At 43.3% G+C, this 72,089-nt stretch overlaps 1 pseudogene across 1 annotated transcript; it reads right to left on the bottom strand.

The window, feature by feature from the left end:
• Nucleotides 1–12,056: 12,056 nt before the first annotated feature.
• On the bottom strand, nucleotides 12,057–37,909 carry LOC311149168 (protein crumbs homolog 1-like; annotated as a pseudogene). The gene is made up of 11 exons: nucleotides 37,568–37,909; nucleotides 36,839–37,034; nucleotides 36,553–36,692; nucleotides 33,149–33,326; nucleotides 26,287–27,272; nucleotides 19,317–19,867; nucleotides 15,534–15,699; nucleotides 14,060–14,975; nucleotides 13,146–13,190; nucleotides 12,509–12,631; nucleotides 12,057–12,306 (listed from the first exon to the last, which is right to left on the bottom strand). The product of its transcript is annotated as a protein crumbs homolog 1-like (transcript).
• Nucleotides 37,910–72,089: the final 34,180 nt, after the last annotated feature.

The following is a 72,089-nucleotide window of genomic DNA, read 5'->3' as shown; positions in this document are numbered from 1 at the left end:
TTTCCCCATGATCCTTATCGATGTTTTGGTGCCATTCAAACCCGTTCAGCAATATGGCGCGCTTAAAATTCAATTTCTTCCGGCTTCATGCGCAATAGAAATACGTGGAAGACATCAGCGCTATCACTATCTCCTGGTTTTAATGTCTATAGTATTAACCCCTCTATGTATATAGTATGTAGTTGGTTAAATGTCCTACGGAGCCTGTGGGTTGGCCTGCCTCTGTGCACTGGGTATTTTGTGGATTTGATTGTCACTGGGCCATTGAAAATCCCTTGGAGTTGACCTATTGGAAGCATTGTGTATTTTGAAGTATGATTTGCTTAATCGTTTAATCAAAAAAGGGGAAAGAGTCTGTCCATTCTGTCTAAAGTGGTCATTTGGTTAAGTGAGCTGACGTTTTTTACTCTCCCCCCAGTTTGAACAGAGGATGGAGCAAGTGTAAAAAGCCATCCATGTCGAAGCTACAGTATGGTATGCAGTTCTACTTACACTAAAGTGCAGTGGACTGTAGTTAGTAAGCCTGAACGTTAGTGAACCGTGGTGTAATCAGGCTCAAGTGGTCAAGCGCGGTCGGTCAGGAGATAAGTGGTCAGATGGATGGCAGTGGCTTAGCGCCTCGTTAGTGTGTGTGTGTGTGTGTGTCATGTTAGTAATAGGTCAGTGAACTGCTGTCCAAATGTCTAAATGGCCACTCAGACCAGACCAGAGCTGTGTGTGTAGTACTATCAGACCACTGGGTTTGTCTGCGTCTTCTCACTCAGGCTTGCTGTTTACTGCAAGAAATAGATAACCTTGTCTTTCAGTTTGATTTCAGGGTAACAAGACACTAAAATGCCCATATTTATCAGTTTGTTATTTAGAATCAGTTATAAAAAAGTGTGTGCTCTCGTTCTCCGTGGCCAACGTGAGTAAGTCATTTAAGTGTGTTAACCCTCGCAGGGCTGTCGGACCAGACGGCCTCCCAAGCCGCGTCCTCAGAGCATGTGCAGACCAGCTGGCTGGATAGTTTACGGACATATTCGATCTCTCCACTTCCCAGTCTGTTGTCCCCACTTGCTTCAAGATGTCCACCATTGTTCCTGTACCCAAGCGAAGGTAACTGAGGTAAATGACTATCGCCCTGTAGCACTCACTTTTGTCATCATGAAGTGCTTTGAGAGGCTAGTTAAGGATCATATCACCTCCATCTTACCCCACTACAATCGCATACTGTGCAACTGGGTCCTAGACTTCCTGATGGACCGACCCCAGGTGTCTGGAACGGAGCAAATGGAATGACATCAAACACATGGAAACCACTTATTCCACTCCATCCATTACCACGAGCCTGTCCTCCCCAATTAAGATGCCACCAACCTCATGTGTTCTGGAGAGGCAAAATCTTTTTCTAAAACAAAGCCCACTTTAATCGTAGCTTTTTAACTAACTCAACAGTATGTTTTTTAAACGTTATATCCTTGTCAATCCAAAAGCTCAGATATTTGTAGGTGGGAACCTGATCGATAGGAGAACCATTCAATGAATAAATACTGTATATTTAGTCTTGCACACATTAAGTACATGTTTTAAACCAACCAGGGCATTTTGTAAGGCAACAAAGTCAGATTGCAGCTCTAACAATGCCTCGTCTACAGTTGGGGCAATGGCATACATAACATTATTGTCTGCATAAAAATGAATATTACTATGTATATATATATTACTGTATAACATTGCTCATTCTGATATTCCTTAATTGTTTTCTTTTTTGATTATGTGTGTATTGTTTTGTATTACTAGGTATTACTGCACTGTTGGAGCTAGAAACACAAGCACTTCGCTGCACCTGCAGTAACATCTGCAAATGTGTGTACGCAACCAATAAACCTTGATTTGATTTGATTTGAAATGAATCATTATAATTGATAACTAGGGGCTAGATTAAATCCGCATTAAAGATCCGCATTATACCGCAATAGAAATGTAAAGGTCATTTCTGATTGAGCGTTTACCATGAATGCAGTCTTTGTGAACGCAGGAACATTGGCTTTACATTTAAATCGCACTATAAATCGCACTTCCGCAATACAGATTGAATCTAGGCCTAACTAATATAATATAGACTCATATACAGTGCCTTCAGAAAGTATTCATACCCCTTGACTTATTCCACATTTTGTTGTGTTACAGCCTGAATTCAAAATGGATTAAATAGATTGTTTTTCTCACCCATCTACACACAATACCCCATAATGACAGAGTGAAAACATGTTTTAAGAAATGTTTGCAAAAATGTTAGAATCACCTTCGGCAGCGATTCCATCTGTGAGTCTTTCTGGCTGAGTCTCTAAGAGCTTTGCACACCTGGATTATACAATATTTGCACATTCTTCTTCTTTTTTTATTCTTCAAGCTGGCTGTTGATCATTGTTAGAGAGACATTTTCAAGTCTTGCCATAGATGCCTAGGCTTAGCTCCATTCCATTTCTTTTTTATCCTGAAAACTCCCCAGTACTTAATGATTACAATCATACCCATAACATGATGCAGCCACCGCTATGCTTGTAAATATGGAGAGTGGTACTCAGTAATGTGTTATTGCCCCAAACATAACACTTTGTGTTCAGGACAAAAAGTTAATTGCTTTGCCACATTTTTTGAAGTATTACTTTAGTGCCATGTTACAAACAGGATGCATGTTTTGGAATATTTTTTATTCTGTACAGGCTTCCTTCTTTTTACCCTGTCAATTAGGTTAGTATTGTGGAGTAACAACATTGTTGATCCATTCTCAGTTTTCTACTATCACAGCCATTAAACTCTAACTGTTTTAAAGTCACCTTTGGCCTCATGGTGAAATCCCTGAGTGGTTTCCTTCCTCTCCGGCAACTGAGTTAGGAAGGATGCCTGTATCTTTGTAGTGACTGGGTGTATTGATACACAATCCAAAGTGTAAATAATAACTTGACCATGCTCAAGGGGATATTCAATGTCTGCTTTTTTTTTTACCCATCTACCAATAGGTGCCCTTCTTTGCGAGGCATTGGAAAAGCTCCCTGGTCTTTTTGATTGAATCCATATTTGAAATTCACTGCTCGACTGAGAGACCTTACAGATAATTGTATGTGTGGGGTACAGAAAAAAAAAGTCCATGCAACTTATTATGTGACTTGTTAAGAACATTTTTTACTCCTGTACTTATTTGGGCTTGCCATAACAAAGGGTTTGAGTACTTATTGACTCAAGACATTTCATATTTTCATTTTGTATTAATTTGTAAACATTTCTAAAAACATGTTTTCCACTTTGACATTATGGGGTATTATGTGTAGGCCAGTGACACAACATCTCAATTTAACCCATTTTAAATTCAGGATGTAAAAAGTCAAGGGGTGTGTGCGTCCGTGTTTGTGCGCGTCCGTGTATGAGTGTGCGTTCGTGTGTGTGTGTTGGATCAGGCCTGCCAGTGGAAGGCAGTATCTCCAGGGAGGTCTCTACCAGAAAAGGAGAGGAGGAGAGGAATAGAATGATAGGACAGAGGTCTCTGTATGTACACATAAAGAAATGTATGCATTTCTCACACTATCAGGAATGTTTGGCATCCCTTATGGGAATCCCTCACACACGCACCCACACACACAGCAGCATATGTAGCCTATGCGAGTGAATATGATATCGCTTTACTGTTTCGGCTGAAATATGTATTCATCCATACTCGTTATACATTTTTGATACCGTACATCAACATTTAATGGTGCTGGGAGAAGCTTCTTTATTTCAGTGAATGTACCAGATCTGTCACTGTGGGGAGAGAGTCTGTCATGGAAGTTCTTCAGTGTATCCATCGACGTGCTATGTTAATTGTCTTACCTTTTGTTCAGCTCCTATAGAGGAGAGAGATGAAGAGAGATGGAGGGAGATGGACACACTGCTCCTAGTTCCCATCTTCAGCTCTCCAGCTATGTCGTCTCAGCGTCATTCCCATCTATAATAACCCCTGTGTGTGCGTCATTCCTATCCCTGTATCCTAGGTCGCACATGCATGTCTCTAGGTGTAGGTGGTTTGTGGTATTGTGTGGAATTGTGTGGTGTGGTACTAGTCTATTCTGTGGCATTGAATGAGTTTGTATTTATCCCTGCGAAACAAAGCCATGACTAGCATTCTCTGTGTTGAGATACGACGACACACAGGGAGTGTGTGTGTGTGTGTGAGTGTGTGGATGCAGGGAGAGAGGCAGAGCTCTAGGCTGTCCTTGTAAGGAGTCTGTCAGTCCAACAAACAAACACACCCGCACTGGCAGCTGACACGCAAGGCAAACACACACACACGCACACTATAAGACGAAGAGAGTACTTATTTGACCATTGGTGACTATGAGGCAGCACACCACTGACTGTAGGTATGCCTATATCTGACCTATGTTTGCAGGTGATATGGTGGTAAGCCACTAGCAGCAGCAGCAGTGAATAGGCCTCTGCCTCACGCTTCTCTGTGTTTCCCATCTCAGAGAATGTCAATGGATAGTTCAACATGGAGACACACTGCCATCTGGTGGCTAGACATGGTAATGCTTTATATTAGTACATTGAAACACATTTCAGGGACAACAAAGATTTATTGAATTGAAGCCTACCAGTGAAATTTGTGTTAAAATTATTATAAGTGATTATAAGAGAGTGAGATCCATAAAGATCTGATTGCCATGTAGGAAATACCCAACCGGTTGGCATGCTGACTCACTCACTCACTCACTCACTCACTCACTCACTCACTCACTCACTCTACAGTCTGTAGGCAGTAGAGCTGGTATCAGGGACTGACCCAGGCTGGGTAGGATGGACAGGACCAGGACCAGGCTGAGCAGGAGACTGGAGTCTCTGAGGGGTAAACCCTGCCTCCATCTGCCGCTGCTCACGTATTTTGGCTTAGACTAACGCCAGCACCAGCAACAGGACTATCATCATGCCAACCAGACACGGCGCCAGCACCACCGCCATGTGAAAGCCACCTGGAGTACGCTCCGTCTGAGGAGAATCACACACAAGCAGGGTCGCATCAACACACCCAAGACACCCAGAAACACACACACACACACACACTGTGTAAACACAATCCAAATCCAAACCACAGACAACCATCGCCAGGGCTGATCAAACAACACAAAATCATAGCATTTTCCTAATGACCGAATATGTAAGTGAAATCATCACTGTTTTTGATACATTGATTCACAGCAATTTGTGTGTTGTATATCTGATGATTTTGACAAAGTGAAGTATGTGCCATCATGCTGAGCCACTGTCAAAATGCACTTACAACTGTCATATTGGCTAGTGTCATATTGGAGCCATGCTCAGGAGCTGCTGGGAGATATGACCAGTTAAACCAAGTCAACCGTCACGTCACTTCACACAGATAAAGAGTTAGCAACATGCCCTTGTGGTTCTACTGTAAAACATTCCTTAAAACAATAATAAGACCACTACAAAATCCTGAAACAATGCTACACTAATGTCTTGTTAAAACAATAATCGGTTGTTTGTTTACCTCTCCGTTTAAACAATAAATCGGTTGTTTGTTTACCTGTCAGATGAGAAGGGTTTACTCTCAGAGTGAATGTAACACAGAGTACCCTGACCCAAAGAACTCCACAGCCAAGGGTCTTCATCAGTCAAAGACACACAGGTTCAGTACTCTACTCTCTAACCAGTCTGCATTCTAAGCAGTTTCTATGGCCCACACACATGATCACTCTCTACTGCAGCTACACAGTGCACATCTCAGCACCCAGGTGTCTGACAGGTAGATCTGTCCTGTACTGTGTGCCTATATACAGTTGAAGTCGGAAGTTTAGATACACTTAGGTTGGAGTCAATAAAACTCGTTTTTCAAACACTCCACAAATTTCTTGTTAAAAAACTATAGTTTTGGCAAGATGGTTAGGACGTCTACTTTGTGCATGACACAAGTTATTTTTCCAACAAATGTTTACAGACAGATTATTTCACTTATAATTCACTGTATCACAATTCCAGTGGGTCAGAAGTTTACATACACTAAGTTAACTGTGCCTTTAAACAGCTTGGAAAATTCCAGAAAATGATGTAATGGCTTTAGAAGCTTCTGATAGGCTAATTGACATCATTTGAGTCAATTGGAGGTGTACCTGTGGATGTATTTCAAGGCCTACCTTCAAACTCAGTGCCTCTTTGCTTGACATCATGGGAAAATCAAAAGAAATCAGCCAAGATCTCAGAAAAAAATTGTAGACCTCTGGTTGATCCTTGGGAGCAATTTCCAAATGCCTGAAGGTACCACGTTCATCTGTACAAACAATAGTACGCAAGTTTAAACACCATGGGACCACGCAGCCGTCATACCGCTCAGGAAGGAGACGCGTTCTGTCGCCTAGAGATGAACGTACTTTGGTGCGAAAAGTGCAAATCAATCCCAGAACAACAGCAAAGGACCTTGTGAAGATGCTGGAGGAAACAGGTACAAAAGTATCTATATCCACAGTAAAACGAGTCCTATATCGACATAACCTGAAAGGCCGCTCAGCAAGGAAGAAGCCACTGCTCCAAAACCACCATAAAAAAAGCCAGACAACTGCACATGGGGACAAAAGTTGTACTTTTTGGAGAAATGTCCTCTGGTCCGATGAAACAAAAATAGAACTGTTTGGCCATAATGACCATCGTTATGTTTGGAAGAAAAAGGGGGTTGCTTGCAAGCCAAAGAACACCATCCCAACCGTGAAGCATGGGGGTGGCAGCATCATGCTGTGGGGGTGCTTTGCTGCAAGAGGAACTGGTGCACTTCACAAAATAGATGGCATCATGAGGAAGGAAAATTATGTGGATATATTGAAGCTACATCTCAAGACATCAGTCAGGAAGTTAAAGCTTGGTCGCAAATGGGTCAATGACCCCAAGCATACTTCCAAAGTTGTGGCAAAATGGCTTAAGGACAACAAAGTCAAGGTATTGGAGTGGCCATCACAAAGCCCTGACCTCAATCCTATAGAAAATTTGTGGGCAGAACTGAAAAAGCGTGTGCGAGCAAGGAGGCCTACAAACCTGACTCAGTTACACCAGCTCTGTCAGGAGGAATGGGCCAACATTCACCCAACTTATTGTGGGAAGCTTGTGGAAGGCTACCCCAAAACGTTTGACCCAAGTTAAACAATTTAAAAGCAATGCTACCAAATACTAATTGAGTGTATGTAAACTTCTGACCCACTGGGAATGTGATGAAAGAAATAAAACCTGAAATAAATCATTCTCTACTATTATTCTGACATTTCACATTCTTAAAATAAAGTGGTGATCCTAACTGACCTAAAACAGGGAATTTTTACCAGGATTAAATGTCAGGAATTGTGAAAAACTGAGTTAAAATGTATTGGGCTAAGGTGTATGTAAACTTCCGACTTCAACCGTGTACAGTATACGTGTGTGTATGACTGTCTCTAGATGAACGAGCATGTCTGCCTGTTAAGCTGCTCTCATGCATTTCTGTGAAACAGTCCCAACCTGCTGGTACGCCATCAAATCTCTGCTGACTTGTACTTCAGATGGAAACACAGGCTGATTTTAGCTGGCCAAGCACTATCTCTCTCTAGCAGCCGTGCCACTCAGCTCACCCATGGGTCTATACCCGCCCAGTGTACGTACGTACGTACACACACACACACACGCACATCTCTGCCCGGGACTTACATACACAAGTCTATGACCAGTGGAATAACTGTTGGTAAGTGTAGGTTAGAGCCTTCTGAATCTGGAGGAGCACTATATAAAGCCCAGGTAAAGTCATGGCAGAGTGCTGAAGTGACATTTCTGAGGCCAGTTTTGTGAGTAGAGTGGCAGCTTCAGTGGTTGACGTTCCACTGTCACCAGTCCTAGAGCAGTGACAGCTACAGGACACTTCCCACTGGGCACAGACGTCAGTTCAACGTTTATTTACATTTGATTGAGTTGTCAACTAACGTGTATTCAACGTGAAATCAACAAAAAATGTCAGCATGCCATTGGATTTAGGTTTAAAGTGGGGTGGAAAAAATACTAAATTCCCTTACGTTAATGACTTTTTGCAATCCAATCAGTTTTCCACGTTGATTCAATGTCATCACATTGAATTATTTTGTTGAAATGACATGGAAACTATGTTGATTCAACCAGTTTGTGCCAAGCGGGTTGGTTTGGAGCCGTTACTGATGGCAAGCTATAGCCGTCCAAATTTCTCCAAAACCTACTGCTTTATTTTCCCAGATCATTGAGATGGAGAAACAATTAGGACTGCTCCCTGACTGGAAGAAAATAGCCAAGAGTGGGTGGTTATGTTGGATAAATGAAGACAGGTAGTGAAAGGAGGATAAACAACAGATGAGAATGAAAAGACAGGACATTTTTATTTGAAGACAGATAGTGGTTTAAAGAAGTAAGACATGACAGAACACCTCAGGATGGACACAGACCCATTGAGAGCGAGATACACTACATGACCAGAAGTATGTGGACACCTGCTCATCTCATTCCAAAATCATGGGCATAAATATGGAGTTGGTCACCCCTTCGCTGCTATAACAGCCTCCACTCTTCTGGGAAGGCTTTCCACTGGAACATTGCTGCGGGGACTTGCTTCCATTCAGCCACTGCTTCCATGAGCATTAGTGAGGTCGGGCACTGATGTTGGGCGATTAGTCCTGGCTCGCAGGCGGTGTTCAATGGGGTTGAGGCCAGGGCTCTGTGAAAGCCAGTCAAGTTGTTCCACACCGATCTCGACAAAGCATTTCTGTATGGACCTCGCTTTGTTCACAGGGGCATTGTCATGCTGAAACAGGAAAGGGCCTTCCCCAAACTGTTGCCAAAGAGTTGGAAGCACAGAATCGTCTAAAATGCCGTTGTATGCTGTAATGTTAAGATTTCCCTTCACTGGAACTAAGGGGCCTTGCCCGAACCATGAAAAACAGCCCCAGACCATTATTCCTCCTCCAGTACACTTTACAGTTGGCACTATGCATTGGGGAAGGTAGCGTTCTCCTGGCATCCGCCAAACCCATATTCGTCCGTCGGACTGACAGATGGTGAAATGTGATTAATCACTCCAGAGAAGGCGTTTCCACTGCTCCAGAGTCCAATGGCGGCGAGATTTACACCACTCCAACCGACGCTTGTCATTGCGCATAAGGATCTTAGCGGTTGAGCTGTTGTTGTTCCTAGACATTTCCACTTAACAATAACAGCACTTACAGTTGACCGGGGCAGCTCTAGCAGGGTTAGAAATTTGAAGAACTGACTTGTTGGAAAGGTGACATCCTATGACGGTGCCATGTTGAAAGTGACTGAGCTCTTAAGTAAGGCCATTCTATTGTCAATGTTTGTCTATGGAGATTGCATGGCGGTGTGCTCAATTTTATACACCTGTCAGCAGTATGTCCACATACTTTTGTATATATAGTGTACATATAGACAGACAGATGACAGAAAAACAGAGAGGTGGATCTAACTCAGCAAAAAAAGAAACGTCCTCTCACTGTCAACAGCGTTTATTTTCAGCAAACTTAACGTGTAAATATTTGTATGAACATGACAAGATTCAACAACTGAGACATAAACTGAACAAGTTCCACAGACATGTGACTGACAGAAATTGAATAATGTGTCCCTGAACAAGGGGGGGGGGGGGGGGGTCAAAATCAAAAGTAACAGTCAGTATCTGGTGTGGCCACCAGCTGCATTAAGAACTGCAGTGCATCTCCTCCTCATGGACCGAACCAGATTTGCCAGTTCTTGCTGTGAGATGTTACCCCACTCTTCCACCAAGGCACCTTCAAGTTCCCTGACATTTCTGGGGGGAATGGCCCTAGCCCTCACCCTCCGATCTAACAGGTCCCAGACGTGCTCAATGGGATTGAGATCCGGGCTCTTCACTGGCCATGGCAGAACACTGACATTCCTGTCTTGCAGGAAGTCACGCACAGAATGAGCAGTATGGCTGGTGGCATTGTCATGCTGGAGGGTCATGTCAGGTTGAGCCTGCAGGAAGGGTACCACATGAGGGAGGAGGATGTCTTCCCTGTAACTCACAGCGTTGGGATTGCCTGCAATGACAACAAGCTCAGTCCGATGATGCTGTGACACACTGCCCCAGACCATGACGGACCCTCCACCTCCAAATCAATCCCGCTCCAGAGTACAGGCCTCGGTGTAACGCTCATTCCTTCGACGATAAACGCGAATCCGACCATCACCCCTGGTGAGACAAAACCGCGACTCAACAGTGAAGAGCACTTTTTGCCAGTCCTGTCTGGTCCAGTGACAGTGGGTTTGTGCCCAAAGGCGACGTTGTTGCCGGTGATGTCTGGTGAGGACCTGCCTTACAACAGGCCTACAAGCCCTCAGTCCAGCCTCTCTCAGCCTATTGCGGACAGTCTGAGCACTGATGGAGGGATTATGCGTTCCTGGTGTAATTCGGGCAATTGTTGTTGCCATCCTTTACCTGTCCCGCAGGTGTGATGTTCGGATGTACCGATCCTGTGCAGGTGTTACACGTGGTCTGCCACTGCGAGGACGATCAGCTGTCCGTCCTGTCTCGCTGTAGCGCTGTCTTAGGCGTCTCACAGTATGGACATTGCAATTTATTGCCCTGTCCACATCTGCAGTCCTCATGCCTCCTTGCAGCATGCCTGAAGCATGTTCACGCAGATGAGCAGGGACCCTGGGCATCTTTCTTTTGGTGTTTTTCAGGGTCAGTAGAAAGGCCTCTTTAATGTCCTAAGTTTTCATAACTGTGACCTTAATTGCCTACCATCTGTAAGCTGTTATTGTCTTAACGACCGTTCCACAGGTGCATGTTCATTAATTGTTTATGGTTAATTGAACAAGCATGGGAAACAGTGTTTAAACCCTTTACAATGAAGATCTGTGAAGTTATTTGGATTTATACTAATTATCTTTGAAAGACAGGGTCCTGAAAAGGGGACATTTCTTTTTTTGCTGAGTTGATATAGAGACATACAGACAGAGAGATGGACATAGAGACATACATATTTGTAGGTATAGACAACAACAGAGAATGTGTGACAGAATTCTGATTGGTTTAAAATTGATAAACGGTAGGTGTGATTCGCTGCCTTCAAGGGCCTAGGGGAATCCCTCTCGCTACACCACTTACAGTATCAGTATGTACAGTACCATTATCCTCAAGGAATACACACTATCAAATGGACATGAGCCTGACCATATATTGTAAGTGAGACATTTTGCTTTCAGAGACGAGATTCATCTAAGAAAATACCATTTTTTATTATGAAAACGTTTTTCAATAACAAAACATTCCTTTCGGAAATTGTGCTTATAATTTACACTGACGATCCTGTGCAATTGCAAAACCAGTGTCTTATTTTCCATTAGGTCCATGGAAAATACCCGTTATTATAATTTCTGTATAGCTTAGTCTAATGTACAATATAATGCTACCTGAGCTGTGTTAGTTTAGCAACATCGCCCAAAGGATATTCATATTCTCAGATCCAACAGAGAGCATATTCCATAATCACACTTTTAACAAAAGCTGCTGCCAATAAAACACGTTGTTTTAAGGCACAAAAAACAGCTCTGTGCTCTTGTCAGAAAAGGAAGATAATACATTTAAATTAGGCTTACCTGAACAATAGAAAATACAATTAAAACCTATAGCTAAGCTGTACTTTTACACTCAGAGACATTAAGTCTTGTCCAGGGCTCCATTGTCTCATTGGCCCAGTTCAGGACAAGCCCTATTGTTTCTTAATTCAAGTACTTAGTGCTCAGCTGTCACAGCTGGATTCAACCCCTAAACACCGGATTCAAAGAATCCTCTCTGCTAACCCCAGTGGTACTGTAATACCCAGACACACAGATATAACGGCACTCACACGATTTAGAACATAGCTGTTTTTCATTGAACAGGCATTTAACCCCGAAACATCCATCACCATAAGTCTCAAGCTTACACCCCACACGAACACATGCACACACACAGACACAAACACACACACACACACACACGTACACACACTCTCTCTCTCTCAGTAGTCTTGCCCTCCCCAGTCGATCTCAGGATCGTCATTGAGGTGCAGGATGAGGTAGGAGATCAGCTGGAAGAGGTTCTGCCAGAACAGTAAGGCCGAGTAAAAGAAAACGTCGCTTACGTCGATCTGGCAATTGTCCCCGGCGAAACTCATGTCACACATACAGTGGTACTTGTTAATGAGGTTTCGGCAGTAGCCCCCGTTCCAGCAGGGGTTGGACTTGCACTCATCCACCTCCTGCTCACAGCTACACACAGGATGAGGGTCAGATATAGAAACGGAGGCAAAAAAAAGAGAACACACAACATCAAGATGGTCTGTGTCTAATGCATGTTTTACAAAGTTCACCTATTTGTCTGGGTATACTTTTAGATGATCTCTCCCCTCCAATCTACCCCCTTCCTTCTTTTTCCCTCTGTATCCTTCTCTTTTCTCTATCTTTCTCTTACCGGTGTCCAGTGAAGCCGGGTAGACAGTCACAAGACAGGTCTCTCTCAGTGCAGTTCCCTGCGTTGAAGCAGATGTAGTTTCTGCTCTCATCTCCACAGACAGACACTGGCAGCTTGGGCCTACTAAAGAGAGAAAACCACACAAACAGACAGGCACACTCCTCTAGAGGGTGGGGGTGTGTGGTGTGTGTGTGTGTATGTGCATGAGAGAGATTTAGATGGGAGGGGGCAGGGCATTGTCTTGCTTCCGGTAGCGTGGTTGAGTGAGGGGCAGTGCGTAGAAGAAACACCACCTGACGTTAGATTAATGGGGGGCATGGGTAATTGGGTACATGTGTAAAGGGTTTTATTGTCTGCTAATATGTGTTTGTGAACTATGGGGAGTGGGATGTACCGTCTGTCTCCCCACTAGGAGACTACAGGATTTATGGGGCGATCAGGATGATTAAATTTAGACCCCTGACTGCTCCTCAAGTACAGGACATTAAAGCACTACTATAGGACTTTTAAACATCATGGACTCTGTCCTTCTCTGATGGACTTACAACATCCGGATATGTAGGGGGAGAAGACTGGGGCTGGTTGTTATGGCATTTCTCGAAATAGGTGGGAGGAGTAGCAAATAATAAAAACTTACGATTTTCTGTTGTCTATGTACCATGGAATTTCCTCAATACGATCACTGGAGAGAGATAGAGAGAGAGAGAGGAGGAACAATACATATAACATTTTTTTTTATTTAGGATGAAAACTTTCCAGTAAAGATAGACATCTTGTCTGAAACTCTAGCTTACTGAGGGAGGTTGTTTCAAAAACGTCCCTGTGAAGGAGCGATGTGAGAGAATGTGTGTGAGCGAGAAAGAAAGAGAGAGTGTTGGTAGTGTATGTGAGAGAGTGTGTGTTTACAAGATAAATGGATGGAGGCATTCCCTCGATGATGCTCCGAGGCAAACGGGAGATGAGAGGGAGTAGCACTGAACCACCAGGGAGATAAATACACTACACACAGTACACTACAGTGACATACTACAGCAATGTTACTACACAGACTACAGCGACACACTAAAGCCATACATGACGTTAAGTAGAACAGAAATGCTACATCTAAAACACACAGTTCATGCATGGTTTAAGTGCTTGACGGAGATCTGAACATTGACATGGTTTCCTTTTTCCTTGCTGAGTTGTAATGCTTAAAGGGAGTCCTGCTGGTGTACTATTGCTTTGGTGAATTTGCATTGAGATCCTTTGATTATGCTTTTATCTCATTGAAGATGAATCCATGTTTTCAAAACATAAAATATTGTTTTATGATGTTATTGTTTCAACTGTTGGTTATTATACTTAATATTTAGCAAATTGTGTTTAAACTCAAAGGGACTGCAACTTTGGAATACAAACTTTACAGATGAAAGGTACATAAAAGCTGCAGCAATTTGGTGAAAATGTTTCAAGATGAGGTGACTGTTTAGTTTTGTGTTCATTCCTTTGTATAAAAATAAATATTATATTATATTCCATTCCATTCCTAACCCTACCCATGTAACTCACTTGCAGTTAGGTCCGGTATAGTTCTCAGCACACAGACAGGCGTACATGTCCACTCCATGTAGACATGTGCCTCCATTAGCGCATAGATGGTTCTCACACACATCCACCTCCTCCTCACAGTCCACCCCGGTGTAGCCAAACTCACAGGCACACTCATATGCCAGCCCCTGAATGCTGCAGTTGCCATGGATACAGGGGTTGGAGGCGCAGGTGTCTGTATTGCGCTCACAGCGGCGTCCGGTCCAGCCCTCCTCACAGCTACAGTTGAACAGGTTCCAGAGGTCCTGACAGCTGCCTCCGTTCACGCAAGGGCTGGGCTGGCACACCGGGCCTCCACTGCACCCTCTTTGGGGTGGGTTGGGGGACGTCCGAAGGAACTGCTCCTCCTGAGTCCGGGGCAGGTTGACCTCTGATGGGCTGTAGTAAGGCAGGGCGATGCCCCCCACCTCCACAGTACCCAGGCACCCCCCTAGGCTCCAGCCAGCCTTGGGCCCCAGCCCCCCTAGCTGGATGTCCACCCCTTCCCTGAGGAAGTCCAGGTTGCCCCCTTCGCTGCTGGAGGTCCCATCTTCCTCCACCTCGTCATCCAGCACTAAGGTCCAGCGGGACGCTTCTGCCCAGGGGGTGACCATGAAGAGGTGGACGCTGTGCCAATCCCCGTCACTGACCCCAATCCGGCTGCTCAGGGACACAGTGGACATGCCCTCCCCCTCCCCGCTCTGGAGTTCCAGGAAGAGAAGGCCGTCCTGCACAGACACTGTCAAGAATTCCGGCCCACGCTCGGCATGCAGGATGGCGACGTGGCGTACGCGGGTGCGCAGGCTGAGGGAGATGCTGGCCAGGCTACGTTGGATACGGCCGTTACCGCGGTAAGACAGCACACTGCTGTCGTCAAGGAAGGTAGCGTTGGAAAAGCCTGGGAAGGAAAATAAGGGATAGGTATGTAAATATGTGGTAATTTAATAAAGGCTTTAACCCTCAGGATCAATCCAAAATGTGATGGAATATGGACCATGGAATAAAAGTAGCTCAGTTGGTAGAGCATGGCGTTTGCAACGCCAGAGTTGTGGGTTCGATTCCCATGGGGGGCCAGTATGAAAATGTATGCACTCACTAACTGTAAGTCGCTCTGGATAAGAGCGTCTGCTAAATGACTAAAATGTAAAATGTAAAGCAATAAAAAAATATACATTAACAAATAATAGAAAATCAACCACAAAAGGCTGTATGATGAACGAATGTGTGCTGGGCAGACACAACAACACTGTATCCTCTGCTTTGTGAGTGACAGTGTTGTTTCTGTCCTCATTCCAGGACAACTAATCACAGGGGTGACAGGGCAGACAGACGGCCATGTAAATCATCACTGATCCAACCACAGGCTAATCTGGCCTAATCCCAGTCCTACGTCACAGACCGACGGCGGTCTGACTGGCAACACACATATTGTCAGATTTAGGGCAGAATGACTCACACTCGTATCCCTGGTTGAGGGTGCGGCACTCCGCCTGTGCGGGGCAGGGGGCTAGCTCACACCACTTTACTTCCTCACAGCGCCGCCCTGCAGTGTTGGGGGGGCAGGTGCAGGCGAATTCGTCCCACATGGGGTAGCACATGCCCCCGTTCTGACACGGGTTCCTCTGGAGAGGGAGAGAAAACAAATACAGTTTATTAATTTTATTATTATTACTACTACTAAAGGATAGAGGAACATTCAGGTTATCTTTTATCATTCATAAATGCTCATGTCTGACTGACTGTGTATGTAAGAGAGTACAATGTCAGCTGTGGAAATATACCTAATAGTTTACTTATTTTCTTTATTAATTTGTATTGAACCTTTATTTAACTAGGCAAGTTAGGTAAGAACAAATTATTATTTGCAATGCCGGCCTACCCCGGCCAAACCTGGACTACTTACCATTGAGAAGGCATGAATAGAGAAAGAATCTCTGGTGTCTCATTATATACTGAGCAAAAATATAAACACAACATGCAACAATTTCAATGATTTTACTGAGTTACAGTTCATAAAAAGGAAATCAGTCAATTGAAATAAATTCATTAGGCCCTAATCTATGGATTTCACATGACTGGGCAGGGGCTCACCCACTTGGGAGCCAGGCACACCCACTGGAGAGCCATGCCCAGCCAATCAGAATTAGTTTTTCCCCACAAAAGGGCGTTATTACAGACAGAAATACTCCTCAGTTTCATCAGCTGTCCGGGTGGCTGGTCTCAGACGATCCCGCAGGTGAAGAAGCCGGATGTGGTGGTCCTGGGCTGGCGTGGTTACTGTGGTCTGCGGTTGTGAGGCGGTTGGACGTACTGTCAAATTCTCTAAAACGACATTGGAGGCAGCTTATGGTAGAGAAATTAACATTAAATTATCTGGCAACAACTCTGGTGGACATTCCTGCAGTCAGCATGCCAATTGCACGTTCCCTCAAAACTTAAGACATCTGTAGCATTGTGTTGTGTGACAAAACTGCAAAATTTAGAGTGGCCTTTTATTGTCCCCAGCACAAGGTGCACCTGTGTAATGATAAGCTTCTTGATATGCCACACCGGTTAGGTGGATAGATTATCTTGTCAAAGGAGAAATGCTCACTAACAGGGATGTAAACAAATTTGTGCACAACATTTGAGAGAAATAAGCTTTTTGTGAGTATGGACATTTTCGGGATCTTTTACTATTATATGAAACATAGGACCAACACTTTACATGTTGCATTTATATTTTTGTTCAGAATACATGATTCATAGCATCATACATAGGGATTTGGGATGGAGATGGAGAGTGTTAGAGAGTGAGATCAGGGTTCATCCAGACAGTGGCAAGTCAAATTCAAGGACTTTCAAGCACTAATATTTATTTTCAAGGACCATCAATTTGTAATAGTTCCTATTATGCAATTGTTTCTAGTCGCCACCAGATGTCAGTATATCACCACAACCTCATAAAACAATAAAGAATTACGTACTATTCTTCACTGCCCACAAGTTCAACTCAATAATACGGGTTTCACTACTTATTTACTACATACAGGAGTGGTAAGTCAGTACTGATGATGTTGACTTATTTCCTTATATGAACTGTAACTCAGTAAAATCTTTGAAATTGTTGCATGTTGCATTTATATTTTTGTTCAGTGTACATGCTAATAATATTAAATTGTCTTTACATTTCAATTGTCTTTATTTCACTTATGTTTTGGTCACACAGGCTGTCCCAACACATAATGACATGAAAGTGAATTCTAACAGTGTAAAAGGTCCTTAGTTGACTCTAAAATGTTGTATTCTAAACCCATTTGAAGAGAAACAAGTAATTAATGTGTTTGATAAGATCAAAGATTCTCTCAAGGGACCCTATTTAAATTTTAGGGGACCCCACATGGGTCCCCAACCACAAGTTTGGGAACCACTGTACTACTAACCTCTCTCCCTGCTTTCTTCAATGCTTCCTCTCTCTGGGTATCTCCTTTGCAGCCTGACTCACCACCTTCTGTCTCACCACTGTCTGTAAAGAAAAGCTATTTTGTTATGAGAACTTATAGTAGCCCATCTTTCGATTATAGCTAGCTTCATTTCAGTCATCTGCTCCTGCTGAGGTCTGGCTCCGTTCAATGTTAGCTTCTAACTTCATCCTTCTAGCCAGCTAGTTATAGCTAGCTACCTGGTTAACAGACAGAGCCCTTGAGCTACCTAGCTAGCTAGACATCTGATTGAAATATCAGCGACTATTTACCTGTTATACACTCATTCTTCGAGAGTCAGGTTTTTTTTTGTTTGGGAATGTCTTTTGACACGGCAGGAGTCGAGGGATAACAAACAAAAAAATCCCACTGTCAGCCTTGGTCTCTTTGCCACTTGCCACTGTAGGTCTGGGCTGAGGTAGTTTGTTTCACCTCTTGGCCTATGTCGTGGGTGGAGTTTCCCGTTGGACAGTGAATGAATGCGCTGCTAACAAGGCAAATACGAGGGAGCAGGTGAACATACATGAATCATTCACAGTGGCGACCCGTCATTCAGGGCAGGTGAGGCTGCTCCAAAATGCAGGTGTTTCAGCCTAGCTCAGTGCTTTCTGTGGTGGTGGGGCAGCCAGTGGAAAATACGGAGTGTAGGGGTTGGTAATGTTCTCTAGTTGCACTGTGATTGAGTGTTCTGTCACTCATGGGGACACTACGTCACGGCAAAATCTACGAGTAGAGCTCGCTAATTGAAGCCCCTTGGGTTCTGCCATAGAAGTGCCCATCCAAAAAGGCTCAAGGTCATTGGCCACAGATAAAATTATGTCAAATCACGTTATATCTACCTTAGCTTTGATTGGACTGATCATGTCAACATCATACTTTCAAAATCTTAGCCAGCAATCTAGCAGTCATCATGAATCAAGTCATCAGCCATTGGACATAAACATTACACCACAAGTTGGAAATCGCAAATTCAACAATGAGTGGTTTGGAAGGAATCAGTGGCTAACTGCAAGCGTTGCAAAGCAATCACTAGCCTGCTATTCAGTGGAGTGGGTGTGTGATCCAAGTCTGGGTTTAAGGGTCTCTTTTCCAAGCTTAAAAGGATAAGAATTCAACACGATGGACCAGAAAAGGTTGAATACATTGGCCATGCTGTCAATCCAGCATGACTTCTGCCGTATTCAAAACAACTGGAAACACGGAACTGGGAAATCTCAGACTTCAGTGAGTTCAAGACAACTGGGAACTCTGACAAAAATGAGCTCCGACTGGGAAAATACGTTTTGAACGGTCATCCAACTCGGAATTCCAAGTCGGAAACTCAAGCCTTTTTCTAGAGCTCCAACCTGAAAATCACTGACGTCAGTTCCCAGTTGTCTTGAAAGCACCATAAATCCAGAGAATGCCAGACTTTGATGACAAAGTTTGATGACAGAATTTGCCCACGAAGGACCACCGCGCCACCTTCCTGTTCAAGTGAGCACAGCACAACAAGTTGGGTCTAAAAATGAATTGTATGCTACTGCATAAATTATGTAATACAGTGCATTCAGAAAGTTTTCAGACCCCTTGTCTTTTTCCACATTATGTTACATTACAGCCAGGACTGGGGCAGAATTGGTAGGGCAGGGACAAGGCATGGCTGTGTGCAGAGCAGGGAAAGGCAGGACTAGGTATGGCATGGGCAAAGGACAGGGTAGGGCAGGTGAAAGAAGGGGACAGAGTAGGGGTAGAAGAGGCAGGTGGAGAGAGTAGTAAGGATTGCTCAGTCCACTCACACTACAGGAGTCGACCCCAGCGCAGCCCGCTGTGATGTTAGCCATGAGCACCAGAGGATATGACGTCACTGTGGTGTCCAGCCTGAAGAACTGCAGTCTCTTACTGTTGATCCTCAGGTCCTGGATACAGCCTTTAAAGTAGCCCCCAAAGGCTGATGACAACTTCTGCTCTGCCAGACCCCCCACATACACCACATCCCCCATCTGACTGTCCACCGTCCTGACCTCCACTGAGCCCTGCTTCTGGTTGGCCACGTACAGGACCATATGCTCACGGTCCACCACCACGCTCACAAAGTGGATGTCCCCGTCGTTAACCACACTCTCACTGGTCAAGGTCTCAAAGTTATGGAGCTGAACTCTGACCCTCCCCTCGTCCAGCCACAGGCGCAGGTATTGGCTGGTGCTATTGGCGAGCACCAACAAAAGGCCAGCGTGGCGGCGTGTGCGCAGGAAGAGGGAGACAGTGATGTCACTTCCTGCGTCATCTGTGGTGGTGAAGACGGCGTAGCTCTGAGAGTCCTCATTGCCGAAGCGGGCCGTCACATACTCTACAGAGAGAGACAGGGAGGGAGAGGACAGAAGATGAGGGTGATTGTTTTATTATAACATATTCAGGGTTTCAACTAGTGGTTCCCAAATAGTACAAATTATGCATTTGTTTTGAGTGAGAAAAATACAAAATACAACTTCTAGTGGTATGACTTTCTCTAGTGCTCACTGTCCAAGAAGGCTATGTTATATTGTGTGTGGTAAGCAGCCAGTAGCCCATATGTTCCCATGTTACAGATGCAGCCCAGACGACATTCATCTAGGACACACTCTGATCTGTCTAAGATAGCACTCACAGCCTGCACTGTCTGCATTTTCCCATATATGACACACATACCCACAGGTGCATAGACACAGAACAAATGTAATCTCTCATTGTCACCTTCTTCCCGTTCCAATAGCAGATAGCAGGCTACAGGTGCTGTACCTAATACAGCAAGGGGGGGGGGGGGGGGGGGGGGGGAGTAATACTGTGTTAATTGCCCCACGGCCTTGTGAATCTACTTTCAGCCAACCTGAGAAAGACACACACACACACACACACACACATTGGTGATCTGCATGCATTTGAGAGCAAAGGGCTTGATTTATCCATACCATCTAGGATAGCAGTAGTTCAACTCTAGATCTCAGCATGTGTGTGTAGCTTTTGTGTTTCTGCGTGTCTTTTCTTAGGTATTGCCAGATTACTAATCTGCTTTCATGGCAACTGGCTATTAATATCCTTCTCTGAAAAGAAAGAACCAAAATGACTTACCAGGGTCTGTACCCTGTACTGACATTTGTGTGACTATGGTTGCAAATCCATTTTGGTTTGTATTGTGCAAGAGTCGTAAGCGCTGCTGCATCCTTGTAAGGCATTGCAGTACCTCATTGTTTCCAACACAGATTTTCTCCCTCCCCTTTAATCCATTCAGGGAGCTGATCTCTCACCGTAACTTCTGACTGATCTGCTCTACGCTCTCTCTGTTATGTAGGCCTACTAAGGATGTTCTACTTTATATAATGAATATGAATTCGGAGGGCAGAAATGACAAAAAACAATCAAATATTAAAGCATTTGACCTCTCACTAAAGGCTTCAGTCATACAAAAGGTATACTTAAAACTGGTTCTCTAGCAGATTAGTAAGAATGTCTCACCCCATGTTCAAGAATGGCCTTTTCCCTTTATTCAGATTACAACCGCTCACTTTCGGTTATTTGAAAATGAAATAATCTCCAAAATATCGCTATTTTTAAAACAAGCCATAGAAAGTTGGTTGCAATTTCAGTTTAATCCACCAGAAAATACAGAACAAATATTAGAACAAATATTATGAATAAATAAAAATGAAAATATATATATATATATATTTTTTAAATATATATATATATATATATATATATATATATATTTTTTAAATATATATATATATATATATATATATATATATATATATATATATATATATATATATATATATAATCTTTGTAAATTATATCATAAATAGGACTGGTGGAGTAATGTCACACAAAATATATGGAAATGTCTGCTCTACTCAAAATGACAACCAACTAATTGCAGCAAAAATGATAGAGGCAAGTGGAAGGGGGAGAAAGTAAGGAACTTGTCTGTCGGCCCTGCATTAAAGAACACAATTGGTTAAAGAAAATTTTAATAAATAAAAAAAGTTATACCAGTTAAATTTAAAGACAAAAAAATGGACAGCTGTGCCATATAGATTGCAAAATAGTTGGGAAGAGATTTTTGATGTACCAATTCCATGGCACATGGTTTATAAATGAAGCTGGATTCAAAACGTAAATTATAAACAAAATATTGCAACCAATAGAATGATATATATATATATATATATATATATATATATATATATATATATCATTCTATTGGTTGCAATATTTTGTTTATAATTTACGTATATATTATTATATATATATATGCGCTGCAGATTTTGCTGTGAAGAGAGAATCATTCATCATCAGATAATTTGTTTTAGTACTATCCTTATGTAGCTTGTTTTTGGTCACAGGTTCAGGAATGGCTGAAGAGTTGCAACATTTACCAGGAGCTAACTCTGCAAATAGCACTGCTTGGTGATTTAAAAAGTCATAGTCAATCAATCACTAATATGATAATACTCTTACCAAAAATGTTCATATTTAATTTACAATCTTGTCACGCCCTGGCTCTGGGGACTCTTAAATGTTGAGCCAGGGTGTGGAGTTTCTATGTCATGTTTTCTATGTTGTGTTTTCTAGATCGTGTAGATCTATGTTGGCCAGGGTGGTTCCCAATCAGAGGCAGCTGTAGCTCGTTGTCTCTGATTGGGGACCATACTTAGGCAGCCTGTTTGGCACTAGTCGGTGTGGGATCTTGTTCCGTTAAGGTTTGTTTTGTGTAACCTAGGACTTCACGTTTCGTTTGTTTGTTGTTTTGTCGTGAGTTTAGTACTTAATAAAATGTACGCTTATCACGCTGCGCCTTGGTCCGTATCATCAGTAAACGATCGTGACAAATCTGTAGAAACTATCAGAATAGAAAGGTTCAGATCTTTTGTGAAACATCACAGCACAGTTGAGAAATATATGGTAAATAGAAATCAAAACTGGGTGGTGTTCAGCAAGCGATGGGAGGGGTTGAGTGGAGCTGAAGGGTGGGACCAAAAATAGCAAGATAACTCATGTAAAATATACTGTGTCCGTAAAATGTACATAGGTTCAGAACTTTTGTGAAACAGCACAGTTGCAAAAATATATGGCAAATAGAAATCAAAACTGGATGGTCTTCAGAGATAGATGGGAGGGGTTGAGGGTAGCTGAAGGATAGGACTAAAAACAAACAAAAGATAACTATTGTAAAATAGATTGTGTCCTTAAAATGTATATAGTATGTATAAGCTGGAAGTAGAAGCCTAAGTGTTGTTATCCATTAGTTTATTCCCATTAAAGGAGGGATGGTAGAGTTAGTAGAAAATAATAAAGGAAAATAGATTTTAAAAAACATATATGTTATACAGTGCATTCGGAAAGTATTCAGACTCCTTCCCTTTTCCACATTTTGTTACGTTACAGCCTTATTCTAAAATGGATTCAATTAAAACAATTCCTCATCAATCTACAATCTTCATAATGACAAAGCGAAAACAGGTTTTTACAAATACCTTATTTACATAAGTATTCAGACCCTTTGCTATGAGACTTGAAATTGAGCTCTGGTGCATCCTGTTTCCATTGATCATCATTTCTACAACTTGAGTCCACCTGTGGTAAATTCAATTGATTGAACATGATTTGGAAAGGCACACACCTGTCTATATAAGGTCCCACAGTTGACAGTGCATGTCAGAGCAAAAACCAAACCATGTGGTCAAAGGAATTGTCCGTAGAGCTCCAAGACAGGATTGTGTCGATGCACAGATCTGGGGAAGGGTACCAAAAAAACATATCCAGCTTTGAAAGTCCCTAAGAACACATTGGCCTCCTTCATTCTTAAATGGAAGAAGTTTGGAACCACCAAGACTCTTCCTAGAGCTGGCCACCCGGCCAAACTGAGCAATCGGGGGAGAAGGGCCTTGGTCAGGGAAGAGATGAAGAACCCATGGTCACCCTGACAGAGCTCCAGAGTTCCTCTGTGGAGAACGTCAACCATCTCTGCAGCACTCCACCAATCAGGCCTTTATGGTAGAGTGGCCAGAAGGAAACCACTCCTCAGTAAAAGGTACATGACAGCCCGCTTGGAGTTTGCCAAAAGGCACCTAAAGGACTCTCAGACCATGAGGAGCAAGATTCTCTGGTCTGATGAATCCAAGATTGAACTCTTTGGCCTGAATGCCAAGAGTCACGTCTGGAGGAAACCTTAAACCATCCCTACGGTGAAGCATGGTGGTGGCAGCATCATGCTGTGGGGATGTTTTTCAGTGGCAGGGACGGGGAGACTAGTCAGGATCGAGGGAAAGATGAACGGAGCAAAGTATAGAGAGATCCTTGATGAAAACCTGCTCCAGAGCGCTCAGGAACTCAGACTGGGGAGAAGGTTCACCTTCCTACAGGCAACGACTCTAAGCACACAGCCAAGACAATGCAGGATTGGTTTCGGGACAAGTCTCTGAATATCCTTGAGTGGCCCAGCCAGAGCCCGGACTTGAACCCGATCGAACATCTCTGGGAAGACCTGAAAATAGCTGTGCAGCGACACTCCCCATCCAACCTGACAGAGCAGAGAAGAATGGGAGAAACTCCCCAAATACAGGTGTGCCAAGCTTGTAGCGTCATACCCAAGAAGACTTGAGGCTGTAATCGCTGCCAAAGGTGCTTCAACAAAGTACTGAGTAAAAGGTCTGAATAATTCTGTTAATGTAATATTTCCGTTTTTTTATATTGAAGAAATTTACAAAAACCTGTTTTTGCTTTGTCATTATGGGGTATTTTGTGTAGATTGATGAGGGAAAAAAAACTATTTAATCAATTTTAGAATAAGGCTGTAATGTAACAAAATGTGGAAAAAGTCAAGGGGTCTGAATACTTTCCGAATGCACTGTATATATATATATATATATATGTATATATTAAAATGTATATGGGGGATTGGAAATTATGCAGACAATTACATTGATGGAAGCAGTATCTATCTGCAATATTAAAGGCTGTTCTACTCAAAACATTTGAGCATGCCGGTATGTAGCTACAGTGGCTTGCGAAAATATTCACCCCCCTTGGCATTTTTCCTATTTTGTTGCCTTACAACCTAGAATTAAAATGGATTTTTGGGGGGTTTGTATCATTTGATTTACACAACATGCCTACCACTTTGAAGATGCAAAATATTTTTTGGGGTGAAACAAGCAAGAAATAAGACAAAAAAACGGAAAACTTGATCGTCCATAACTATTCAACCCCCCAAAGTCAATACTTTGTAGAGCCACCTTTTGCAGTAATTACAGCTGAAAGTCTCTTGGGGTATGTCTCTATCAGCTTGGCACATTTAGCCACTGGGATTTTTGCCCATTCTTCAAGGCAAAACTGCTCCAGCTCCTTCAAGTTGGATGGGTTCCGATGGTGTACAGCAATCTTTAAGTCATACCACAGATTCTCAATTGGATTGAGGTCTGGGGTTTGACTAGGTAATTCCAAGACATTTAAATGTTTCCCCTTAAACCACTCAAGTGTTGCTTTAGCAGTATGCGTAGGGTCATTGTCCTGCTGTAATGTGAACCTCCGTTCCAGACTCAAATCTCTGGAAGACTGAAACAGGTTTCCCTCAATAATTTCCCTGTATTTAGCGCCATCCATCATTCCTTAAATTCTGACCAGTTTCCCAGTCCCTGCCAATGAAAAACATCCCCACAGCATGTTGCTGCCACCACCATGCTTCACTGTGGGGATGGTGTTCTCGGGGTGATGAGAGGTGTTGGGTTTGCGCCAAACATTGCGTTTTCCTTGATGGCCAAAAAGCTCAATTTTTGTCTCATGACTCTGACCAGTGTACCTTCTTCCATATGTTTGGGGAGTCTCCCACATGCCTTTTGGTGAACACCAAACGTGTTTGCTTATTTTTTTCTTTAAGCAATGGCTTTTTTCTGGCCACTCTTCTGTAAAGCCCAGCTCTGTGGAGTGTGCGGCTTAAAGTGGACAGATACTCCAATCTCCGCTGTGGAGCTTTGCAGATCCTTCAGGGTTATATTTGGTCTCTTTGTTGCCTCTCTGATTAATGCCCTCCTTGCCTGGTCTGGGAGTTTTGGAAGGTTTGTTGTGGTGCCATATTCTTTCAATTCTTTAATAAAGGACTTAAATGGTGCTCCGTGGGATGTTCAAAGTTTCTGATATTTGTTTATAACCCAAACCTGATCTGTACTTCTCCACAACTTTGTCCCTGACCTGTTTGGAGAGCTCCTTGGTCTTCATGGTGCTGCTTGCTTGGTGGTGCCCCTTGCTTAATGGTGTTGCAGACTGGGGCCTTTCAGAACAGGTCTATATATACTGTGATCATGTACACTTAGATTGCACACAGGTGGACTTTATTTAACTAATTATGTGACTTCTGAAGGTAATTGGTTGCATCAGATCTTATTTAGGGGCTTCATAGCAAAGGGGGTGAATACATATGCACACACCACTTTTGCATTATATATTTTTTATAATTTTTTGAAACAAGTTTTTCTTTTCATTTCACTTCACCAATTTGGACTATTTTGTGTATGTCCATTACATGAAATCCAAATAAAAATCTATTTAAATTACAGGTTGTAATGCAACAAATGGGAAAAACGGCAAGGGGATGAATACTTTTGTAAGGCACTGTATGCATGTAATGGACAAAAATGTACCCTTGAAATTAGAGGTTATCTCGGCGACTCCCAGAGACTATACCTTATACTAAGCACCCCCATCCATTCTGTCCACTCATTCCTCCATTCTTACCCTCAGCGCAGTCCTGGCCTTCATATGGCCGGGGGCACCAGCACTGGTAGCTCTGCCACAGGTTGGTGCACTGTCCTCTGTTCTGACAGGGGCTGTCTTGACATCTGTCCCTGTGGCTGCAGCCTACAGTCACGTTCACCGCCGAGTCGCTCAGCCACTCCTCCGGAACCACCAGCTGGGAGTCCACAAACAATTCCCGCAGACAGCCGATAAAGGCCGGGACCGGATCCAGAACCACACCTGCCTCCACCACCCCGCCGATGAAGGTGTTCTGGAGGGGAGACTCTGGAGAGTCCGTCCCAGTCAGAGTGCCTGCGACCTGGGCTTCCCTCTCACAGTCCTGTTCCTGACAGACCCCATCATCCAGGAGCCTGAGGCTGAGTAGGCCGTCCCCCAGCACGGCCTCCACAGAGTGCCATTCCCCATCAGTCACGTTAATGGGGAGCTCCAGTGTCTGGCTAAGCTGCAGGGCCTCTCCCTCTGCCCCACCTGAGGCCTCCCTCCTCAGGCTGAGTCTCAGATGGCTCCCCAACAGCTCCAGACCCAGGACCTGCCTTCCACTGCCCCGCTGGAAGAGCACAGCCCTGGGCAGCACTGTCCGGAAGCTCAGGGTGATGTTGCAGGAAGCCTCTGTTGCAATCATGGGGCTCTGCAGCAACAGGTAGCCACTCTGCTCGAAGGAGAATGCTGTGGGGGTCTGGCAGAGAGGCCCGGTGTTGCCCGGGGGGCAGTGGCAGGAGTAGCCATGATGCCCATCACTCAGGAATGGAGAGCAGGAGCCCTGGTTCTGACACTCATGGCCCTCGCAGCCAACCAAGGCTTCGCTGCAGTTCTGGCCCCCATACAGGAACTTGTCTAGGCTCTGCTGGGAGCAGTGGCACACAAAGCCCCCTACAAGGCTCTCACACGTAGCCCCGTTCTCACAAGGGCTGGGGTCGCACTCGTCCACTACCTCCTCACAAAGGGTACCTGGAAGGGAAGTGAGACTGGATGATGATGTGTGTCAATGATACTATGATTGGTACACCTTAGTCTGTGAAGGGGTGGAAATTAAATTACGTTATAACTTTTTCTCTAAGCGCTGCTCCCAGGTGTGAATTATTCACTTATTCTCCTCATCTTTGAAAGCACTATGGTCTATAATGAATCATGAATAATGTATCTAACTTATTATAGTACATGACTACACTATTTCTTCTTACTGGAGACATGTAAACCTACACCATATATGTATTGTCTATGTGCCATGTATAGTCTATATTGGTGTTACGTTAAGCTTTAGACTAGAGGAAGCTGCCTGCGGTGCCATCCACCCCGTGATGCCATCTCTGAGCTGAACCTAAACATCCTCAACACCTTGTCAGGTCAACCTGTATCACTGACAGGCATTTATGCCTCTGCTTCATCATGGGCGGCAGGTAGCCTAGTTGTTAGAGGTGAGCCAGCAACTGGAGGGTTGCCAGTTTGAATCCCGAGTCCGACGTTAAGGGGGAGCTCCAGTGCAATATCTGGTGGGAAGTGAGCTAGCAACTGGGTTACTGGTATCAAATCCTAGATTCCCTTATGCAAGGCACTTAATCCCCCACAGCAACAACTCCCCCGGTGCCCAGAGTGGCAGCCCCCTGCACCTCTCCAAAAATATATACGTGTACATTCAGATCTTGATATGATCAATTTTGTCGCAGGAGGATTTGAAGCAGTGTTTGTGGACTATACAATGCAGTACCGTACCTAGGGCTATGGTTTGGGGAAGGCTCTGCAAACCAACCGACCTCATACCATCAAGTATTCTCATGACTTGCATTGTCAACTGCCGTAGCGTAGTCGTCTGAGCAGCATGCTTTGGGTCCGGGCATCACGAGTTCACGCCCACGCCTTAGTAGGTTTTCCAGTAGGTTACTGCCATTTGGGAAGGGATTCTAAGGCAGTATCATGTGATAATGCATTCACATTCCACCGAGCGCGAGACGTTTGTAGCCACTGTAGCAGCATGAGCAACTAGTGCTAGCAATTCAGTGAACGACTATCCCAAAATGGAAATATCTAACACGAATAACAAGTAGCAGAATCAAAATAAATGAATAAATGAAGTTGACACTGACCAGAATAATTATCTTACGGTATAGGGTCCTTCTCTCGCATATTGCTTGGTCTGCTGCTCCATTGTTGTGGACATGACAGGTAAACTTGTAGCTTCGTCCCGCAACTAGCCATTTAAATTACCATTTACATTAACAATTTTTACTTTTAATGTTACAGATGGCTATTTGTGAAAAGATCCCTAGCCTGGACTCCTTGATTAACCAACTGTAAACTAGTCGGATTCACCCAAACATTTTTTTACATCAACAAAGGCATTTCCATAATCTCTAGGAACACAATTTACCAATTGTCGGGTTGAATGTGTCCCTCACTATCAAATAAGACTTAAAAGCACGTTTTTATCCAGGGTGTTCCATTCTTACGATTAGTATTGAAAACACTCGCTTCTTCTACATCTAGGGGCTGCAAAAAGCAGAGGCCCTGTAGAACGGGCTCAGTGCTGAATGGGCTATTAGGCCTAGTATAGCTTTTCGTTGGACTTTAAGAGAAGCGGAATGGCATATTGCGGAGAGGCTTGCATAGCCTATAGCCCGGGGTAGGCAACACTGTTCCTGGAGTGCAATAGCCGCGGGAAGTAGGGGTGCTGAGGGTGCTGCAGCACCCCCTAAAAAAAACCCAAAACAAATGAATTGTATTAATAAAATAAAAAAATAAATACAAATAAAAGTAGCACTGGGCCTTTACTAGTCCTTTATTAGCAGACGATTTAGCCGTCTGTTTTAAATTCTCTGCAAGAATAGTGGTAAGAGGAATAGCCAAGGCAGCGGAGATGCCAGGTGCGTAATTGCGCAACAGAACAGAGACCGACAGGCTCGGGATGTAGCCTATAGCCTAAACTAGAAGCGTATGCATATTAGCCCATAATTCATAAGCTCAATGTTTGGCTTAATACTGCAGTGAATATATCCAGTCAATTTACACAGCGAAATTTAAAAAAAAAGTTTATCACATAGGCCTAACGAAATCATGGGTAGCCCACTATTTTCAGAATGTATCGGCTAACAGAAACTAATGCAGGGACTTCTAGTGGCGCGCATATTAGTTGTAATAATGCACGAGCATGGAGGAAGCTGTAGCCATAGTTTCCCCGTTTGGCTTCAGTGTTTTGAAAGCGTTCGAAAATGAGGTGGATAGTTTAGTAACTCCACTCACTACTTGTAGATGTATAGACTGTTTGTTTGTGTTGTTGGTAATGTGGCTGCTAGCACCGTCATGAAAAGAGGCATGAGGGAAGCCCTACATTATTATGTTTTTCTAAGAAGTGAGAACACTCAGGAGCAGGCAATGTTGAAAAGTAATCTTTAGACATGTTGTACTTTTCTTGAATGTAGTTTTGTAATTGACTAAAACAAGCAGACAAGAAAATAGCGTTTGACAAATGTCAAGTTTGTGCTGTGAGCTAATGGAGTAACCTAGGTAACCACACGTTCTATCTACATGGTAGGCCTACATGTGCGCTCTGAAGGCAGCGGCCCTAACCGCTAGACCACCCCAGGCCACGAGTTCATTCATAACCTTAGGATACACTAGACACTTGTATGTCGTAGCCTAGTGGAGACCAATATATATCTTGTGTCATTAAGTTATATAAAACGTTGGTTGTTGATGTGTATGGCTGCATTTCAGATACATTTTTGTACACTTGAATGTTGCAGCAATAGGACCTAGGCCTAGCGTTTGAGCGAACGAGAGAGAGAGAGAACATAATTTTGATAGCAAGCTCTGATCCCAGTGACTCTACTGCCACTGCATGGAGAGAAAGAGAACTGCTCATTTTCAGCCACTCAAGAGGCTCATTTGAATTTCCTGATGCATCAGGAAAATTCTCAGCAGGGTGATCAAGTTAAGATCCGACATCTGTATGTGTCTATTTTGGAGGGTTTGGGTTCAAAACGGAAGACACATTTCGGTTGTTCAAATGACCATTAAAGTAATCTTAATCTGAAATGTGAAGGCAGAGGTTTGGCCCCGAGGCCAAGTTATCTATTATACAGATTTATTGATAATGATATAGATGTACATTTACATTTTAGTCTTATCCAGAGCGACTTACAGGAGCAATCAGGGTTAAGTGCCTTGCTCAAGGTCACATTGACAGATTTTCACCTAGTCGGCTCGGGGAATCGAACCAGCGACCTTTCGGTTACTGGCCCAAATATTGATTTATGATGTATATAGAGTTCATTTTCCTGTATATTGTTCTTTTTAATTATTTTGTTATTTTATGCTGTGTGATGCAAGGGATTACTGTTGTTTTGTTTTGTCTGTCTTGTGTGTATTCCTTCAGGGAACACGTTGGAAACAAGTAGAATCACTTTAATGTGTTATCCCCTGTGTTGTCAATCAATCAATCAATTAACATTATCAGGTTGATACTCTAACCCAGGGGTCTCCAACCTTTTCTAGCATGAGAGCTACTTTTAAAAAATGTAACATATTGAGAGCTACACGTTTTTTTTTTGCTTTCAAATAGGTGCCTTCTTCTCCTCTACCCTGCAACTCTTCCCCGGGTCCTTGGTGTACAAGAGATGTTTTCTGTCAATATCCCTGTTCATATAATGGTTAATAAACAGTATTTGGTATGACAGGCCCCATACAATCATCTTTTGTATTTTCCAGAACTCTGTTTTCAATTTGTTTCTTTTTTTTGTTTGGATTTTTTCCAGTTTCTTACGCTCGATATTACAATTATTACAATTATTAATAGAGAAACAACGAATATGGATTTTACGAGTCCATGTCAATGTTTAAACCACATCAGAATATAATTTTTTAAGTCTGAAAAAAAGAACACATTTAGATTTTTGAGTGTAATTCCCCTTTAATTGTACATCTAGCACGAGAGGAATGTGATGGTCTAGTGATGTTTCTGCTGTTAGTCCTACTGCTGCAGAACATGTCATGGCAGAGTTTGCAAAACAATGACCACCCAATTGATACAAATAATCATATAGTCCTGTCAGGTAAGCCTACTCAATGGGCACAGACGTCAGTTCAATGTCTAGTTTTGATTTACATTTGGTAGAGTTGTCAACTAATGTGAAATCAACGTGAAATCAACAAACAATTTCACCATGTCATTGGGTTAGGTTAAAAGTTGAGTAAAAAAATGTGCAATTCCCTTACGTTGATGACTTTTTTCAAATCCAATCAGTTTTCCACGTTGATTTAACGTCATCACATAAAAAAACATTTTATGATGTGAAAACAACGTTGATTCAACCAGTTTTTTCCCAGTGGGTACTTTGCAGTTTACATTTAATTGAGAAGGTTTTTGTGGAAAGCCTTTGTCTACCCACAAGATGCCGGTTATCATTAGCATCGCTAACTGACTACATACGGATTGATGATCGACAAACACGTGCACCAAACAGACAGAGGGGCAATGATGCTGGTAATTATTTGGCAGGTATTGTGTTACATTTGGCTTTTTAAGCCAATAGTGGCTAACCAGGGATGGGATAATGTCAATGTGGCTTTGATTGGATAGTAGCCGGGAGCTTTATGTTTATATATAAATTAGAGTATGTCACATCAGGATTAAGTAAAAAGTAAAAAGTAAAAGTAAAGTAAAATGTCCACGTCTAGATTTAATTTCAATTGGATTTCAGATAAAGAAACCATAAGCATCTATTCTTAAAATAAGAATATGTCAGTGGTAAAATACAGTACCATGACTTCTATTTAGGCCAGTAGACCCATTCAATCTTATATACAGTAGCAACCACATAGCTGTTACGAGATGTCGCCAAGCCAATAGATGGCGCTGGTGTTATGTGTACTGTGCGATACTATATAGTACTAGTGAGCCAAGTTAGGCATTACTTACAATACACAGAATGGAGCTGTATGCATGCTACAGTGTGATGCTGAAGTAAATACTTTTGTATAGAATAAACACCATACAAAACAATAGCAACAAAAGTTACTAGATTAAGACATTTTCTCAATCCAGTCTACAACAACAAACAGAAAAGATGGGAAGCCTAAAACACGACGACCAACAATCACTTAATTCCATTTACATTAATGAGATTGTATAACAATACCATTACAAGCATGCATTGTCATTGAAACAAACAGTCACATACATGAAGCATGAATAACAACATATAACCATACCTGCACTTAGCAATAGAATGCTCCAAATCCATACTTCCACTTTCAGCATTGCGTCGGTTTATGAGTTTCCCACCAATAACTGCACACTCGCCTAGATGTCAACTACCACTGTGTGTACAATCTCATTGTGACCATAGGTCATCATAGTAGCCGGCAGTCCCTGTCCTTTTGTCTTTAGCCATGCACAACAGAACACAGTGCTGAGTCCTTCTGCAGGCAGGAGTCAGGGAAAGTCAGATCCTCAGGATTAACACTAATACAATTAGTGCCATCTTACAGAGTGAACACTGATGACTGCTGGGGAGTCAATTATATAACAGTGTTAGGAGACGCAGCCACTAGTCTTACCTGCTGGGCCTTACAGGCAGATCACAGGCTTGCGTAAGCAGCAGGGCGACTAGAATATTCCTATTTTGTAATAGAAGAGTGTGAATGGGTAAAAACGGTAAATACCAAGCTACAACCATATACATGCTTGGTACCTGTCATATAGTTATGAAACTGAGAGCTGATCATTGACTCTTGGGCGTGCCCTAAATAATAGGCTGGACCAATATCCATATCCATACTTATGGTTTTCATATTTTAAATGAGCATGCCCTAATTTGTTATGGGAGTGCATAGAATCATCAAGTACCCCAGCAATTTGAAACATGGACATATGAAGCGTGCGTGCTGTGGGTTGTAGTGGTTTGGAAGCAGACGCTTTGAACCATACAGGCTATGCCAGGACAGCTCTATACACCAGCCACCATAGAAACAGGGGCTGCTACTGCACTCACTCACATCCACCTCACACTGACGACCCTTGAACCCTGGACAGGACAGTGTAAGGCATATAGAGGGGTTAAACAACGACACACGCAGGGAGGGACGCGTGCATGCACACACCCCTCTATATTTATCAGGATTACAAATACATTTCCCACATTGTGTGAGCTCTCTCTCTCTCTCTGGAAGTTGTGGGAACGTGTGTTTTTGGTTTCAGATTGGTTCAAGGAGAAAAGTTTCCTGACCGGCAAACCAGGTTGTAATTTCAGGCGGTCTTTTCAAACAGCTCCTACACTAAAAAGGGCATTATCATTTTCACAATATTATTCCAACCTCATAGTGTGGAAATATGCTGAACAAAATGCTACATATAAATGCTACATGCAACAATTTCAAAGATTTCACTGAGTTACAGTTCATGTAAGGAAATCAGTGAATTCAAATTAATTAATTGGGCCCAAATCCATCGATATCACATGACTGGGAGTACAGATATACATCTGTTGGTCACAGATAACTTTTTAAAAAAGGTAGGGAGTGGATCAGAAAAACAGTCAGTATCTGGTTTGACTACCATTTGCGTCATGCAGCGCAACACATCTCCTTCGCATAAAGGCTGCTGATTGTGGCGTGTGGAATGTTGTCACACTCCTCTTCAATGGCTGTGCGAAGTTGCTGGATATTGGCGGGAACTGGAACACGCTGTCGTACACATCAATCCAGAGCATCCCAAACAGGCTCAATGGGTGACATGTCTGGTGAGCATGCAGCCATGAAATAAATTGTACATTTTCAGCTTCCAGGAATTGTGTACAGATCCTTGCGACATGGAGCTTAGCATTATCATGCTGAAACATGAGGGGATGGCGGTGGATGAATGGCATGACAATGGGCCTCAGGATCTCATCACGGTATCTCTGTGCAAATTGCCATCGATAAAATGCAATTGTGTTCGTTGTCCATACCTTATGCTTGCCCATACCATAACCCCACCACCACCACGGAGCTCTGTTCACAACCTTGACATCAGCAAACCGCTCGCCCACACGACGCCATACACTTGGTCTGTGGTTGTGAGGCCAGTTGGACGTTGGAGACGGCTTATTGTTGAGAAATAAACAATACATTCTCTGGCAACAGCTCTGGTGAACATTCCTGCAGTCAGCATGCCAATTGCACTCCCCCTTAAAAACTTGAGACATCTGTGCCATTGTGTTGTGTGACAAAACTGCACATTTTAGAGTGGCCTTTTATTGTCCCCAGCACAAGGTGCAAATGTGTAATGATCATGCTATTTAATCAGCTTCTTGATATGCCACAGCTGTCAGGTGTATGTATTATCTTGGCAAAGGAGAATTGCTCACTAACAGGGTTGTAAACAAATTTGTGCACAACATTTTAGATAAATACGCTTTTTGCGCGTATGGAACATTTCTGGGATCTTTTATTTCAGCTCATGAAACATTTGACCAACACTTTACATGTTGCATTTATATTTTTGTTCAATGTGTATATATATAAAACACAGTGAAAATCATGTTTTTGACTGCACTGGTCCTTTAAATAACATTCTTAGAAATTTTTCTGAATGTTACTAGTGCTGCGTTCGTAACAAAGTGGGAATTTATGAGTTTCCACTAGTAATTACCAGTTGGAGGGCTGTTCAAATATATTTTTCCCAGTCTTATGTGGAAAACATAGAGAATTGTACATTTACATTTAAGTCATTTAGCAGACGCTCTTATCCAGAGCGACTTACAAATTGGTACATTCAACTTAGGATAGCCAGTGGGGCAACCACCACTGGGGGAGGGGGGGTGTAGAAGGATTACTGTTAGACTATTCCAGGTATTCCTTACAGAGGTAGGGTTTCAAATGTCTCCGGAAGGTGGTCAGTGACTCCGCTGTCCTGGCGTCGTGGGGGAGCTTGTTCCACCATTGGGGTGCCAGAGAAGCAAATTTGACTGAGAATGATAGAGATATCCTCTTTATGTATGTCCCATTGATTCAGAGGGGTTGGGTTAAATGCGGAAGAAACATTTCAGTTGAATGCATTCAGTTGTACAACTGACTAGTATCCCCCTTTCCTTTCCCTTTCCATTATATCATTTGTGAGCGCACGGGCAGCACTATTGAGGCCATCTCCATTTAAGTAGTCATTTTTTTCCCCTACTACTTCTATGAGTTGGGAAACAAACTGAAAGGGTGCATACTGCCAGCTAGAGTGTGTTGTTTGAACAGGTATAAAGCCAAGGTTGGCAATTTACTGCTACCTACAGTTATGGAATGTTTGCTCACGAGTATAATCCATTGGCTGATCCCTCCTGATGACCCGGATGAAATCATGTGATCCTTCCTTCACACATAGGAAGGCCCACCAAGTTGACTACTTTTAAATGGTGGAAGATATCCATGCCAATGCCAAAATAGGTTTTATTCATCTAGAGTCCTCTATCTAACTCTATGGTGGTAAATTCCCACTTCCCACTTGGTCACGAATGCAGCATAAAGTTTTCTTGTGGTATTTATAGAACGTTTTCTTAATGTTCTGCGAACGGAATGTATGTTTTAACATTCTTAAAACATTTTCTAAAGTGAATAGTTTTTTTTGTTTTTTATGGAACACGTTCTCCATATTTTGAGAACAAAATGAATATGAGAGAACCATACATTCTCTGAATGTTCTGAGAACATCACTTAAGTCACACCATTTTTGAGAACGTTCCCAGAATGTAGTAAAAATATGACATTAAATAGAACCATATGGGAACTTGTGTGGAATGTTCTGTGGAAGTACTGAAATTCCCACAGAAGAACGTAGTTTCTTAAAGTTCTCTGACCTTTTTGAGAACATTCCCAATGTCAAATCATTTGGAGAATGTTCCTAGAATAATACTTAAACATTATTTTTTTTACCATTCGTGAATCTTTAGGTAACGCTCTGTTAAAGTAATGAAATACCAAGAAAATTAAGTATTTTTGTCAAGTTCCTTAATGTGCTGAGAATGTTCCAAAACCAAGCAACTATCCTGCACCATTTCCAGAAAGTTGTCGGAAGCCTCAATGCAAAATAACCATAGGACAACCACGCTCTCACCAAGTTCTTAGAATGTTTTGTGCTAGTTGAGATCCCTGTCTCCCCCTCACTCCACCTTACTCTCATACCCCCTTGGAGAAAGTCTAGAGAGCGGCTGCAGGTGCCATTTCAAGAACAAATGACATGCCTACAGTGCTTTCTGTTCTGTAACTATATGTGTGACTGTACTGTACCTGGCCAGCAGTCACATGTATAGTTCCCCTCGTCCTCGAGACAGGTGGCGCTGTTGATGCAGGGCTGGGGCATGCATGGAGGGAGAGGAGTTTCACAGTGTCGCCCAGTGAAGGTGGACTGAGAGCAGTCGCAGCTGTACCTGAACGACAAGGATTTTTAGGTACAGATCTTTCAGTTTCAGTGCCATTGACTTTTCTAATAAAAAGTGAAGCTCTGCAAGCAAGCGATTCTTGTTTTACTCCACACAAAAAAACGACCAATCTCTCTCACACACAAACTACATACTCATTAACCCCATCAATAGATAGGGCCCCATTTTGGCATGGCTGGTCTTGGCACTCGTCAATTCCGATTTCACAGTGGTCGCGCTGGAAACTGGACATGCAGGTGCACGAGAAGCCGTTGACGTAGTCATGATAACTCCCGGCATTGAGGCAGGGCTGTGATTGACACTCGTCAATCTGGACCTCACAGGTGGCACCTAGAACATCAAACATCCAATATGGCCGACAGAGTCAGTCAGAGTGGTCGGGTCATATAACACACACTGGCCAAACCATCTGTACAGGTCAGTTTAGAGAAACATGAACAGGAATATCAACATGCACTTGTGGAGATAATACTCAATGTGAAATGCTTTTATGTTAAAAAATAATTATAAAAATAATTGGTCATTTAGCAGACGCTCTTATCCAGAGCGACTTACAGGAGCAATTAGGGTTAAGTGCCTTGCTCAAGGGCACATCGACAGATTTTTCACCTAGTCGGCTCGGGGATTAGAACCAGCGACCTTTCGGTTACTGGCACAACGCTCTTAACCACTACGCTACCTGCCGCCCCATCACCACGGCTATGTTGACTGGCTTACTGATCATCATGCACTGATATTAGAGGCTCTATTTCCTTTACTCTTTTAACAACAGAGCAAAACCCTTTGTGACCTAAATTCAGGTAGTACATCCCTGTTTCACTCGTTCAGTCTCCCATTTGGAGCGGTCTCTTTTCTCATCTTACCTGTGAACCCTGGGCTGCAGAGGCAGTCGTACCTGCCCACCCTGTCTATACAGGTAGCTCCGTTCCTGCAGGGATGTGATACACTCGTTCACCTCTATCTGGCAGCGCTCACCCTGGAACGCCAAAACACAAATAGCCATCACCACGGCTATTGTAGAAGGGGGAACACTGGTCCGTTACCGGTACCGCCGACCTTGCCTTCAGGGGAGACGCACCTGGGGACAGGAAATATTGTTTTGATTGATTGTCTGACTGATTTGTTTCTGTTAGCACAGCGGTGGGACGCTCCAGATCTGGAGGGCCAAAGGTGTGCTGGCTTTTGTTCCGTCCGTCCACTAACATTTCTGATTCAACTAATATTGATTGATCGCCAGGGGGAAAATGAAATGTCACAGCAGACTTTTCTGGTATATACACTGCTCAAAAAAATAAAGGGAACACTAGAATAACACATTCTAGATCTGAATGAATGAAATAATCTTATAAAATACTTTTTTCTTTACATAGTTGAATGTGCTGACAACAAAATCACACAAAAATTATCAATGGAAATCAAATTTATCAACCCATGGAGGTCTGGATTTGGAGTCACCCTCAAAATTAAAGTGGAAAACCACACTACAGGCTGATCCAACTTTGATGTAATGTCCTTAAAACAAGTCAAAATGAGGCTCAGTAGTGTGTGTGGCCTCCACGTGCCTGTATGACCTCCCTACAAGGCCTGGGCATGCTCCTGATGAGGTGGCGGATGGTCTCCTGAGGGATCTCCTCCCAGACCTGGACTAAAGCATCCGCCAACTCCTGGACAGTCTGTGGTGCAACGTGGCGTTGGTGGATGGAGCGAGACATGTCCCAGATGTGCTCAATTGGATTCAGGTCTGGGAACGGGCGGACCAGTCCATAGCATCAATGCCTTCCTCTTGCAGGAACTGCTGACACACTCCAGCCACATGAGGTCTAGCATTGTCTTGCATTAGGAGGAACCCAGGGCCAACCGCACCAGCATATGGTCTCACAAGGGGTCTGAGGATCTCATCTCGGTACCTAATGGCAGTCAGGCTACCTCTGGCGAGCACATGGAGGGCTGTGCGGCCCCCCAAAAGAAATGCCACCCCACACCATGACTGACCCACTGCCAAACCGGTCATGCTGGAGGATGTTGCAGGCAGCAGAACGTTCTCCACGGCGTCTCCAGACTCTGTCACGTCTGTCACGTGCTCAGTGTGAACCAGCTTTCATCTGTGAAGAGCACAGGGCGCCAGTGGCGAATTTGCCAATCTTGGTGTTCTCTGGCAAATGCCAAACGTCCTGCACGGTGTTAGGCTGTAAGCACAACCCACACCTATGGACGTCGGGCCCTCATACCACCCTCATGGAGTCTGTTTCTGACCATTTGAGCAGACACATGCACATTTGTGGCCTGCTGGAGGTCATTTTGCTCTGGCAGTGCTCCTCCTGCTCCTCCTTGCACAAAGGCGGAGGTAGCAGTCCTGCTGCTGGGTTGTTGCCCTCCTACGGCCTCCTCCACGTCTCCTGATGTACTAGCCTGTCTCCTGGTAGCGCCTCCATGCTCTGGACACTACGCTGACAGACACAGCAAACCTTCTTGCCACAGCTCGCATTGATGTGCCAACCTGGATGAGCTGCACTACCTGAGCCACTTGTGTGGGTTGTAGACTCCGTCTCATGCTACCACTAGTGTGAAAGCACCGCCAGCATTCAAAAGTGACCAAAACATCAGCCAGGAAGCATAGGAACTGAGAAGTGGTCTGTGGTCACCACCTGCAAAACCAGTCCTTTATTGGGGGTGTCTTGCTAATTGCCTATAATTTCCACCTGTTGTCTATTCCATTTGCACAACAGCATGTGGAATTTATTGTCAATCAGTGTTGCTTCCTAAGTGGACAGTTTGATTTCACAGAAGTGTGATTGACTTGGAGTTACATTGTGTACAAGTGTTCCCTTTATTTTTTTGAGCAGTGTATTATTTTAATAGGTCTTTCATACATTCTCTTTCTCTTTTTTACATTCTCGTACAAATATGTCAGTACTCAGTACCACCAGAAAATGTTATTGATATTGAAAAAGTGTTTAGTGAGGGTGAACTAAAAGACATCCATATTTTATTATCTTAGGGTGTTACAATGAGTCATGCTTTGCATTGTCCTACACAGCCATTGTGTCCTACAGCCTATTAAACAAAATGCTCTCTTTCCAAATGTGAAAAAAAGCCTCCTACCATTCTCCATTCCAGTACAAGGACGTTTGCAAACTTAAGAGCCTCACAAAGCATCACAGCGTGCCTCCATGGCAACCAATTCCACGGTTCCATTTCTGCATTGCCTCTATTGCCATAGCGACCGCAGGTGGACATAAGTCAGTCATTTGAGGCATTTATCACTCCATTAATTCAAAGCACAGCCTCAGTGCTGCTGTGGGTCTACTCAATCACACAGCACAGCAGAGCTTAATGACACACCGCCTGGCCTACCAGTCAGTCACAGCTATGTTTCTCCTCTTTTCATTAGTTTGGCTATAAACATGTTGGATCAATCCATTCATGTGTTTTTCCTAAACACCTCCTAGGGGGAGGGGGGAAGTAACAGCATGGCTCCTCCTAATGCCCAGCTTACAGGAATATAGAACGTCCACTCAGATAAGCTGGCATCATGCATACTGTAGATTGGGGATGGCCAACACTTCTCCTGGAGAGATAATGTTATGTTACCTCCGATGTGTTTTCAGTAGGGATGGAGCAAAAGCATCTACACCCAGTAGGTCTCCAGGAGGATGAGGATTGGCTACCCCTGCTGTAGATGTAGATGCTATAGCACCCATGTAATTTACTAAACAAACTGGGAGAGGTAGGTTAGTAAACATGCATGCACTGGGGATGGAAGATATACCCCCTACCGTACCGACACATTGCAGATGTGCTATCTCGATTAAGTAAGCTAAATCAAGCTACTTTTTAAGCTCTGACTGCTGGTGATCCTTTTATATTTAGGAAAACAGTAAATGCACTAAAGGATACAAATTCATCTTCTTCCCTGCCTAAGCAAGTTCTGTCTGACTCTCGGGAGTGATGGGGAATATATTATCTATTACGTGCACTTGCTTACATTATTAAAAACTATGGAGGACTTGACAGCAGAAAGTTCTCAGAAACCTGCAACCACAATTGCCACATTGTCTTTAGACATGTCTCGTTTTATTGTCTGACACCTGATACTGAGTTCGTGGGAAGACATGATTAGGAAGAATACTGTGTTGTTGCTAGGGCAAGTTTAGGGTCAGGGGTAAACATCACGCTATGGGAAGGGAGTGCTAGTATAAAAAGCAGAGATCGTTTTAGACACTTTTTGCTGTTGTCTCTGTATTAACTTAGGTCTGCAATTGCATTACTAAAGGTTTTTACATATATTTGGAAGTCGTTGTCTGTGTGCAGGATGTTCCCCAATGCTGGAAGAGGAGCTCCTGTTGAACTGTGCAAAGAATCATCAACAGGAGCTCCTCTTCCAGCATTGGGGAACATCCCGCTTGTGCACACACACCACATCTATTTCTATGGGCACAAGCACTGTTCATGAAACAAACTGTTCACACCCCTCGTTGGTGGAGAGAATTTTGCAGGTTTAAAGCTTATTTCCTGCAATTCTACACATTATGTCATTGGGTGAAACAAAATGTTGCAGTTTTAAAGAAAATGTTCTTTCAATTCTATCTATTTTGTCATGTCTAACGTGTATTCATGTGATATTTGAGTGACTAAAAAGTTACAAACAATATCTATGGGCTAAAAAAACTAAATAAAAAACCTTCGGTTTGGAAGGCGGTCCATATACACCCCCTTCACAAAGGTTGTGACCCTTGTGACCCTTGTGACCTCCTTGATTAATTCTCAGCTAAGATCTTTCTTATCTTTGAAATGTATTCTAAATATCCATCAGTTGGGTTTTAGACCAGATCATAGCACTATCTCTGTTGCGTCCCTAGTTATAAATGATGTGGTTAACTGTATGGATAAAAGGCAACATTGTGCTGCCCTCTTCTTTGACCTGTCAAAGGTGTTCGATACTGTTGATCAATCACTGCTAATTCAGAAACTTTCCTCAATTGCTCTAGACCAGGCTGCATGTAACTGGTAAAAAGATTACTTGACAGATAGAACTCAATGTGTAACTACTGATGGTGTTAGATCAGGTTTTCTGGACATAAGGAAAGGTGTCCCACAGGGGTCGATTCTGTGTCCTGTACTTTTTACTGTTTACATTAACAATATTGACTTGTCTGTAAAAAAAAATGTAAGCTGCACTTGTATGCTGATGATACTGTTGTGCATGCTATTGCCCCCACGTTTTTAGTTTTGTATTTTATTAGGATCCTCATTAGCTGTTGCGAAAACAGCAGCTACTCTTCCTGGGGTCCACACAAAACATGACATAATACAGAACATTAATAGACAAGAACAGCTCAAGGACAGAACTACATGAATTTAAAAACATGCACACAAAATATCTAGGTCAAATAGGGGAGAGGTGCTGTGAGGTGTTGCGTTCTTTTTTTTGAAACCAGGTTTGCTGTTCATTTGAGCAATATGAGATGGAAGGGAGTTCCATGCAATAATGACTATATAATACTGTACTCTTTCTTGAATTTGTTCTGGATTTGGGGACTGTGAAAAGACCCCTGGTGGCATGTCTGGTGGGGTAAGTGAGTGTGTCAGTGCTGTGTGTAAGTTGACTATGCAAACAATTTGGAATTTTCTACACAATAATGTTTATTATAAAAAGAAGTGATGCAATCAGTCTCTCCTCAACTCTTAGTCAAGAGAGACTGGCATGCATAGTATTTATATTATCCCTCTGATTACAATGGAGAGCAAGATGTGCTACTCTGTTCTGGGCCAGCTGCAGCTTAACTAGGTCTTTCTTTGCAGCACTTAACAACATTTTTTATACTGAACAAAAATATAAACACAACATGTAAAGTGTTGGTCCCATGTTTCAAGAGCTGAAATAAAAGATCCCAGAAATTTTCCATACGCACAAAAAATGTATTTCTCTCAAATTTGGGGCAAAAATTTGTTTACATCCCTGATCGTGAACAATTCTCCTTTGCCAAGGGAATCCATCCACCTGACAGGTGTGGCATATCAAGAAGCTGATTAAATAGCATGATCATTACACAGGTGCACCTTGTAATGGGGACAATAAAAGGCCATTCTAAAATGTGCAGTTTTGTCACAACACAATGCCACAGATGTCTCAAGTTGAGAGAGCGTGAAATTGGCATGCTGACTGCAGGAATGTCCACCAGAGCTGTTGCCAGAGAATTTAATGTTAATTTCTCTACCATAAGCCGCCTCCAGCGTCGTTTTAGAGAATTTGGCAGTACGTCCAACCGGCCTCACAACCACAGACCACGTGTAACCATGCCAGCCCAGGACCTCCACATCCGGCTTCTTCACTTGCGGGATCGTCTGAGACCAGCCACCCAGACAGTTGATGAAACTGAGGAGTATTTTGTTCTGTAATAAAGCCCTTTAGTGGGGAAAAATGCATTCTGATTGGCTGGTCCCCAGTGGGTGGGACTATGCCCTCCCAGGCCCACCCATGGCTGTGCCCCTGCCCAGTCATGTGAAATCCATAGATTAGGGCCTAATGAAATTATTTCAATTGACTGATTTCCTTATATGAACTGTAACTCAGTAAAATTGTTGACATTTTGCTTTTATATTTAGTTCAGTGTAGATACTGACTGTTAGCACTTGGTGGCTTAGGCTCGATCTGACCAGGCTCTATCTGAACTACAGTCGGCCTTCATTGTATTACAGAAAAACTTTGACCTGAAATTAGTATTGAATGCAGGTAAAACTAAGTTTACAGTATGTTGTTCTCTAGAGCGCATAAAAATAACTGATGATTTAAGCATATGTACTTTGGATTGTGTCCATATTGATCGTGTCCCTGCTTACAAATACAGTGCATTCGGAAAGTATTTTCCACATTTTCCAGCCTTATTCTAAAATTGATTAAATGTTTTCCTCATCAATCTACACACAATACCCCATAATGGCAAAGCTAAAACAGGATTTTAGAAATTTTGGCAAATGTATTAAACATAAACATAAATACCTTATTTACATAAGTATTCAGACCCTTTGCTATGAGACTCGAAATTGAGCTCAGGTGCATCCGGTTTCCACTGATCATCCTTGAGATGTTTCTACAACTTGGAGTCTACCTGTGGTAAATTCAACTGATTGGACATGATTGGAAAGGCACACACCTGTCTATATAAAGGTCCCACATTTGACAGTGCATGTCAGAGCAAAAACCATGCCAATAGCCCTTTAACAGGTCAAATTTGCTCACAAACTTAGCTGCGCCTACTTGATCAACGCAGTCCTCCATCCGAGGAAGAGGAAATTAATCTGGTTTAGTGACATCGTTTACCTTATGGTAGTCCGTACAAAATCTGTTTGTTCCATCCGGTTTACTGACCAAGATACAGGGAGAAGCCCAACTGGAGAAAGAAGGCTATTTTACTATCCAGCATGTACCTGACCTCAGCATCCAGACAACACAGTTTCTCTGAAGAAACTCTATAGAACCGTTGACGAATGGGGTCAGCATCTCCAATGTCAATATCATGTTCTATTAAGTTTGTACGTGTAGGTGTATTAGAAAACAAACCTGGAAATCTCTGAATCAGACCAACCATCTCTTTCCGCCCATCAACAGGTAGATGAGTAAGAAGGCTATCTAAAATATCCAGTGTCTCTGAATTTTTCAATCTACCCTGCAGTATGCAATCGTCGGGACCAGGAACATCTTCCTCCTCATGCACAGACCTAGCATGACAAGAACCCAGGGAAATAACAGTATCAGCCAAAAGAACAGGTTTACCGTCTTCTGTAGACTCCCACTGTTCAGTCTCAGAGGAACGTGCATAATAGGGTTTTAACAAATTTACATGGCACAGTTGGTGTGCTTTCCTCCGTTCTGGAGTGGCAACTAGATCATTTTTCTCAGTGTACTGGCGCACCACTGTATATCGACCTTGAAACTTGGCTTGAAAAGGAGAACCAACAATTAGCAACAAAGCCAGAACCTGATCACCTGGACTAAAATGACGAGGCTCAGCTCGGCGATCAAATATGCTCTTCATCCTGTCCTGTGAAGATGATAGCTTCTCTTTAGCCATTTCACCAGCGGCATACAAGCGTCGCCGGAAATCACACACATATGATAACAGGGACTGAGGAGGCTCGGGAGACTACCAGCCCACGCACCCTATGTCCAAATACAAGGTCATTTGGACTGAAACCCGTGCTCTCCTGTGAAACCTCCCTAGCGGCTAACAGTAACCAAGGCAACCCCTCCTCCCAATCCTTATCCATCTCAGTACAATAAGCTCTCAACAAAGACTTAAGTGTTTGATGGAAACGTTCCAGTACTCCTTGACTTTGCGTGTGATAGGCGCTAGACAAGTTGTGTTTAATATGGAGCTGTTGGAGAACCTGACCAAAGAGATTAGAGGTGAAATTAGATCCTTGATCACTTTGAGTGACCTTAGGGATTCCAAACAGTGAGAGAAACTGAGTCAAAGCTTTTAACACAGACTTAGTCATGATAGACCGGAGAGGACAGGCAGCAGGAAACCTAGTGGTCTGACACATCACAGTCAACAAATAATTACTTCCCTTTTTAGAACGAGGCAAAGGACCAACACAGTCAATAATCAGATACTCAAAAGGTTTACTGAGTACAGGAATAGGAAACAGTGGTACTGGCTTAATAGCTTGATTAGGTTTACCAGTTCATTGACAGGTGTGACAAGTTTTGATGAAATCAGAAACATCCCTCTTTAATCTAGGCCAAAAGAAATGTCTTAATATGCGATTCTAGGTTTTCCTCACACCCATATGTCCAGCAACGTCGTTGTGAGAAGTTGTCAACACTAACTCACGAAGCTTAACTGGTACCACAACCTGACTAATCGCCTCCCCCAGAAAACAGCTACCATGAGACATCCACTTTCTCATCAGGACCTCCTCTTGGAGAAAATAACCCTGTGCGACATCTCCCAACTGTTCCACAGGCACAATTTGGTCCCGCAACTCTTGTAATGTAAGGTCAGTCCGTTGTGCCTCGATTAAATCGGAGCGGGATACAGATAACGGGATAACAGGGAAAACAGTAACAGCCTTCTTTGTGGTATTCTCGTTAGCCAGTTCAGTGACCAGGTCATCATAGATCATAGAACGCGTCACTGCACACGCAGAGAACACCTCTGGGAACTTATGCGCACTCTCATCAGGAATCCCTACAATTGACGGCTTAGTGGAAACCACTAAAGATGGAGACACGATAGGCCACACACGCTCACCAGCCAATTTATTCCCAAGGATCACCTCGATACCCTCAATAGGCAATGAAGGACGCACCCCCACAACAACCTCACCTTTCACCAGTCCACAATCCAACATCAGTTTATGCAATGGAACTGACAGTGTTCAAACCTATTCCCCTAATTAGAACACTATTCCCCAAATCAGTCTCCGCAGAGAAGGGTAACACAGATTCCAACACAAACGATTCAGAGGCCCCTGTGTCTCTTAGGATCTTCACTGGCACTAGGTTCTTACTTCCTAACATAGACACAAAACCCTCCATAATGAAAGGTAAATAGCCTGGATCAATATGGACTTTCACATGCCCCTGGGCATGAGACAATGTGTCAGGAGTGAACTGATGTGGAACAGGCGCAGCTAACGCCTGTTTAGATTTAACATAAGCACCTGTACTGAATTCACCCCTAGACCTGAGAACCGGACATTCATTTTTCCAATGACCTAAGTCTTGATAGTAGTGACACTCTTGACCAAAGTCAGTTTTACCACGGGAATCGGGCTCAACCCTAGTTGAATGAAACTCTGCCCGTGAACCGAAGTTTCTCGGTGAGCGAGGCCCAAATCTCTGCGAACGGCCCCACTCACTCCGAATACGGGGTTCTTCAAAAACATTTTTGTGAATCAAAACATATTCATCCGCCAAAACCGCAGCCTCAGTCTTTATTTTTCGTTCGTTAATGTACGTCTCTATACGATCAGGGATTGTGTCCTTAAATTGCTCTAACATAATCAGATCACACAGCCCTTGGAAAGTCATAACTTTAGAGGCGGAACACCAGCGATTAAACTGTGAAGATAATTATTGCGCAAACTCAACATGAGTCTGCTGATCATCCCTTTTTAAAGTTCAAAATCGTTGGCGGTAAGCCTCAGGGACCAATTCATAAATCTGTAACACAGCCATTTTAACCTTATCATAACTGACACTGTCGGCTACACTAAGAGCTGAATATGCTTCCTGCGCTTTACCAGTCAGCACACACTGCAACATTAAAGTGTGGTCAGAATCAGGCCAACTCCTAGCGTCAGCAACACACTCAAACAACGAAAATAATGTTTCAGGGTCCTTTTCATTAAACTGAGGCAACAACCGTAAGTTCCCAACAATATCAAATGTATCTGGGTCACGACCAAAAGAGGAACGACCCCTAAGTAACTCTGGGTCACCTTCCCAGAGCTTTCCTTCCCTAACCAACTCTAGTCGCTCTTGTTGCAGCTTGAATTTAGCATGTTTAAATTCCAATTCCCTTTCATATTTTACACGATCATGCCCTAGCTGTAACAGAAGCAGCAGTTCTTTCTGCTGTTAAAAAAGAAGACTACTATGACTAACCGATGGAGCGGTCATTGTAACATATCGGGGAGACGACGAGTCCTCAGCAGCGGCTGCCCCAGTGGTAACTTCAAGAATACCACTCTCCATCAAATTGGCCTTCAATATTAACCTAATATAATTTTTTTGACGTTTACCACTAATTTCAACCTTGTAGTGTTCAGCAACCTTCAACAGCTGTTCTTTAGTACATCATTCTAACAGTTCCTCTAATGGAAAGCGAATGAACTCGTCTACATTAGACGCCATAATCAAGAGAAAAAAAAAATTATCATAATCTCGCTCAACCCCTCTGCTGAGCACACCAGACACAACAAGAGAAATTACAATCACACCGAGCACCACAGAAGAGAGATGGGATATGGAGCTTCCCCAAAACCTACAATAACTCAACCCTAGTCTTCGTGCGGATTCGCGGTGGGTAATTACACACTGTAGCCCGCTGGCAAGGAAATAAACCCCCCAGCACGCTGGTAGATTCAGCCAAGCCCCCGAGATAACTGCTCAGTCCACAGCCACCACACAAAAATAACAAACATTTAACCATGCCCAATATATTCCAAAACATAACACGTCACTAAGCCTATCAGGGGAAAAGGCTATAGCTCCGGGTAGCAAATGTCACTACCCTATCCAAATCTCCCACTGAGGTACACAGCCGATTGTACTCACCTCCTCAGACCGATGTCCCAACAGCGAGTAGAGCAAGAGTTTCCAGGCTGGGCAGGGCCTGGAAACTAACCAATGTACTCTCTCCAACGCAGTACACAAACCAAAAAACCAAAGGCCACCAATACTGGGCCTATCAAACTCAAACAAACTACCAAAATATGCACACAAAGCACCTACAGAATTTAACATTAACTCCACGTTTTCTCCCAAAAACAACACGTTCAAGATCCCAGACGAGCCCCCACTTGTCACGAACCGGCTGAAGTTCGTAACAAAAGGGAGACATGTGGAGACAAGGAATACCCTAAGTATATATTTATTAACTAAAGTAAACTAAATCAAATAACAATGGTGTGTGTAATCAGTAGTGTAAGTGAGTGTTATGCATGCATAAATGTAATAATGCAAGGTGTTGAAAGGTGCCAAAGCAAACAACCAAAAAGCCACAAAAATACCACAACAAAAATCAATCAAGGTATCTGCATGGAGAGAGTCTCCTCAATGAATGGGGAAGAGGTCCATTTATCCTGGGACACACCTAAGCCCAGGTGTTTCCCATGTAGCTGACGACCCTCCCAACTCCGCCCACCGGCATCCTAATAAGGAGAGAGAGAGAGAGCAAAGAAAGAGAATACGGCAGACAGAGTGGGAGGGCCGTCACACCAGAAGGACAACCATCTCTGCAGTGGTCTACCAATTAGGCCTTTATGGTAGAGTGGCTAGATGGAAGCTACTCCTCAGTAAAAGGCACGACATCCCGCTTGGATTTTTCCAAAAGGCACCTAAAGGACTCAGACCATGAGAAACAAGATTCTCTGGTCTGCTGAAACCAAGATTGAACTCCAAGCATCACGTCTGCAGGAAACCTTGCGCCTTCCCTACGGTGAAGCATGGTGGTGGCAGCATCAGGCTGTGGGGATGCTTTTCAGTGGCAGGGACTGGTAGACTAGTCAGGATCGAGGGAAAGATGAACAGAGCAAAGTACAGAGAGATCCTTGATGAAAACCTGCTACAGAGTGCTCAGGACCTCAGACTGGGGTGAAGGTTCACCTTCCAACAGGACAACAACCCTAAGCACACAGCCAAGACAACGCAGAAGTGGCTTCGGGACAAGTCTCTGAATGTCCTTGAGTGGCCCAGTCAGAGCCCGGACTTGAACCCGATCGAACATCTCTGGAGAGACCTGAAAATAGCTGTGCAGCAACGCTCCCCATCCAATCTGACAGATACCCAAGAAGACTCGATGCTCTAATCACTGCCAAAAGGTGCTTCAACAAAGTACTGAGTAAAGGGTCTGAATACTTATGTAAATTTACTTTTGTTTCATTTTTTTATTTTCTTTATAAATTTGCAAACATTTCTAAAAACCTGTTTTTGCTTTGTCATTATGGGGTATTGTGTGTAGATTGATCAGAAAAAAAAAACATATTTTTGGCCTTCCTGTGACATTGGGTGCTGTATGTCTCCTAGATGGCAGGCAGTGTGCCCCTAGTGATGAGTTGGGCAGACCGCACCACCCTGTGGAAAGCCCTGCGGTTGCGGGCAGTGCAGTTGTCGTACCAGGCGGTGATACAGCCTGACAGGATGCTCTCAATGTTGCATCTGTAAAAGTTTGTGAAGGTTTTAGAGGCTAAGACGAATTTCTTCAGCCTCCTGAGGTTGAAGAGGCGCTGTTGCGCCTTCTTCACCACACTGTCTGTGTGGGTGGACCATTTCAGATTGTCAGTGATGTTCTCCACTGTGGTGCCGTCGATGTGGATGTGGGCGTGTGCCCTCTGCTGTCTCCTTAAGTCCACGATCAGCTCCTTCGTTTTGTTGATGTTGAGGGAGAGGTTATTTTCCTGGCACCACTCCGCCAGGGCCCTCACCTTCTCCCTGTAGGCTGGCTCGTCATTGCCCCTTTTTCCTTGAAAAATACTGCAACAAACATCTTAAATGTAAAATTGCGCAACTAAGATCTCTTCGGCAAAAACGTCAAAATTAATGAAAGATTTCTGGAGTTTTCTTAGATGAATGAGGACTATTTTGATCGTGGACTTAAGGAGACAGCAGAGGGCACACGCTACGGGGCTATGGCGTCTTAAAATGGAAGAACAGTACTATTGCCGCATTTTCCTCATTTTTCAAGAGAAGGTCATTTAAGAGAGTATGCGAGCACCCACATTTGGTTCGGCTAGCCGAGTTCGGCTAGGCGCCAACCGAACTGAAGCATGCTGACACCTTAAGATGTTTGTTAATGAGCGTTTTCAAATGCAACTTTAGTAACCATGGTTTTGGGAAACATATCAGAAATTTAATGATACTCCTACGAACGTTTTTTTTTTTTTTTTTTGGGGGGTAGATCAGCTTAATATTGCAGATAGATTGTAACTTCCATCAATGTAATTGTCTGCATCACTTCCAATCCCCCATGTTTTTTATAAATATATTCCCCTTTATTACTTTCCAATCCCGCCACCCTTTCCCTACTTGGGGTAAACTAGTGAACAACAATGCTTAGGCCTCTACTTCCAGCTTATACTTACTATCTACATTTTATGGACACAGTCAATTTTACAATAATTATATATATATATATATTTTTTTCTCCTGAACTTCTTCTACTCTCAACCTCTCCGATCATTTTCATGATGTCCATCCGGTTTGCTTCTATATGCCATATCTTTCTAACTGTGCTCTTTCCCAAAAGCTCCCAACCTATATACTTATTATGGACACAGTATGCTTACATTATTAGTTATCTTGTTATTATTTTGTTGTTAGTTGTTATTAGTCCCATCCTTCAGCTCCATTCAACACCTCCCATCTATCTCTTAACACCATCCATATAGGATTTCTATTTGCCATATATACACTGCTCAAAAAAATAAAGGGAACACTAAAATAACACATCCTGGATCTGAATGAATGAAATAATCTTATTAAATACTTTTTTCTTTACATAGTTGAATGTGCTGACAACAAAATCACGCAAAAATTATCAATGGAAATCAAATTTATCAACCCATGGTCTGGATTTGGAGTCACCCTCAAAATGAAAGTGGAAAACCACACTACAGGCTGATCCAACTTTGATGTAATGTCCTTAAAACAAGTCAAAATGAGGCTCAGTAGTGTGTGTGACCTCCACGTGCCTATATGACCTCCCTACAAGGCCTGGGCATGCTCCTGATGAGGTGGCGGATGGTCTCCTGAGGGATCTCCTCCCAGACCTGGACAAAAGCATCCGCCAACTCCTGGAAAGTCTGTGGTGCAACGTGGCGTGGTGGATGGAGCGAGACATGATGTCCCAGATGTGCTCAATTGGATTCAGGTCTGGGGAACGGGCGGGCCAGTCCATAGCATCAATGGCTTCCTCTTGCAGGAACTGCTGACACACTCCAGCCACATGAGGTCTAGCATTGTCTTGCATTAGGAGGAACCCAGGGCCAACCGCACCAGCATATGGTCTCACAAGGGGTCTGAGGATCTCATCTCGGTACCTAATGGCAGTCAGGCTACCTATGGCGAGCACATGGAGGGCTGTGCGGCCCCCCAAAGAAATGCCACCCCACACCATGACTGACCTACCGCCAAACCGGTCATGCTGGAGGATGTTGCAGGCAGCAGAATGTTCTCCACGGCGTCTCCAGACTCTGTCACGTCTGTCACATGTGCTCAGTGTGAACCTGCGTTCATCTGTGAAGAGCACAGCGCGCCAGTGGCGAATTTGCCAATCTTGGTGTTCTCTGGCAAATGCCAAACGTCCTGCACGGTGTTGGGCTGTAAGCACAACCCCCACCTGTGGACGCCGGGCCCTCATACGACCCTCATGGAGTCTGTTTCTGACCGTTTGAGCAGACACATGCACATTTGTGGCCTGCTGGAGGTCATTTTGCAGGGCTCTGGCAGTGCTCCTCCTGCTCCTCCTTGCACAAAGGCGGAGGTAGCAGTCCTGCTGCTGGGTTGTTGCCCTCCTACGGCCTCCTCCACGTCTCCTGATGTACTAGCCTGTCTCCTGGTAGCGCCTCTATGCTCTGGACACTACGCTGACAGACACAGCAAACCTTCTTGCCACAGCTCGCATTGATGTGCCATCCTGGATGAGCTGCACTACCTGAGCCACTTGTGTGGGTTGTAGACTCCATCTCATGCTACCACTAGAGTGAAAGCACCGCCAGCATTCAAAAGTGACCTAAACATCAGCCAGGAAGCATAGGAACTGAGAAGTGGTCTGTGGTCACCACCTGCAAAACCAGTCCTTTATTGGGGGTGTCTTGCTAATTGCCTATACTTTCCACCTGTTGTCTATTCCATTTGCACAACAGCATGTGGAATTTATTGTCAATCAGTGTTGCTTCCTAAGTGGACAGTTTGATTTCACAGAAGTGTGATTGACTTGGAGTTACATTGTGTTGTTTAAGTGTTCCCTTTATTTTTTTGAACAGTGTATTTCAACTGTACTGTGATGTTTTACAAAAATTCTGAACCTCTCTATTCTCATTGTTTCTACAGATTGTGAATTAAAAATAAACATTTTTGCTAAAAGTATTATATTATTGATCGATTGACTATGACTTTTCAGATCACCCAGTAATGCTATCTGCAAGGTTAACTCCAGGTAAATATTGCAATCCTTTAGCCATTCCTGGACCTGTGTCCAAAAACAAGTTACAAATGGACAGTACCACAAATGATCTAATGATTCTGTCTCTTCGCAGCAAAATCTGCAGAGCTGGGAAGATTGTATCACCCATATAAATAACATTCTATTGGTAACAAGAATTTTATATAATAATTTAAATTGAAAGATTCTAATTTTTGAATCCGGTGTCGTTTTGCGTATCAGTTCATAAACACTATGCCATGGGATCGGTACGTCAAAAATCTCTTCCCAACTATTTTGCAATCTATATGGGACGGCTGTCAATCCTTTTGTCCTTAAATGAAACTGATATACTTCTTTATTTATCACAGTTTTCCTTAACCAATTATGTTCTTTAATGCAAGGCCGACAGACAAGTTCCTTACTTTCTCCCCCTTCCACTTTCCTCTCCCATTTTTGCGGTAAGGCTGCAATTATTTGGTTGTAATTTTGGGTAGAGCAGACATTTCCATATGTTTTTGTTAGCTGCATGTGCGACATAACTCCACCAGTCCTACCGATGATATCATTTACGAAGATTATTCCTTTTTTAAACATTTTGTCAACAAAAAAAGTTGTCAATTAGTATATTTGAGTTTAACGACAATATTTGTTGCATTATTTGTTCTGTCGTTTCTGGAGGATTAAATTGAAATTGCAACCAACTTTCTATGGTTTGTTTTAGAAAGTGATATTTGGGAGATGATTTCCTTTTCAAGTAACTGAAAGTGAGTGGTTGTAATCTGAATAAAGGGAAAAAAGGCCATTCTTGAACATTGGGTGAGACAATTTTACTAATTTGCTAGAGAACCAGTTCAGATTTAAGTATAACTTTTGTATGACTGAAGCTTTTAGTGATAGGTCTAATGCTTTAATATTTAATCATTTCTGTCCTCTGAATTCATATTCATTATATAAATAGGTCCGTTTAATTTTGTCTGGCTTGCCGTTCCAAATAAAATAGAATTTTTTTTCTCATATAATTTAAAAAAACTGTTCGCTAGGCGTAGGCAAGACCATAAGCAAATAGGTAAACTGGGATAATACTAAAGAGTTAATCAGGGTGATTTGATTAAAATTTACAGGGATGCTGTAATATTTTACAGTAAGGAAAATAGTACTGTGAAATATATTACAGCATTTCTGCTGTAAAGCAAAATTAAAGTATTAAGCTGGCAACTCTGGTGCCAAGATAATGCTGTACATTTACAGTGAAATTCTCCCTGAAATGTAAATGTAAATAAAGCAATACATTTGTAAATAATACATTTATTAAAATTGGTAACAACAAATTAACAACAATTGACAATATAAGTAACATTTAACACATGTAACCAAATAAGAGCATCATTACAACATGAATCTACAGTAAACACGATATTGTGTGCCTTTGTGTGGGGTGTGACATAGGGAGATTGAGTTTAAATTGTGATTGGGTACAATCCTAGATCTATGATCAAGGGGTTCAGTGTACTAATCAAGAATGTTGCGGCGGTAGTATATGGAACATATCTTTTGAACCGCTAGAAACAAGCCATTTCTCTGTAGTAATTGTTAAAACGTACCGGTCACTTATTATCTTGGTGATGTTTTCCTAGATCGCACAGCAAGATATTTACAAGCAATTTAGAGCAGACTGAAATGGCTTGTCAACTTGAGCTAGCTAACTGTAGTAGCTAACTAACTAACTAACTAACGTTAGCCACCTAGGTTATCTAAGAAAACATGCAGTAATTCACAGCTGGCTAGCAATAGAGATACTAATAAACAAGTCAAGGTACCTACCCAGCAGCTGCTGAAAATATTATTCCACTTCACAGCCGCTTCAAGATATTTACTAAAATAGCGTTACGTTACCCAGCAAGAAAACCTAAAATGACGCTCAAACAGAAGGGGGAACTAACAAAGTCACTGACAACAACCAAAACGAAACAGGTGGGGTTTTAGGAGTGGTTCTAAAATACACTCATGGGGGTGTCCACTGAAATATGTATAGCAACAACTGGGACCTAAAAGACACCTACCATGAGCACCCACTAAATTTGCCCACTAAGAGGCACACAAAAGAAAAACCCTCACCAAACTTAAAGACAGGACACAAATAAAAAAATTGGAGCAATTGAAAACAGGGAAAATCAGATAAAATAATGTTTTTTTAGCAATCGAAAATCAGGAGAGCCAACTGAAGGTGTTGACATTCCACCTCTCTCAAGACTAACTGGAGTACTGCGCAAGCCATTCTTAAATAGCACCTGGGCCAGCACAGGTGAAACACCTTCCCACTAACGAGATGGCAAACCAGCACAGGTGTAACACATACTGACTAACGACGTGACACCATTCGCTGCGCCCAATGTGCTAAAGTGCTACACGTGCTGAAGTTCAACCTCAAAACATAAGTGGAAAAAACAAAACTGTAACACCTTCCCCTTTAAGACAACAAATATATCCTATATTTTTGTTGGACAAGTTTGCTCACTACCAAAATAAAACAACTTCCATTTCACAACATAATCAACTTAAATGTGTCACTACTTAAATGCGTCGCCTTCTGCAATATAAACATGGTGTCTACTGGCTGTCAACAATTAATATTTTATTTATTTATAGTTGCCTAAAACTCAGGAGTTTTGAAAAACTCACATACGTTTCTATAACTATCGTCCCCTTGGAACGAGCCCAAATAAAAAGAAACTAATCTCCAAAACGGCAAAACGTACAGTCAAAATAAATTGTGAGCCAGGGCAACACACTGGCTAAACAGAAAACGTATCGACTGCCCACCCTTAAAAGACAATCAGCAACCAAGTTCCCCTTACAACGGACATGTCTGATTTTTAAGGGGAAACTCCTGCAATATCCATAGTAACTTTCCTCTCGTTAGGAAAGTTGACACCTCAAGGCGGAGCTTCTCTTTTTTTTAGGGTTCACTCGATAGGCAAGTTGTTTGATCGGGGCTGAGTCCCCAACGTCAATGTCATGCTCTAGTACATATGTCTGGGTTGGCACATCTGAGAAAAGCATCCCCAAAGCATCCTCAAAGAATGATGTTTCCATCTCCATGCTTCACGGTTGGGATGTGTCGGGTAAGCTGTGCCGGGTAAGCTTGGCGTCGGGTAAGTACATAGCTTGGGCTTTGTCGAGTAAGGCTTAAACTATGTATTTAGAATGTAGTTAGGTATTGTAGGTAGGTATCGTGGGTTGTTGTGGGTAGTTGTTGTATGTAATTATTGTAGATTAGCATTGTATTCGGCGGTGCCGGGTGTAGCACGAAGCTAGCTAGCTAGCTAGCTAACTCACCACCTGGACTAGCTGGCGAGTAGCTATTAGCAACGGTATAGTTGTTTCATGCCTGAGAGTGCCTGTAATTACGCCAGCTGGCTGCCTACAATGATTACATACAATAACTGCCTACCATTCAGCTGTTTTCTAACCTCATTGTCTGAACCGTTAACGTTAGGTAGCAAGTGGCTACTGTGCTTGAAAATTAGCAAGCTTGTTGCAACCTGGATAGCTACTTGTAAACAATAGCTGGAACGACCGAGCGAACAGACGCGAACTGGCTGAGTCAATTCAGTGGCTAGCTTTGCACTTGGCTAGCTAACAGTAGCTGCTAGGGGTAAGTCATAACCTACACTTGTGTTTTGTTTTTTACATATTGATAGCCCGAGTCGCTCAAGGAATTCGGGACATGGGTGACTAGTTAACGTTAGTTTGGCTCTCTCTGTGTGTTCGTGCCGTGAGAGGAGGGGGTTCTTCTTTGTCTGAAAGCAATGGCTAGCTAGTTTGCTAACTATTCTAGCTAACTAACTGGCTGAATAAAGTTGACGACGGACTCGCTCAAGCTGTCGGGACTAACCCACAACGTTAGACACGGACACGAACGATCTGCTTCCATGTTGATACACTGGTGGTTGTTGTGGCTGAGTATTGGCGCTAAACACTGCTGTTGGAGACCGGCATGCTAGCTGCCTGTGGCGTCTTATGACGAGGTGCCCGGACGTTTTTCACGGAATAATACTGCACCTAGTTAGCTAGCTGAATAAACTAGGTTAGTCTATTCCTAGAAAACATTGAACCGCTGTAGTTTACAACAATTATAGTTTCTGAGGTGGAAGTTGGGAGAGTTATATTTGGGAGTTGTGGTGAGGGAGGCCCCGCTCTCTCCTTTCCCAGATGTTTAGTTCATTTCATTCCGATCTCCTCTGCATTATTGTTGCCATCTGCTGCAGCCTGTCAACTATGCCTCTGCCTATCCCTGTTCTCTCCTCTCCGCACAGGCTACACAAACGCCTCACACCGCGTGGCTGCTGCCTCTCTAACCTGGTGGTCCCTGCACGCACGACCCACGTGGAGTTCCAGGTCTCAAGCAGCCTCTGGAACTGCCGTTCTGCTGCCAACAAGGCAGACTTCATCCCAGCCTATGCTACCCTCCAGTCCCTCGACTTCTTGGCGCTGACGGAAACATGGATTACCACTGAAAAAACTGCTACTCATGCTGCTCTCTCCTCGTCTGACCATGTGTTCTCGCATACCCCGAGAGCATCTGGTCAGCGGGGTGGTGGCACAGGAATCCTAATCTCTCCCAAGTGGACATTCTCAATTTTTCCCCTGACCCATCTGTCTATCTCCTCATTTGAATTCCATGCTTTCACAGTCACATTTAAGCTTAATATCCTTGTCATCTATCGCCCTCCAGGTTCCCTTGGAGAGTTCATCAATGAGCTTGACGCCTTGATAAGTTCCTTTCCTGAGGATGGCTCACCCCTCACAGTTCTGGGGGATTTCAACCTCCCTACGTCTACATTTGACTCATTTCTCTCTGCCTCCTTCTTTCCACTCCTCTCCTCTTTCGACCTCACCCTCTCACCGTCCCCCCCTACTCACAAGGCAGGCAATACGCTTGACCTCATCTTTACTAGATGCTGTTCTTCTACTAATCTCACTGCAACTCCCCTCCAAGTCTCCGACCACTACTTTGTATCCTTTTCTCTCTCCCTCTCCTCCAACACTACTCACTCTGCCCCTACACAGATGGTAATATGCCGTGGCAACCTTCGCTCTCTCTCTCCCGCTACTCTCTCCTCTTCCATCCTATCATCTCTTCCCTCTGCTCAATCCTTCTCCCTCCAATCTCCTGATTCTGCCTCCTCAACCCTCCTCTCCTCCCTTTCTGCATTCTTTGACTCTCTATGTCCCCTATCCTCCCGGCCGGCTCGGTCCTCCCCTCCAGCTCCGTGGCTTGATGACTCATTGCGAGCTCACAGAACAGAGCTCCGGGCAGCTGAGCGGAAATGGAAGAAAACTAGACTCCCTGCTGACCTGGCATCTTTTCACTCCCTCCTCTCTACATTTTCTTCATCTGTTTCTGCTGCTAAGGCCACTTTCTACCACTCTAAATTCCAAGCATCCGCCTCTAACCCTAGGAAGCTCTTTGCCACATTCTCCTCCCTGCTGAAACCCCCCCCCCCCCCCCTCCTCCCTCTCTGTGGATGACTTCGTCAACCATTTTGAAAAGAAGGTTGACGACATCCGATCCTCGTTTGTTAAGTCAAATGACACTGCTGGTCCTGCTCACACTGCCCTACCCTATGCTTTGACTTCTTTCTCCCCTCTCTCTCCAGATAAAATCTTGCGACTTGTGACGACAGGCCGCCCAACAACCTGCCCGCTTGACCCTATCCCCTCCTCTCTTCTCCAGACCATCTCCGGTGACCTTCTCCCTTACCTCACCTCGCTGATCAACTCATCCTTGACCGCTGGCCATGTCCCTTCCGTCTTCAAGAGAGCGAGAGTTGCACCCCTTCTCAAAAAACCAACACTCGATCCCTCTGATGTCAACAACTACAGACCATTATCCCTTCTTTCTTTTCTCTCCAAAACTATTGAGCGTGCCGTCTTTAGCCAACTCTCTTGCTATCTCTCTCAGAATGACCTTCTTGATCCAAACCAGTCAGGTTTCAAGACTGGTCATTCAACTGAGACTGCTCTTCTCTGTGTCACAGAGGCTCTCCGCACTGCTAAAGCTAACTCTCTCTCCTCTGCTCTTGTCCTTCTAGACCTGTCTGCTGCCTTTGATACTGTGAACCATCAGATCCTCCTCTCCACCCTCTCCGAGCTGGGCATCTCCGGCGCGGCTCACTCTTGGATTGCGTTCTACCTGACCGGTCGCTCCTACCAAGTGGCCTGGCGAGAAGCTGTCTCCGCACCACGTGCTCTCACCACTGGTGTCCCCCAGGGCTCAGTTCTAGGCCCTCTCCTATTCTCGCTATACACCAAGTCACTTGGCTCTGTCATATCCTCACATGGCCTCTCCTATCATTGCTACGCTGACGACACACAACTAATCTTCTCCTTTCCTCCTTCTGATAACCAGGTGGCGAATTGCATCTCTGCATGTCTGGCAGACATATCAGTATGGATGACGGATCACCACCTCAAGCTGAACCTCGGCAAGACGGAGCTTCTCTTCCTCCCGGGGAAGGACTGCCCGTTTCATGATCTCGCCATCATGGTTGACAACTCCGTTGTGTCCTCCTCCCAGAGTGCGAAGAGCCTTGGCGTGACCCTGGACAACACCTTGTCGTTCTCCGCTAACATCAAGGCGGTGACCAGATCCTGTAGGTTCATGCTCTACAACATTCGGAGAGTACGACCCTGCCTTACACAGGAAGCGGCACAGGTCCTAATCCAGGCACTTGTCATCTCCCGTCTGGATTACTGCAACTCGCTGTTGGCTGGGCTCCCTGCCTGTGCCATTAAACCCCTACAACTCATCCAGAATGCCGCAGCCCGTCTGGTGTTCAACCTTCCCAAGTTCTCTCACATCACCCCGCTCCTCCGCACACTCCACTGGCTTCCAGTTGAAGCTCGCATCTATTACAAGTCCATGGTGCTTGCCTACGGAGCTGTGAGGGGAACGGCACCTCCGTACCTTCAGGCTCTGATCAGTCCCTACACCCAAACGAGGGCACTGCGTTCATCCACCTCTGGCCTGCTGGCTCCACTACCTCTGCGGAAGCATAGTTCCCGCTCAGCCCAGTCAAAACTGTTCGCTTCTCTGGCACCCCAATGGTGGAACAAGCTCCCTCACGATGCCAGGACAGCGGTGTCACTCACCACCTTCCGGAGACATTTGAAACCCCACCTCTTTAAGGAATACCTGGGATAGGATAAAGTAATCCTTCTACCCCCCCTCCCCCCCCTTTACTCCAACCCCCCCCCCAAAAAAAAAACATTGTAAAGTGGTTATCCCACTGGCTATAAGGTGAATGCACCTATTTGTAAGTCGCTCTGGATAAGAGCGTCTGCTAAATGACGTAAATGTAAATGTGAATATTCTAAAAGCAGTGCAACAATGTCACCTTTTTCTTCCGGAGACAAGTGTGCCAAAAAGTAATCAAGGTTTTCTAGAATCTCTGAGTTACTCAACCGTCCAACCGGCACAGGGTGTATTGGGCTTTCCTCGTACTCTTGAGGAAGACTAGTCAACGGTGAAAGCAGTGGCCACAGGCAGAACATTAGTACCGGTTTCCACCGACTTCGCCGCCCGATTGTAGCAGGTGAAGTATGGTTTCAACATGTTGACATGACACAGCCAGGTTTTTCTCCTGCGCTCCGGTGTGGCGATGATGTAATCCAGATTACCAATTTTTTTCACTATGGGGTAAGGGCCTGAAAAGCTAGCTTGCAACAGTGACCCCAGAACGGGCAACAAAACTAGGACTTGGTCACCCACATCGAAAGTGTGGTTTTGCGCCTTCTCCAGATTCTCAATGGCAAACTCACAGGCGCATCGTAATCTGTATCGACAAGCGATAACGTGCTCCAACAGATTTGTTTTTGTTTTTAAGGTGGGCTTTGCAACACACACTCTCTCAGCAAACTCATAGGACCTCTGACATAATGTCCACACATGAGCTCATTCGGACTAAAACCGAGAGATTACTGAACAACCGCCCGCGCTGCAAACATCACAAGAGGGACCCCTTCATCTCAGTCTTTCTCAAACTCAAAGCAGTAAGCTCTCAACATAGGCTTCAAAGTCTGATGAAATCTCTCAAGAGCACCTTGAGACTCTGGGTGGTAGGCACTAGAGGGGCAATGGGTTACACCCAACTGTTGTAGCACTTGCTGGAAGACCTTTGACATGAAATTCGTATTGCAATACTGTGAGCCTTGATTTTCGTCAGTGGAATGTCCTCAGCGAGTGGCAGCGCACATTATGGTCAAGAGAAACTGGTTACCACTCTTTGCTTTGGGCAAAGGTCCAACACAATCCACCAGAACCCTGCTGAAAGGTTCGTCAAACGCAGGAATAGGCTGCAAAGGTGCAACCGGTACAGCTTGGTTCGGTTTACCTGTCCGCTGGCAAACAGGATTTACAGTAAGACATGACATCCTGTTTCAGACCAGGCCAGAAGAGGTTACGTAAGATATGGTCATATGTCGTGTTGACCCCAAGATGGCCTGCCGTACTACCATCGTGAGCCAACCACAGTATCGCTTGTTGAAGCGTAACTGGAACAACAATTTGAGATACATTGGGCCAATCGTCTTGCCTAGAAGTGGCGCGAGAACGGCATTTCCTCATTAGAACACCATCTCTGTCAATGTAACCCACACGAACTTCATCAAACTCCGCCTCTGGACGTATCTCAGCAAAAAGAGGCGAGAGGGGAACATCTTTACTCTGTTCAGCAATCAGCTGCTTCCTAGACATCGAAGTGTTAACTATCGGGACTCTTCCTTCAGCGGTCATACAAACTCGCTCACCTTTGGGGTTTTCAAAGCAGAAGTCAACTCAGGAGGTTTAGCGGAAACAGGATCACCCATAAACTTCTCGGACAGATCGACTAAGGTGGAATCGCTCTCTTCAGCACTAGACTTACTCCCGGTGACTTTCTTAGAATCTTTTTTTAGATCAAGCCTGAAATGTAAGATTTTTTAAACATCAAATACAACTTACAGGAGCAATTAGGGTTCAGCCTTGCTCAAGGGCACATCAACAGAGCCTTGTCGGCTCAGGGATTCGAAACAGCAACCTTTCAGTTGCTGGTCCAACGCTCTAACTGCTAGGCTACCTGAGGTTAGAGCATGTACAACTGCTCACGCTAGGAACACTCTAGGGTACTTTTCTGATAACCCATCAGGTTCCTCTACTCTGGGTTCCTTACAAACGACAGGATTTGGCATGACCTTCTCTCCAGCCAAATCGTTTCCCAAAACGAATGAGACTCCCTTCACCGGTAGGCTAGGCCTCACTCAAACGACAACAGAACCAGAACTAATATCAAACTCGAGTTCCACATTATACAAAGGAACTTCCATGCAACCCATCTCCACGCCTTGTACTAGCACACTTTAAACCAGGGGTGTCAAACGTACGGCCCGCGGGCCGGATCAGGCCCGCAAACGGGTTTAATCCGGCCCGCGAGATGATTTTGAGAAAAAATAAAAAATAAAAATAAAAATATATATATATTTTTTTGTGTAAAGTATAAAAATGCGCTGCAATTTTTCAATAAAATAAACTGCTGTTCCAATTGCGTCCACTGGATGGCGCAATAGCAATTGTGTTAAGCAAGCAAACTGTTTATACCGGGGCAGAGCAAGTAGGTCAAGCACGTGCAGCCAATGAGCTACTTTGTTTTGCCTACTTTTAACATTATGTGCTTTGGCACCCTCATTGCCCCAATATGTCTCTGTCAAAAAAGAGAAAAGTGGACGCAGAGTGCAGAGTGTTCCAAGAAAAATGGTCATCCTATTTATTCACGGGAAAGCTGTATGTTTGGTGTGTTCAGAGCATGTTGCAGTGCTGAAAGAATATAACCTTCGTCGCCACTATGTGAGTCTTCATGCCGACAAATATGACAACTTTCAAGGACAGCGGAGATGAGAGAAGGTGAATGAACTGTTGGCGGGTCTGAAGAAACAGCAGTCTGTGTTTACTCACAGCCGAGACATCAGTGACACTGCAGTGAAAGCTAGCTACCTCATTGCTAATGAAATCGCAGTGGCTTCAAAACCATTTAGTGAGGGTGAATTTGTAAAAACATGCATGATGAAGGCAGCGGAGATTGTGTGCTCTGAAAAGCGGCAGGCTTTTGCAAATATCAGCCTGACAAGAAACACAGTTGCAGACAGGATTTCCGATCTTTCAGTGGATTTGGACAGCCAGTTGAAGCAAAAAGTAAAGTCATTTATTGCGTTTTCGGTTGCAATTGATGAAAGCACGGACATTACAGATGTTGCACAACTGGCCATTTTCATCCGCGGAGTTGATGACACATTGACCGTCACCGAGGAGTTCGTGGAGTTGGTGCCGATGACAGATACAACGACAGCAGCTGATATTTTTACCGCACTCGTCGGCGCGCTGGACAGGGTCGGAGTGGACTGGTCCCGCGCTGTCAGCCTGGCTACAGATGGTGCGCCCTCAATGATCGGGAAAAAAGCAGGCGTTGTGACAAAGTTCAGAGAGAAAGTGCAATCTGCAAATGGAGGACGTGATTTTTTGACTTTTCACTGTATTTTGCACCAGGAGGCTTTGTGTTGCAAGTCATTAAAGATGGATAACGTCATGAAGGTGGTCATCCAAACTGTTAATTTCATCCAATCCAGAAGCCTGAATCACCGTCAGTTTGACAGCCTTCTCAGAGAGAAAGACCACATCTATGGCCTGCCATACCACACTGAGGTAAGATGGTTAAGCCGAGGTGCTGTGCTGAGGCGTTTCTTTGATTTACGAGAAGAAATTGAACAGTTCATGGAAGAAAAGGGCAAACCAGTGTTAGAATTTCATTCCGCAGAATGGATGCAGGACCTTGCATTTATGGTGGATGTTACAGAGCACCTGAATAACTTGAACAAACAGCTGCAAGGGCGCAACAAAGTTGTCACGCAGTATTATGACAGCATACGTTCTTTCAAGTTGAAGCTGTCATTGTGGGAGACGCAACTTGCCGGTGGTGATGCAGCTCACTTCCCCTGTCTGAAAAATGTGTGCGCGACCCAACATGTGGCAGACATGAAGCGGTTCAAAGATAAAATAACGGGACTGTTACGGGAGTTTGAGCAACGCTTTCAGATTTATGTTTATGTTTTTATGTTGATGTGCTATTGTTTTTAATTGATTTTATTTGTATATTTAACCTATTCTTGACTCTGTGGTTCTTGCACTTGTTTGGGGAACAGGATTTCATTATTTTTATCTACATTTCTGCCTGAGAAATGACACCCTGATATAGTTCTGTGATCTGTGATATACTTCTGTGAATCACTGAGGCATTGTGTGTTTGTGTGTTCTTTGTCCTCAGAACTTTCAAATAACTTGAGGTGTTTTATGATTAATAGTGATGTTGTGCTTTTGGACACTGTCCTCAGGCTCCAGCTTTATGTTTATATGTTTTTATGTTGATGTGCTATTGTTTTTAATTGATTTTATTTTATTTGTATATTTAACCTATTATTGACTCTGTGGTTCTTGCACTTGTTTGGGGAACAGGATTTCATTATTTTTATCTACATTTCTGCCTGAGAAATGACACCCTGATATAGTTCTAAGATCTGTGAAACAGTTCTGTTAATCACTGAGGCATTGTGTGTTTGTGTGTTCTTTTTATTTAGAATTTTCAAATAAACTTGACGTGTTTTATGATTAATAGTGATGTGTGCTTGTACTATTTTGGACACACTGTCCTCAGGCTCCAGCTTTATGTTGTATGTTGATAGTATTAAAACAAAGAAAACAATCTGAAGTTGTTGTTTTTAAGTTATATATACCATGATTTTTCCGGTCCGGCCCACTTGGGAATAGATTTTCCTCCATGTGGCCCCTGAGCAAAATGAGTTTGACACCCCTGCTTTAAACAGTTGCTGAAGTGTCAGACAAAGGCAAAACACTCTCCAAAATGAAGGACTGGGCTTCCCCAGTGTGTTGCAGTATCTTCACTGGCTGCGTAACAGCATCGCCACTCTGCAGAGACACAAATCCGTCTGAAACAAAGGTTTCATACACTTCTGATCCAAAATCTTGTCTAGGAGATACAACAGTCCCAACCAGAGACTTAATGGGCTGGAGTGCACCCATTAGAAGACATTGCTTTTTCTCTCTCTCATTATTCTGTTTCAATTTAGGACACTGAGAGGCTAGGCCTCACTCAAACGACAACAGAACCAGAACTAATATCAAACTCGAGTTCCACATTATACAAAGGAACTTCCATGCAACCCATCTCCACGCCTTGTACTAGCACACTTTAAACAGTTGCTGAAGTGTCAGACAAAGGCAAAACACCCTCCAAAATGAAGGACTGGGCTTCCCCAGTGTGTTGCAGTATCTTCACTGGCTGCGTAACAGCATTCCAAATCAAATCAAATCAAATTTTATTGGTCACATGCGCCGAATACAACAGGTGCAGACATTACAGTGAAATGCTTACTTACAGCCCTTAACCAACAGTGCATTTATTTTAAACAAAAAAGTAAGAATAAAACAACAACAAAAAAGTGTTGAGAAAAAAAGAGCAGAAGTAAAAATAAAGTGACAGTAGGGAGGCTATATATACAATAGAATAAAGTGACAGTAGGGAGGCTATATATACAGGGGGGTACCGTTGCATAGTCAATGTGCGGGGGCACCGGCTAGTTGAGGTAGTTGAGGTAATATGTACATGTGGGTAGAGTTAAAGTGACTATGCATAAATACTTAACAGAGTAGCAGCAGCGTAAAAAGTATGGGGTGGGGGGGCAGTGCAAATAGTCCGGGTAGCCATGATTAGCTGTTCAGGAGTCTTATGGCTTGGGGGTAGAAGCTGTTGAGAAGTCTTTTGGACCTAGACTTGGCACTCCGGTACCGCTTGCCGTGCGGTAGCAGAGAGAACAGTCTATGACTAGGGTGACTGGAGTCTTTGACAATTTTGAGGGCCTTCCTCTGACACCGCCTGGTATAGAGGTCCTGGATGGCAGGGAGCTTTGCCCCTGTGATGTACTGGGCCGTACGCACTGCCACTCTGCAGAGACACAAATCCGTCTGAAACAAAGGGTTCATACACTTCTGATCCAAAATCTTGTTTAGGAGATACACCAGTCCCAAACAGAGACTTAATGGGCTGGAGTGCACCCATTAGACGAAATTGCTTTTTCTCTCTCTCATTATTCTGTTTCAATTTAGGACACTGAGAGACAATTTGTGGAAACACCAAAACCTGTAACAATAGTCTGAGCTTCATGTGTCTCACCCGACAGCATGAGGTTGGAACCTGAAACGGATCATTTGAATCTACAGTAGGCATAAGCTATTACTGTAAAGAAATACAGTATGTTAGAGTAATGTTTACAGGAGGCTTCCAATTACAGTTAAAATAGTATCTTTCAGCATTTTACCCATACTGCAGTGCAATCTACAGCATTAATGCTTTTAAACATATTTACGGTATTTTACTGTGCATTCTACAGTGTTATACTGTTGAAATTACAGAAAAGTCTTACAGCGATAGCCTTAAGATGCTTTTGGGAAATCGGGCCCAGAGCTTATGATCTCTGACCTTTAAAAGGTGGGACGACCTCTGTGTTTATAGGAATTCCAGAGGTACACAGAGAGTGTGTGTGTCAGGTTTTTAGGTGATAAAGATGGGATCAGGTACAGGTCATTCTGGGGTGAACTATACAATAACTCCATCATGTACTTGTTCTCTAACGCAGAGGCGACCCGTCATACAGGGCAGGTGGGGCACCTGCTCAGTTAAAAAAATATATACAGTACCAGTCAAAAGTTTGGACACAACTATTCATTCCAGGTTTTTTCTTTAGTGAAGACATCAAAATTATGAAATAACACATATGGAATCATGTAGTAACCAAAGAAGTGTTAAACAAATCAAAATATATTTTATATTTGAGATTCTTCAAAGTAGCCACCCTTTGCCTTGATGACAGCTTTGCACACTCTTGGTATTCTCTCAACCAGCTTCACCTGGAATGCTTTTCCAACAGTCTTGAAGGAGTTCCCACATATTCTGTGCACTTGTTGGCTGCTTTTCCTTCTCTCTGCGGTCCAACTCATCCCAAACCATCTCAATTGGGTTGAGGTCGGGGGATTGTGGAGACCAGGCCATCTGATGCAGCACTCCATCACTCCCATTCTTGGTTAAAAAAAAAGCCCTTACACAGCCTGGTGGTGTGTTGGGTCATTGTCCTGTTGAAAAACAAATGATAGTCCCACTAAGCCCAAACCAGATGGGATGTCATGTCGCTGCAGAATCCTGTGGTAGCCATGCTGGTTAAGTGTGCCTTGAATTCTAAAGATATCACAGACAGTGTCCCCAGCAAAGCACGGCCACACCATAACTCCTCCTCCTCCATGCTTTACGGTGGGAAATACACATGCGGAGATCATCCATTCACCCACACCGCATCTCACAAAGACACGGCGGTTGGAACCAAAGATCTCCAATTTGGACTCCAGACCAAAGGACAGATTTCCACCAGTCTAATGTCCATTGCTCGTGTTTCTTGGCCCAAGCAAGTCTCTTCTTCTTATTGGTGTCCTTTAGTAATGGTTTCTTTGCAGCAATTCGACCATGAAGGCCTGATTCACACAGTCTCCTCTAAACAGTTGATGTTGAGATGTGTCTGTTACTTGAACTCTGTGAAGCATTTATTTGGGCTGCAATTTCTGAGGCTGGTAACTCTAATGAACTTATTCTCTGCAGCAGAGGTAACTCTGGGTCTTCCATTCCTGTGGCGGTCCTCATGAGAGCCAGTTTCATCATAGCGCTTGATGGTTTTTGCAACTGCACTTGAAGAAACGTTAAAAGTTCTTGAAATATTCCGTATTGACTGACCTTCATGTCCTAAAGTAATGATGGACTGTCATTTCTCTTTGCTTATTTGAGCTGTTCATGCCTTAATATGGACTTGGTCTTTTACCAATTTGGGCTATCTTCTGTATACCACCCTACCTTGTCACAACACAACTGATTGGCAAAAACACATTAAGAAGGAAGAAATTCCACAAATTAACTTGTAAGAAGGCAGACCTGTTAATTGAAATACATTCCAGGTGACTACCTCATGAAGCTGGTTGAGAGAATGCCAAGAGTGTGCAAAGCTGTCATCAAGGCAGAGGGTGGCTATTTAAAGAAAAAAATATATTTGTTTTTGTTTAACACTTTTTTGGTTACTACATGATTCCATATGTGTTATTTCATAGTTTTGATATCTTCACTATTATTCTACAATATAAAAAATAGTAAAAATAAAGAAAAACCCTTTAATGAGTAGGTGTGTCCAAACTTTTGACTGGTACTGTATATACAGTGCATTCAGAAAGTATTCAGACCTCTTGACTTTTTCCACATTTTGTTAAGTTACAGCCTTATTCTAAAATGTGACCAGTTTCAGGAAACTAGGCATATGTCACAAGTCACGACTTCACAGGAGAGTGATTTGAACGTATTTTCCATTTTATTTTATCAAAATGTGTTTTGGGGCAGAAATGCCTTTTGGAACATTTGAACTCTCATGTGCCTTAATAACAAACTTGTATGCCATCTGTAAATATGAATAAAGTTGTTAAATTACAAGCTTAGTCGGTTTAGCCACAGAAATAGTCAGGAACCTTCCCGCTAGCCATGATTGGTTGATATAATGAGTGGGCTGGACAGGCCGAGAGATGAGTTTCAGATTGGTCTGCGGTGTAGAATCTTGTGTCTATAAAATGAGCTGCTCGTTATGCGTAGATACTCCTTTCTACTGCAATTTTTTCGAAATATATAACGTTAGCCATGGAGAACTGCAAATATGTTGCTACTGCGCTCAATAACATTGCTGCCCTGAATTTATCAGGTGCTATCAACAAAGGTCAGTGGGAAAAAGTTGTGATGGACTACTTTCTGGAGGACGTTCGTGCCATGCTGACTTTCTCTAACTTTGAAAATTAATCAGACGATGAGGAAATCCCTGATTTAGGTAAAAACATTTTCATTGAAGAAGACATTGTAGAGTCTTCTGATGACAGTGATGGGGAAGAAACATCGATCAACAGTGTTGTTGTCACGGAAGAAGTTGACAGAGTTTTGAAATCAGTGGAATGTTTGGTAGAAGAGGAGTATGATAAGGTGATGAATAGAATTCTGCCGTTTGATTACAAATGCAGAGGGAGTTGAAAGGAGAACACAGAAGGCTGATGATCTGATGATTCTTATGGCATTACACATGGTCAGTGTGAACCAGAGTGACTTGACACAACCGGCCAAGCAAGCTATACAAACAAAGCGGAAACGACACAGGACGTCTTATTTAATGAAAGGTGTTGCATTCTGCTGTGAAGCGTTCATCCATGTATATGGGTAAGAATCTAGCTACAGTTTCAGATATTATGCCATTTCACATTGCTAGTTATAGCCTAATGTTAGCTAGCTAACTAGCTAACATTGAACCTATTTGGTTAACTTTAGCTAGCTATGACAATCGGTTTGTATTGCTAGTACTCTATGGATTGGGATTATGGTTCATTGTTTAGCTAGCTAGCTACATGTCTAAACAAAATACCCCAGTTAAAGCTTACTGTTAGCTAGCTAGCTGACGTTAGATGACTGGCTTGCTAGCTAACATTATGTGTAAGATCTGTGTGTACTGATGTTATCTCAGAATGCCATTTCGCATTGCTCGTTATAGCCTAATGTTAGCTAGCTAACTAGCTAACATTGAACCTATTTGGTTAACTTTAGCTAGCTATGACAATCGGTTTGTATTGCTAGTATTCTATGGATTGGGATTATGGTTAATTGTTTAGCTAGCTAGCTAGCTACATGTCTAAACAAAAGACCCCCAGTTAAAGTTTAGTTAGCTAGCTAGCTGACGACCCATCAAGTTAGCCAGGTGTGTCTGATTTACGGCTATCTATTGTATAATAATGCTAAAATATTTATATCTGGAATTTGTCTTTCAACATCAGTAGAACACGCCTGACTCTCCTCCACCAGTCATACAAGGAGAATGGTCTAATGCCTCCCATCAAAAAGAGAGCCGGCCCAAGCAAGCTCAGGTTACACCTGAAGCATGAGGACTTGCAGCGAGTGGTTAACTTCATCAACAACTACACAGAGGATAATGCAATAGTATTACCAGGACGCCACCCAGGACACAAAAACTTTGGTGGAAAGCTCAGATCAAGCAGTACCAGCACTTCAGGTGAATATCATTTTAATTGCATTGTATGAGGTTATTCTTCTTATCTAAACTTGGGAGATTAATTGATGTTGTGCAAGGTTGTAATGTTCTCAATTATTTTTGTTATTTCCTGTTTTACAGCTTCGATGCTCTGGAGCCTGCTGTTGTCGCCAAGGAATGTTCGGACTCAGTCAGGACCAGGTTTCAGTTGCTGCGCAACGCTGACATCCTTCCTCCCATAGATAGTCTGCCTGTACAAGCACCACCTGGACTGGACACAGCTAGACAAACGTATATTTTTGAGAAGATCAGGGAGTTTTGCGACGAAGAGGCTATGGACATCACTTGCCCTGCACCAAAGTCAAGGGCAGGACAGAAACAGGCTCTCCGAATATAGATTCCCTTGTTCATGCGTGGTTCGGACAGACCAGCCATCAGCACTATCTGCAGTGCCTCTATTCAAATGACTTTCTCCTACATTGCTGCTAATATTTATACGTTTTTTAAAATCCTGCTGCTCAGCCACTTTACCCCTTATTGTATGCATATAACAACCTCATCTATCACTGATATCGTTATTGATATTGTTCTTGTACATACTGTATTATTTTATTCATATTGACACTATCTATTTCTGATATTGCTACTATGCAAGTAACCATTTGGCTGTACCGTTTACACCTTCTGTAGAGACCCATCCACTTAGCAAGATGTGGCTGGGGGTTATAGCATTTCTTTCACATAATAATAATAATAATAATAATAATAATAAGCCATTTAGCAGACGCTTTTATCCAAAGCGACTTACAGTCATGCGTGCATACATTTTTTTGTGTATGGGTGGTCCCGGGGATCGAAACCAATACCTTGGCGTTACAAGCGCCATGCTCTACCAGCTGAGCTACAGAGGACCGCATGACCCATCAATTTAGACAAGGGTGTCTGGGTAAGCATCATCTAATAATTATAAAATATTTGTATAAAATACCTCCTGTTTACCTGGAATTTTTCCTTATTGTAGGCTACTACTTTTACCACTTTTAGTCTTAATCTTTACTACACTACTCAGTGTTTAGCACATGACCTCACATGTGACTCCTTAAAGAGATGGGTGGGGCTGGCTTAAGAGGGTGTGAACAATGCTGAATGGGTGTAGACTAAGTACAGCTCTCCAGTAGGTACCAAAACATTTAAAGGCCATTTTCTCAAAAGTGAGGTTAAAAGTTTATCAACTTTCAAAACAGAATTACTTTCCCATTGTTCCTCAAATGCAGTGTATGATATACCATTTTGTAGCTCTGAGTCTCTACTTTTATCCAATGTAAAAAACACCATTTCCATTTTGTTACATACGACCGATTTGAGACGGTCGGTCACAAATGGATTCATTTAATTTATTTCCTCATCAATCTACACACAATACCCAATAATGACAAAGCGAAAACAGGTTTTTAGAAATGTTTGCAAATGTATCAAAAATATATAACAGAAATACCTTATTTACATAAGTATTCAGACCCTTTGCTATGATACTCGAAATTGAGCTCAGGTGCATCCTGTTTCCATTGATCATCCTTGAGACATTTCTACAACTTGATTGGAGTCTACCTGTGGTAAATTCAATTGATTGGACATTATTTGGAAAGGCACACACCTGTCTACAGTGGGGAGAACAAGTATTTGATACACTTCCGATTTTGCAGGTTTTCCTACTTACAAAGCATGTAGAGGTCTGTAATTTTGATCATAGGTACACTTCAACTGTGAGAGACGGAATCTAAAACAAAAATCCAGAAAATCACATTGTATGATTTTTAAGTAAATCATTTGCATTTTATTGCATGGGATAAACTTCCAGAAGGACAACCATATCTGCAGCACTCCACCAATCAGGCCTTTATGGTAGAGGCCAGATGGAAGCCACTCCTCAGTAAAAGGCACATGACAGCCCGCTTTGAGTTTGCCAAAAGGCATGTAAAGACTCTCAGACCATGATAAACAAGATTCTCTGGTATGATGAAACCAAGATTGAACTCTTTGGCCTGAATGCCAAGCGTCACGTCTGGAGGAAACCTGGCACCATCCCTACCGTGAAGCATGGTGGTGGCAGCATCATGCTGTGGGGATGTTTTTCAATGGCAGGGACTGGGAGACTAGTCTGGATCGAGGGAAAGATGAACAGAGCAAAGTACAGAGAGATCCTTGATGAAAACCTGCTCCAGAGCGCTCAGGACTTAAGACTGGGGCAAAGGTTCACCTTCCAACAGGACAACGACCTTAAGCACACAGCCAAGACAAC

This window comes from Coregonus lavaretus (assembly GCF_964263955.1).
Source record: "Coregonus lavaretus genome assembly, chromosome: 21".
NCBI classification, from domain to species: domain Eukaryota; kingdom Metazoa; phylum Chordata; class Actinopteri; order Salmoniformes; family Salmonidae; genus Coregonus; species Coregonus lavaretus.
This window is presented reverse-complemented; position numbering and strand designations above follow the sequence as displayed.